The sequence below is a fragment of the Mus musculus genome, chromosome 19, assembly GCF_000001635.26.
Source record: "Mus musculus strain C57BL/6J chromosome 19, GRCm38.p6 C57BL/6J".
Taxonomy (NCBI): Eukaryota; Metazoa; Chordata; class Mammalia; order Rodentia; family Muridae; genus Mus; species Mus musculus.
Window position 1 is genome coordinate 44,596,507 of NC_000085.6, and position 72,089 is coordinate 44,668,595.

The 72,089-nt window shown below is 47.4% G+C and overlaps 1 long non-coding RNA gene across 6 annotated transcripts; it reads left to right on the forward strand.

Moving 5' to 3' along the window:
- Nucleotides 1-18,251: 18,251 nt before the first annotated feature.
- On the forward strand, nucleotides 18,252-50,310 carry Gm35460. Of its 6 annotated transcripts, XR_877875.1 has the most exons (7): nucleotides 18,252-18,384; nucleotides 23,864-23,937; nucleotides 26,532-26,719; nucleotides 40,761-41,763; nucleotides 43,018-43,153; nucleotides 49,647-49,750; nucleotides 50,092-50,310. It is a non-coding gene; the product is annotated as a predicted gene, 35460 (long non-coding RNA). The 6 variants fall into 6 exon arrangements; XR_386739.2 differs by lacking the exon at nucleotides 43,018-43,153 and having other exon boundaries at nucleotides 50,092-50,309; XR_001782728.1 differs by lacking the exon at nucleotides 43,018-43,153 and having other exon boundaries at nucleotides 23,867-23,937; nucleotides 50,092-50,309.
- Nucleotides 50,311-72,089: the final 21,779 nt, after the last annotated feature.

Consider the following 72,089-nt stretch of genomic DNA (forward strand, 5'->3'; position numbering starts at 1 on the left):
GATGGAGATTGAATCTGATCTACCTTCAATTTCTCCCTTTAGACCAGTGTAGAGCTGCTTGGTTTTGGAATGAATGGTTATAGATGGATGGAAGTAGGGGCAGAAGGAAAGGAAGGAGGGAAGACCAAACAACTGGAAGGTAGACAGACTATTGTAGCGAACAGTGGATGGATAGATACTTTGGCAAGGAAGTTGACAGGCCATCAGGGAGGGAGATTGATAGCTGAGTCATGTATGTACCGATGTGTCAATTTCAGATGGGCAGGCAAAGAGAGAAACAGGCTGATCAGTACACAGATAAATCAAGTATGGTATAGGGAGGATGAATAGAGGTGCGTAGTTCGCTAACATGCAGGCAGATGTATTATGGATGGGTGAATGGATGGCCAGCCAGATGGTTAAATAGATCCGAGAACAGGTAGGGCAATCAGGGGGCAGGTGGACAAAGGCAGGCACGTGGTCAAACTGGCCACGGTAGATATGTGGCGAGTTAGACCAATTAAAAAGCAAAAGGAAAGAAATGGGCACCTGACTACGTGGACTCACATGTGGACAGAGAGGTTAAACCAAGGAGCAGAGGGTTGGAAGGCTAGCCAGAACCCACAGATCCTGACAGCCGTGTTTATTGCCTGTTAAATATTTCTATTAACTATGCCATTTTCTTGTTTGGAAAAATATTGCTCTAGCTCCTCTGTTTACCTCTAATTCCTCTTCTGTCCCCCTCTCTCCCCTCTGGGCCTTCTCTTTCCCCTTCCTTGTCTTCATCTGTCTCTCAGTGTCCTCACAGTGATGGGTCAAACCCCAGCCTCCCACATTAGATAGCTCACTATCTGAGCGACTGCTGAGCAGGGCCTGGGTGTGGGAAGGTGAGCGTGGGCATGGGGTCTGCTGTCTACCTCTCACCCGGCTCTGGGTACTTGGTAGTCAGCCCTCTGCACCTGGGGACTCTCAGCCTGGCTTCTCCTGATTATCTCTCCTGCTTTCTTCCTGCCAAGAGTCCAAGAGTCTAAGGACCTGAGGTTATACCCCTGGAGTAAGTTGCCTTCAGATCTCCTCGGCCACAGGTCAGAGAGTGACGCAGGGCAGTGCATGCTCAGTCCCAATGTTTTTAATCACAGGGAAGTGGTTTTCTTAGTGCCTTAGTTTCCTTAGCAGGGAGGGCCCTACCACCCTCCCCACCCAAGCCAACTGCATCCACATTTGTACCTACCTCAGGTCCTGAACACTTTGTGAATGTACGCTAAGTCTCTAATGCAGTAATTCACTATTTGAGCCCCTGTGTGTACCAGAGAGCACCCCGTGCTCTGAGAACAAATGAGAAAGTCGGTTGAGCCCCACTTCTCAGTTTCCCCTTTCTCTTCTCTACATGGATCCTGCTTGGGGTGTCTCTGTGTTTCAAGGGATGTTCATGCAGAAGGGCTCTCCGGACTCTCCGTCCTCCTCAGCTCTGCCTGCTGCCTCTCCCCCACCCTCCCTCCAGCAGCTTCCTGCCCACTACAGGCACTAAGAGAGCTGGTTTTGTGAAGTAGGTGACTCTAAGGGCCATCCGGAGATGAGTCTCAGGCCCCTGAGTCTTTCCATGGGATAATGGTCTGCTAGGGACTAGTAAGTGGCAAAGGAGACTTGACAAGGATTCAGGCAGACGACATCTCCACGAGCCCCCGTGAGAGCCTCTGGCCTCATCTTTGCCCCATCCCTGCTGCTGTTTCTTTTTGTAGCATTGATCCAGAAAGGTTTCCTATCAAGATAGATCAGTGTGGCGTTTGAAGCTCTGGCCAGCATGGTTCCACCTCTGCCATTTCTATCCCCACAGTGGTTGGAGCTAGCTTCCCCAAGAGGGGAAAAGTCCCACCAACAGGTTTTGGACTTTCCAGACTCTCAGGCACAATTCGAATCTTCGCTCCACTGATTCCCAGCTGTGTGAACGCAAGTAAATTAACTTCTCTGTGGCCCGTTTCCTTATCTGCAAGATGATAGGTTATCAATAGGACAGCCTCACAGAATTGTTGAGAGGACTGAAGTAGTCTGTATAAGTAGGGTGCTAGGACAAGCTGGCATACAGTCTGTTGTGCAGAAGTCATTCCTCCATTATTCTGCTCTGTGCCTACAGGTTCTCAAGTTTGGAGCAGGTAACCATTGCAACTGAGAGGCCCCTGTATGTGAAGGATCCTACTGCGGTATCATTGAAAACAAAACCGTGGAGAGAAAGGGCTTCTGGCAGCTGAAGGGACAGGCCTCAGGCCTCAGAGCCAGCAGGTAGAAGATGCCGGGTTGACCTCCAGCCACTGTGATTCCGGACCTGGCATAGCCCTTCCGACTGCAGCCCTGGGGCCTGGTGTTGGAGACTGTAACTCAGACGTGAAGTTGCCTTGGCTAAACGCCACTTGAAAATGAGTACCTTGTTCTCAGCGTGGTCATGGCCTTTGACAGACAGGGTGCTGAAATCTCACTGCCGGGTGCCCCGCCTCCCACCTGCTGAAATCAATTCCGCTGGCCTCACAGTGTGGTTTGGGGGCTGAGGGGGGGGGGTCAGTTGAGTCCAGGAGAACAACAACAGTCACCAAATTAATGACTCACCTGGGGTCAGGAAGTCCAGGACCACCTGGAGATGAATTATCTGGTTAAGAAGCCATGACCGGGTGGATCAATGGAGACTGGCTTTGTGGTTTATTACCATGCAGTGCCCCCGGGGCTGGAGCTCCCAGGAATCCTGCCTTAGAGCCCAGGAGGACTGCTGCCTTTTTCAGGGGTACCCAGCCCTGGTTCTCTGACTATCTGGGGGATCTCAGAGCCTGTTGGGAAGACATAAGTCCTGATGGTCCCTGCCCCCCCCCCCAGGATCAGATGCTGGGATGAAGATTAATGTGAAGAGACCCCTTGGGGTGAAAAACTGTGGAAGGAAGAGGAAACAATCAGAGCTGGGCCCAGGCCCAGGGCACCCAGAGCAGCCTCTCAGTTCTTCCCAATTGGGGCTGGACAGCTCAGTGTTTGTACCCCCACACAGAAGCATCATGGGATGTGGTGGCCACAAGAAGCAGGTGTCATCTTGGGGGAGGACACTCTCTTTAGCTGAAGCTATTCTTCTATGGAAGCATTTTTGGTCAGTGCTCCCCACACCTGAGGATAAGGATCCTCATGAAAGGCACGTGGGAGAGCTCTTAGAGCACACACACACACACACACACACACACACACACACACACACACACAAAGCTTCCAGAGCTGGGGAGAGAGAGCAGGGCAGACACAGGAGATTCCCATCTGAGACATTGCCCACACTGACTTTAGAGGAAGGCGGGAGGGTTATACAGGCAAACGGGCAGGAGCAGGGCATACAGGGAACAGAACTTTCCATCAAAAGTATAGCGGGCATTAAAACCCAGCAGCTGGGGTGTCACAGAGGAGGGGGGGGTGTGGCCGCTTGCAAAGGTCTGTTGCTCTGCTCTGCTGAGGAGCTTAAGTTTTTAATTAAGGGGATTTCGAAGACGTATGGCGTTGTAATTGCAAGTTGGGCATCAGGATACTTGAGCTGTTTCCCAGATTATTCAACCATGCTCTGCCTCAATTCCCTAATCTGTAAAATAGCGATAATAGCAGTGTTTCTGCAAGACATCGTAGTAGAAGGATAAATAAACACAGTAAGCAGGAAACAAAGAGGGACAGGGTTCACCCTTCAAGGCCCAGCCCCTGCCATACCTACCCCTCCAACGTGGCCCTATCTCCTAATTTCTCCCAGCTCCCAATTATGTTATCTAAGTCCAACTCTACTGATGGAGTAGATCATAGTGCAGCCACCTCCTTAAAGTTCTACCTCTGAGTGCTGTGTTGGGGATAAAGCCTTCAACACAGGAGACTTTGGGGGTCGGGGGGGGGGGAGAGACACGTCATATAGAAACCCAACACCATTCCTGACTGGATTGATAGGAGACAGCTTGTGGTAACAGATGCTGAAGACGTGGTAAGTTGGAAGTGCCAGAAAGGGTCGGTTTAAAAACTTTTAAGGGCAGAACTCACAGTCCTTGGGGATTTCTTGGATGGAGGACACAGAGGAAAAGATGCTAGCAAACACAGTAACTCCTCCCCCTAACCCCCACGAGGGAATCCTGCTCCCTCATTCACCTCAACTGAAAGAAGGAAACAAGTGTGTTTGTATCCAGGCATCGGGCGGCCATGGGCCTCCCCGTGATCACCAGGAAATGCAGGGAAGGAAGGAATTGGGGTCAATGCCATTGTCCCATGGAGAAGGCGGGGGCTTGGGGGGAGACTGACAAACTGACACTGGAGAGAAGAGGAAACAGAGCTGCTGCTGACATAGACACCAGTGAGAGAAGGAGACTCAAAGAGGTACCAGTCGGCACCGCTTAGGTGTCAGGGGTGGCAAGGAAGATGGCAGGGGATGGTGTATAAGATATAAAATATAAAGATTCTCCTCTAATCATGAGTAAATTTGTCCTCATTTTGAAAACAGGGGATGGCGACTGTTGGAGAAACTTGCCTAAATGTAAACATGCATAAGTAGAGGCAAGGATTCCATCAACCGCCAGGCTTATCCGCAGGCTGGGTGTGCTGTCTACCAGGAATAACATGTCTACCTGGCCACCCTTCCATGGTTAGTGTACTAGTGTGTGGGAAGCAAAGAAAGGCCTGAGTGACTGTGTAAGGGAGGATAAAGTCCCGACTGAGTGCTTATTTTTGGCATGAGCACAGTTATGTCAAGAACCCCAGTGCCTTAGACCCATGGAAATGACAGAGCTTTGGCTGGCCTGCGCATGAGTATTGATGGAGTGTGCAGAAAGCATGACCTCAGCTTCCTCCAGGATGTTTCCAGCCTATGACTGCTCTCCTCCAGCGACCTCACACTGAGATGAGCTAACCCCTCTTCCTTGAGCTGTGGAATAAATGTTCCCGAGTCTCCAGGTTGCGTAGCCTGCGCCCTCCACCACAGTGAGCACAACTCACCTGATCCCAGCTTTTCTGCATGGGTGTCTCATCTTTCCCGCATCACCCCAGTGAGGTTTCCAGGACCACACTATCAGGATGTGGCACTACTGGGCATGAAAACCGGTTGAGACTGGAGAACACTTGTGTAAATAGCAGACCATTATCAATCACCTGGCGCTTGGACTCCTTCCCTTGACATCTGTTACGGTTCTTTCCGTGACATCAGGCTGCAGCCTCCGTGTGTCTGTCTTGTTCGTCCTTTTCTGAATCTCTCCACAACATCAGCATCTTACAGCCTTAACACACAGTATCCACACAAGCAACTCAACTCTGGGCCTAGTGTTACTTCAAGCATCCACTGCAGATTAAACCTAAATCCGGTTTTCTAGATCTTGCCGTGCACTAGAAACAACTGCGCATGCTCCTCACGCAGATTCCTGGGTCCCACTCCCAGAGTCTCTGACTTAGGCTTAGTCCCAAGGTGGGGGTCAAAGAGCACACTTCTGCAGCATCTTAAGGTATGACTGGTGTGCAACAAACTGCATTCAGTGGTTCGAGGTGTGAACACACCCGTGTGAACAACGCCACAGTCGAGATGATGAACATTCTCACCCCACACCGGCTCACATTACCTTCACGATTCTTTGTCCCTCAATATCCAACCCCATCCCTCGGCATCCATAAACCTGTCTCTTTTCTTTTCCAAGATTTAAACTCTTCTTTATTACATTCATTCATTCATTCATTCATTCATTCATTCATTCTGGAATCGGTATGGTGTGCCACTCACTGCGTGCCTGCGGAGGTCAGAGGATAACTTAAGGTTTTCTTTTTCCACCATGTGAACGAACCCCTGGGATGGAACTCAGGTTGTGGGGCTTGGCTCTTGGCTGCGTGTGCCTTTACTAGCTCTTTTCCCATCTCTCTGCTCAAGAGTTTTTTTTTAAAGAGTGGTGTGTGTGTGTGTGTGTGTCAGTGTGACACAATACGTATATAGAGACTAAAGAACAACTTTCAGGAGTCACGTTTTCTCCTTCCACCAGCACAGGCATGTGAGCGCAGTGCCCACAGAGGCCAACAGAGGATGTCCGTTCCCTGGAGCTGGGGCTGTGAGCCACCCAACGCTGGTGCTGCGCGCTGAGCTCTGGTCCTCGGTAAGAGCAGGCCAGAGACTTAACCTCTCCAGCGGTGAACCTGTTTCTGGCACCGTAGATTCATTTGTAGTTTTGAGAATATTATGTGACTAGAATGATATGGTATCTATTATTGACTCTTTCCTGATCATCTCACACATTCAGAGTTACACTGAAATTCTGTGGGCTGGCTCATATAAATGGCTCTCTCCCTTTTATTACTGAAGAGTGGTCCCATCATATGGGCAGACAACAAGGTGTCTCTCCATTCGTCTGTTGATTTAGGGTGTGTCCAGCCTGAGCTATTAACCAACAAAGCTGCTGAAATGTGTGTGCTTTCCTTTCTTCTGAAGGTGGAATGCTGTGGCCATACTAAGTTCACAGCACACTCAGTGGCATTTGTCAGACTGGTTTCCAGATTGGTTGTACCACGTTACACACTCAACAGCTGTATAGAAGATTCTAACTGCCCATCACTCTTGCCAACATCTGGTATGGCTGGCCTTTCAAGTCAGTCTTTGCAGTAGTACATCCTGGTGGGTTTTTAGTCCATTTCTTTGCCCCTCTTCGTTTAGTTTTAGCTGGGGTAATATCTCGGTGGGTACAGTGCTGGCCACTGACTGCAAAGCACCTAGTTTGATTCCCAGACCGGGAGCTGGTGCCCAGGCCTGCCATTCCAGGAGAGCCCAGGAGTTTAAGGTCACCCTGGCTTTAGCTAGCTCCAGGCTCACCTAGGCTACATGAAAGAAATCTGTTCTCAAACCCAACCGCACACCAGGAAAGGTAAGTCTCTCGGCAGAAGAGATGGCTTTCTGGGTAGAAATGTTGCCCACACAAACCTGGTGACCTACATTCAATTCCCAGACAGAACTGACTCCTGAAACTTGTCCTTGAAACTCCACATATGCTGTAGCATGCTTGCCTCTGCATGCACACAGACATATCATATGCACACACCAACAACAACAACAACGATAATAATAGCAAATACAATCTTTAAAATATTTAAAATCATAGTATTTAGGGTTGCATACATTGCAGGTGAGTAGGGGGTGGGTAGTAACTAGAACACTCCCTGCCTGTAACTAATTCTGTCTGTATTTTCAGGTGAATGAATATATAAATTAATGAAAAGAACCATTTTGCATCTGTTTATCAGGTGTATTTGCTATCTGTTTATCTTCTTAAAGTTACATATTCAAATCTGTGCTTTTGAACAACAGACTGGCTGGGGTGTGGCTCACTTAGTAGAGTTCTGGCCTTGGAGGCATACGGTCCTAGGTTGGATTCCCAGCACAGCATAAAGAACTGGCCTACAGCCGACAGTAAGCAGTCGGATGTCCTGAGCTGGGAGCAAACCCTTGAGACCCACACCACACCCAGCAATCTTGCTTCCCTTCATAATCTCTTCCTTGACTACACAGAAAGTTTGAGGCCAGCCTCGCATGCATGATCTCCTGCTTCAATATAATAATAGAAATGAGTCGTCTTGTGCTTTTACTATGTTCTCTTTAATGCCGGTGTGCATCTGTGTGTCTCTCTGTGTGTGACATATGTGCACACTGATGTGGGTGTGTGGGTGTGTACGTATGTTCACACAGTTGTGCACAGGAGGCCTCAGGTAACAGGGTGGGTGGGTCTTTCTAGATTGTTCTCCATCTTTTTGAGGCAGGGCTTCTCTGCAAACCAGGAGACCACTGGTTCAGCTAAGGAGATGAGGTATGTCGCTGCTTCCCCTGCCCCCAGCACTGGGCTTAGATACACTATGGTGTACACAGGTTTCTGTGTAGTTCTGGAGATCTGAACTCAGGTTCCCATGCTTGCATAACGGGGACTTTTTTGACTGAGCCATCTTCCCGGCCCCTCACGGTGTTCTTATGTTAACAAGTGGTTTGCTGGGTGTGTACTTCGCAAATAAATTTTCCCTTATGCGGTTCACACCTTCAGTGTCTATTTTGTTTGCGATAGGGTCTGACTCTACAGCACAGGCTGGTCCCCAACTCTTGAGCCTCCTGCTGCACCTCCCAAGTGCTGAGATTCTAGGTAAGTACCACAACGCCCAGCTTCTTCTTAAAAAGCAGTATCTTTTGAAGAATGAATGTTTTTAATTTGATGAAATTCAATTTATTGATTTTTTAAAAAAAGTTTATCTTTTTGGTCTTAGTGAGAAAAATCTTTACCAAACTTGAGCACCAAGGTTCTTTTCTCACCTTCTTATGGAAGGTTTCTTGTTTGTTTGTTTGTTTGTTTGTTTGTTTGTTTGTTGGATAAGGTCTCAAGTATCCCACCCAGTCTGATCCCATACTGCTGTAGGGAGGATGGCTTTGAACTTCTGACCCTCAGGATGGATTCCTCTTCCTGAGTTCTGAGGTTCTAGGCATGCGCTACCCACATGACCTGGTGTGTGCGCACCAGGGAGCAAAGCCGGAGCTCCACGAATGCTGGATAAACACTGTGCCTGCTGTCTGAGATACACCCACAGCTCACAATCCACAAGTCTTGCTTGTTGTTGCCAGTGGCCATCGATTGTCCCAGCGTCATTTGTTGAAAACATTATCCTTCTCCCATTGAATGCCCCCCCCCACTTTTATCAAGAATCAGTTGGCCATTTTTGCAGTTTCTATTTCAAGACGATTCTTCCTCCATTGAATTATTATCTTTGTCAAATTCAGACTGTGTTGCTTGAAACCAGGTAATGAAAGCCTTTCAACTTTGCTCCCTCTCCGAGTTGGTTGGTTGTCTTGCTTTCTGAGGGCTTCATCATTCCCATGTGTATCCTAGGTTCCGTGTATCAATTTCTAAAAATAAAAAGTCTGCTGAGACTTTGAGATGGAATTGGTTGCAAACATCAATTTGTAGATTACGATGACTTCAACAAGAATGGGTCTTACAGTGGGTAGACATACTATTTTTCTCAGGTTATCTGCGTCTTCTTTCAACAGTATTTTACATTATTGGAATTAATTTGTTTCTCGAGTGTGCGAGTATAGCTCTTTCACGCTTTTGATCTAATTACTCTCTCATATTTAATGTTACTACTTTTATGCTGTTGTAGGTAGCTATATTATAAGCTCTCTACGTCCTATTGTTTAAGGCTAATGCATAGACACATAACATATGTTTTCTGGGTCCCTGCCCCAGTTTTTTTCTTTTTATTCAGTACTGCCTGTGGGCCAAAGCTTTGCATTTCCCGCTATTTCCCTGGAGGCCTATTCTGTTATCTGGGGAGCTCCCTCCGTGAGCCATTGGTTCTCTGTTTTCATTCCCTGAACCTCTTGTTCCAAGTCAAGGTGCCTGGCTCCAAATGAGTCCTTCCTCTGGTCCCTCCTGACCTAGAAATAGCCCCACCGTGCAGCTCTACCATGGCTGGTCAGCTGTCAGCCACCACCCACGTGATGCAGTCCTGAAGCGTGCCTGCTCTGTGCCCTCTGCTCCTCACTTCTTCTCACGTGGCTACCTCTCTTCATAATCATCTTTTAACTGACATCTCGGGGTCTAATCTCTTCTCCCACCGTAAAGCCTGCTTCATAGTCCAAGATGCAGACTGGAGTTCCTGCATCCCAGACTTCATGGGGAGAGAGGGAACCCATCCAGTTCTCTGCGAATGGAGTCTGTCTCATGGCAAAGAATCCACCACGAGGCTCTCCCTTCCTTCTCACTCCTCATTCTGATGATGTATGAACTTTCAGCTGTCTACCCAGTAGCCGTTCGCTATTGGTTCTTTGGCAACCGAACTTATACCCACAGGATAAAATAATCCAGGATTTTAAAACTCTATTTCTCAGTATACCTTGAAGATAAACCATCATGGGATTAAATTATAAGTCAATACAAGATTCACAGCAAGGCAGAGACCTGGGTGGACTGCCTGCCTTCCCTTCGTTTTCCCCCATGTCTGATACACTGACGTCCTAAGAAGCATGTTGGACTATGAGGCGACCTTAAAGTTGCAAGCACTTGCTGAGGACATTCAGAGGCCATGCTCCTGGTGACGTACACATGCCAAAATCGCCAGGGTCTAAGATGATTTTGCTTATAGAAAGATAAGCCTTTTATGGATAAGCCACTGTAATTTGGCTGCATTTGGTCATCTTCAATCCAGGCTGGTGCATCTGGCATTTATTCTGATTTCCTCTAATACTAGCATCCTGCAAAGACATTGTGTTCTGGCCAGGCTGTGTTGCTTCTTATCTTGATTCTGTGGTTGGGGGAGAGAGTAGGGGAAGGTGTGCATGTGTGTGCACAGGGTGAACACGTGCGTGGAGGCCGGAGGACAAGCTCAGGCAGGTGCCACCACCTCGTTTTTATTTCACTTCACTTATATTGTGTGTGTGTGTGTGTGTGTGTGTGTGTGTGTGTGTGTGCGCCATAGCACATGTAAGGTCAGAGGATAGCTTTCAGGAGTTGGTTCTCTTCCACAGTGCATTCCAAGGGCCAAACTTAGGTTGTCAGGTTTATGCAGTGAGGGCTTTTTACCAGTGATCAGCCTTATGGTCCTACCTTGTTTTTCCATTCCATTCCATTCCATTCCATTCCATTCCATTCCATTCCATTCCATTATTTATTTGTTTGTTTGTTTGTCTGGTTGGTTGATTGATTTTTGTTCTTTTGTTTTTTTTTTTTTTTTGAGACAGCCTTTCTTTGTATATCCCTGGCTGTCCTGTAACTCACTCTGTAGACCAGGCTGGCCTTGAACTCAGAAATCCTCCTGCCTCTGCCTCCTGAGCACTAGGTCACCCCCCCCCCCAACTTCGTTTATTTTTATTTTATGTGTATGATTTGAGTGTTTTGTCTACATGTATGAATGTGGACCCAAGTGCATGTCTGGTCTTCCGAGGCCAGAATTGGGTGACAGATCTCCTGGAACTGAAGCGACACACTGTTGGGAACTGCCATGTGTATGCTGGGAACAAAACCTGGGTCCTCTGCAAAAGCTCTTACCTACGGATCCGAATCTGCAGCTCCAGCCATCTTGCTCCTGGGGTCTACCTGCCTCTGCCTCTCAGTACTGGGGTTATAAGCGAGTACTAGGCACCATGCCCAGCTTTTTGATATGGGTACTGGGGGTCAAATTAAGGTCTCTGTTCACAGTAACCACTGAACCAAGGGCACCATCTCCCTAACCACTTGTTTTCTGAGAGCAAGTGATGCCTTTCTATCTGTTTCTTCGCTTCCTACTGATTGAAGTCAAACTCGGATGCCCTCTCCACACTACCCCTCTGCTGACTCTGCAAACGTGATTTCTTCCTGTCGTGAACACGGGGGTGTTTCGACTGCTTCCTTAGCACTGAGACTCTGGTCCCAGAGCTCAAATATTTGTCCCCACCAGACTCAAAGTGCCAAGCACAGGATGTGCTGATGTGATGCACAGATAGATGAAGGAACGAAAACAAACAGAACCTTCTGCCACCCTTCATCCTGTGCGTTTATCTCTCTCAGCCCTTCCAAGGAGATGACAGGTTACAAAGGTTTTCATAACCAGTAATGGAGGAAAGAGGGGCATAGGCACAAAGGCAAGAGGCTGCCTCTGTCTAGAAAGGACAAGGCTAAGGGAGAATTATTACACTTGGCACAGGCTGCCTTGTACGGACAACAACAACAAATATTTACTAAGCACTTGCTACATGCTGACACCATGCAAAGTGATTTGTGCGCACAATTTCATCAAATCTTCCAGCAGACTACGAGGTTGGTAGTAATTGCCCTCCTGTTTTTAAAAATGAGATGGTTTCAGAGAGGTTAACTAACTTACCCAAGGTCACAGAACTTGGAAGAGACAGAGCTAGAATTGGGAATCCATCCTGACTGATTCCGAGTCATGTCCTTAACCATGCATTAGGTTGTATGAGACATGGCTGTCTATCCTGCAAAATGGCGTGTACCCGCTATTCAAGAGCCATGGTTGGTTTATTCCTGCTCAGCCTGCAGCTCCTACACTCTGTATCCAGTAGTCTCCACTGCGTCTGGAAGTCTCCATGTAATGTTTAGCATCAGACTGATCAACAGGACTCTTCCCCCCTGGGAAGATGGACACACTTTAGTTTCTCCACAAACTACTACTAAACTACTACTAACAACTTGCTGGTGAATTTTTCCAGTTTTCTTTTTGTCTTACAGAATCGCCCAAGCTCAAAGCTAAAGAAGCCAGCACTGTGCAGAATAAATAAATCAATAATGGCTGTCTATTCTTTTCTCTCTAGTCAAAGACTTATGAAATGAGTAACCAAATGAGACACCTTTTAGACAATAATAGCTCTGCTTCGCCAAATACCACAGGAAACATTGTAGCCTACTTCCTTCCCAAACCAACAAAGGATGGGGGCAGGAGCCTGCACTTTAATCCTGGCAAATGAGAAGATGGGGTAATCATCTCATTGGTGCTAACAAATACTCTCTAGAGGTACGTTGGGGGTGGGGGACAGCAGCAGTGAGGCACCCCTCCTTTCCTCTCTACACTGGGGAGATGTCAGAGGAGACTTGGTTGACAATCTTCCTTGCCAGGCTGATATCATTCAAGGCCTTAAATGGGCTCGGACTCCCGCTCTCACCCAGCAGTCACTGGAGGGGGCCAGATGGGAAATAGATGTCTCCCTCACTTTCCAGTTACAAGAGGATGGTCCTATCTCTTAACTGTGCAGCTGTGTTTAAAGGAAACGTTTAAATAAGATCAAGAGTCATATAATCCCCCAAATGTCTGAGTTTCAAATGAAAATCACTCTTCATACTAAGAAGCAGGAAGATATCAAACTGAATTTTAAAAGACAATCAACAGATGTCAACGGTGAAATGGGAAAAAAATGTGAAGATTATCCGACAAAGACTTTAAAGCAGCCATCAGACACGCATAAAATGTTTCAGAGATGCTGGGGATGTAACTCAGTGGCAGAGTCCTAGATGGATCTCCAGTGGTGGGGAAGGTGAAGTGCTGGGCTGTAGCTTAGTGAGGATGCCTTTGCCTAACTGGGAGAGGTTCTGGGTTCAATTATCTACATAGGAAGGGAGGGAGGAAGGAAGGAAGGAAGGAAGGAAGGAAGGAAGGAAGGAAGGAAGGAAGGAAGGAAGGAAGGGAGGGGAAGGGAAGGGAAGGAGGGAGGGAGGGAGGAAGGGAGAGAGGGAAGAAGGGTGTAATGGCTATTCCCAGTTGTCTGGAATGAACTACAATCCAGAAGTGAAGAGCACAATTGTGCTCCAGATCTTGAGACTGGAAGACACAGGCTTTCGATCTGGATCTTGACATAAGATGACTAGAGACCCTGACTCACACACATGTAGATATACACATGCACACACCACATACATTGTGGAATGGGAAGAAGAAGAAGAAGAAGAAGAAGAAGAAGAAGAAGAAGAAGAAGAAGAAGAAGAAGAAGAAGAAGAAGAAGAAGAAGAAGAAGAAGAAAGGAAGGAAGGAATAGTGGGCAGAACTGTGTATAAATACAAAAGATTTTTCTTTGCCTCTTAAACATTCCAAATTACTTTTAACTATTGAAAGTTAAACTATTATAAAAGTTATAATATTCTCTGATGTATGTAGAAGCAACACTTAAGACAATTATGATCTAATGTAGGAAAATAATGGAATTAAAGGGAAATGGTTTCTACTTTTATCTGTGCTGGTAATTTTATGATGACTGTGATTATATGGATACATATACACACATATATGATGAAATACTAAAAAGCAAACAAACAAACAGTATACAAAAATATTACGGCCAAAAACACTATAGAAAAATAAAAGCGAAACTCTAAAAAGTGCTCAAGTTACCCAGAGTAAAAGAAACACACACAAGCAAAAAGTAAACTAGGGACTGGAGAGAGACAGGGCTCAGCAAGTAAGAGTACTTGATGTGCAAGCCCGAGGACCTGAGTTCAAGTCTCCGGTACCCACAGTAAAAAGCCATGCACAGCCACACACGCCTATAACCTTACCATTGAGGGTAGGAAGGCAGGCAGATCCCAAGAGCTCACAGCCAGTTAGCTTAGCCAAAATGGCTACTTGGTTCAGTGAGAGAGCTTATCTCAAAAGAATGGGGTGGAGAGCGATGGAGGGAGACATCTGACTCTCTCCTTATATGTGCATATACCACACATGTACATAGACTCCACACACAAGCATGTACACACACGTGTGCATACACCCCACACAAGCCTGCACACACATATGTGCATGCACCCCACACAAGCCTACACACAAATGTGCATGCACCCCCCTGTATTAGTCAGGATTCTCTAGGGTCACAAAACTTATCTAATCTCTCTCTCTCTCTCTCTCTCTCTCTCTCTCTCTCTCTCTCCATATATATGGATTGGAATGACTCACAGGCTTCAGTTCACCTAATCCAACACTGGCCAGTTGTGCATGGAAAGCCAGTCCCACAAGGCTGGGCATTTCAGCTGGGTATATTGCTCTCCACCTCTTGCTTTTGAGATAAGCTCTCTCAAGGAACCAAGTTAACCATTTTGGCTGCACTAACCGGCTTTGAGCTCTTAGGATTCCGGCCTGCCTACCCTCAATGGTAGGGTTATAGGCATGTGTGACCATGCAAGGCTTTCTACCCATGAATAAGGAATAGCCCTCAGATATCAATAATTGCCTTGAATATAAATAATGTATAAGGACAGAGTTTGGCACAATTGATTAAAAATTATGATTAAAAGCAAAAGCATACACTTTTAATCCCAGCACTTGAGAGGTAGAGGCAGGCAGATCTCTATGAGTTCAAGGCCAGCTTGGTCTACCTATGAAGTTCCAGGCCAGCCAGGAGACTCTGTCTCAAAACTCATGAGTAAAACAAGTGTTTAATATGTACAAGGCTTGGATTCAAGCAGAAAAAAAGATAACGTAAAAACCCATCTATGGGCTGTGCATGAGAAACTTCAAGTTTAACTACACAACAAGGCAGGCTGTAAGCAAAAGGATGGACGAAGATACATCCTATACATACATGTTCATCAGAGGCAGGATGGCTATGTTAATACCAGGCAAAGTAGGCTTTGAGGCAAAGAAAGTTATCAGAGACAGAGAAAGTATTATGTAATGTGAATGTCGACCCACCAGGGAGACCTAGATATCCTTAGTGTGTGTGTGTGTGTGTGTGTGTGTGTGTGTGTGTGTGTGTGTGCCAAGCTGCAGAACTGTCAGATGGGAAACAAACCCTGACAGAACCGGATGAAGCAGGAAAGCACCACTGTCCTTGAAGACTCCAGCAGCCCCTCTGGGGACCACCAGAAGACCTGGACAGAAAACCAGAGCTTAGCGATGCCTTCAGCCAGCAGCACTGATCCTGCACATTCTGGAGCACTCCACGAAGCCAGAGCTGTTATCCATCTTTCCCTTTTCCTACAGGGCTGGGGGGCTGGCTTAGCAGGTGAAGGTGCTTTCTGTGCACCCGAGGAACTGAGTTCCATCCCAGAACCCACACAGGGGTGGAAGGGGAGAGCGGACTCCACAGACTTCTCTTCTGATCTCCACATGTGAGTTGTGACACACATACCTACTCACCAGAAAACCACATACAATTTTTCTTTTTCTTTTTTTCTCTAGGACTCACACCAAGTTGGACCATGTCCTGGATCAATAAGGAATTTCTCTTTTCCCAATACTGAGGATTGAACGGAGGGCCCAGGCAAGCATTCTACCCGTGAGCTGTATCCCAAACCCTTTAAATTTCTTTGAGACATCATCTCACTAAATTCTCCTTCCAAGCTGACATTGAATTTACAATTCTACTGCCTCAGCCTTTCAAATAGCTGTGAAGATGTCCACACCACAACTCCTAAACATGCTTTAAATAAATTAAAAGCCACGTGGAGTGTGTTGTTCAACTACAAATGGAATTTTTAAATATTTTCTTTTAGCCATGTATAGTACATGTCTGTAACCCAGCACACCAAAACAGAGGCAGGAGGAGTTCTATGAGTTCAAAACCAGCCTAGTCTACACAGCAAGTTCCAAGCTACTCAGGGTGACAAAGTGAGACCCTGTCTCAAAAACAAAAACAAAACAAAAGTCATTTTTAGAGATGGACGACAGAGGAAGGACCACAAGAAAAATCGTTAAACACCTGGCAACAAAGCAACACATTTGCAAATAATCCAGGGACCAAAGAGAAAGTCATGAAGGAAATTTAGAATATACCAAATTGGGGGCTGGGGAGACGGCTTAGTCAATAAGGCGCTTGCTGCACAAAGCATGAAGATCTGTTTGTTCCCCAGCACCCAGGTGAAGAGGCTGGGCTGAGTACAGAGTCTCTGACCGCAGCTCTGGAGGGCTGGAGGGAGGAGTCCAGCGGCTGGCTGGCCAGCGCACAGCTAAGGTTCAGTGAGAGCTCTTGTCTCCAAAAGAAGTGGATGGGGCTGGAGAGATGGTACCTGTTGTTCTTCAGAGGACCTGGGTCCATTTTCCAGCATCCACAGGATGGCTCACAACCATCTGTTCCAGGATCCAATGCCCTCTTCGGCATCTGGAGCACCAGACATGCATGTGGTGTGCACCACACATAAGCTTTTAAAAAATAAACAGGAAAGTGACCTAGGAAGTGAAGCGGAAACTTTAAGGGTTCTTTGGAAAGTCGGCTGGATGGTGTTTTGCTGGGGCAAAAACACAAGAAGGAACGTTTCGTTAAAGTGGACTCAGGTATGAAAGGCAAAGGCAGACTCATGAAGGAGTGTTTCGCTGAAGCAGACACAGAAGAGAGGATGTTCTGCTAAAACAAGCGCATGAAAGGACGTATGTGATGAAGGATTCTTTGCTAACGACACATGTGTGTTGGTTCGCCTTTCAAGGAAGTCACATGCCAGTCTCTAGCCCCCACATGTGTAGACACCCACACATATGTACACACATAGTTAATGGAATTAAATAAAAATGGTAATACAACGTATCAAAACTTGGGGGCCACATCCTTCAACAGTGGTGAATATATTAGGGGACAAGAAACGTTCAAATCAACAATCTAAGCTCTTACTTTAAGAATTGGGGTGGATTGGGGGCAGAATAATTCCAAAGCAAGCAGAAGAAAGGAATATAAAGACAAGAGCAGAAAAACTACTGAAATCGGGAACCATGACAGTAGAGAAAAGCTGTGAAAAAGAACAGTGTCACACAGAAGGGGAAAAATCAATAAAATTGACAATCCTCTCACAAAACTGATAAAGGAAGACACAAGCCGCCGACATGAACAGAACATCACTACGGCCTCTACACCCATCAAATGGATGAGGCAACAGTGAAAATGCTACACACAGGGCTGCAAGATGGTGGGTGCAGCGTATGATGGTGCTTGCCAACAAGCCCAACAACCCGAGTCAGATCCCCTGAGACCCACATAGCGGAAGGAAGGGCTAACTCCAGCAAACCGTCCTCTTCCCGGCACACTCACATCTTAACCAGTCCTTTGATGTGTGCAGTGTCTGTCGTGGGCACCCGTTTATGCTGGAGGAAAGTTGGAAAGGAATTGAGAACCGGAAGTGAGGGAAGGCGGAGCCTGCTCAGGCCCCTCCCCTCAGCAATCCTCTGCTCCTGCCTTCCCTGTTAACTTCCACAGTAGCCCTCAAGTTGTCTGCCTCCCTGTGTTCTTAAAGCCTGGGGTCACTTTCTAGTTTACCTTCACACTCCACTAATACTTTATTTTAACTTAAAACAAACGACTAGTTCTCACTTCAGGTTTTGGGCTAAGGCCTTTCTCTATACATGTCTATACTGAATGCACCGCACTGTCATCTTTCTACCGTGGTGTATACTCACAATGCCTTGATTAATATATTCAGATTATTAAAACAGCTCTGTATTTGTTGATCTCACATAAGAAATGTAAACATGTTATACTATCACACACACACACACACATATTTTAGTTTTAAAGACCTCTCTGCCTCCTCACCCTGCCTTTTGGCTTTGAATTCTTTACCAGAGACTGAAAACTGGACCGAGTTAAAGAGGCAAGAAGGGACAACTCCTCGGTTTTCTCCGAATCGCCTCTTATTTCCGTCTTCCCCACCGGTGATACAAATTTGATACAAACTTTAAGCAACCTACTGTTATGAAATCCTTGCAAATAGCAACGTTGGTTTTTCACGCATATTTTATCGGCTTCTGTAACATTTAGTTAAATTATCTAAGAATAATATGTGCAGCTGGCATAAACAGGCTGAGTTCAAAACAAATGACTCTTGGTGAGCTTGCCGTTCAGCCAAATGGGAGGACGCACGGTGCACCGCATCCTGGCTGTGAGCGTTTGATGAGCCATGAGTGCAGGCAGCATGTTCTACAAAAGGATGGATGGGGCCACTTAAGCCAGTGAGCCAGGTAAGTACAGGTTGTCCTGAAAGTTGTCTTGATATCAGTAATAATGACGAAATCTTACTGAAGGCTCACACTCCTCCCGGCACCATGCTCAACGCTCCTATAGGCGTCTCAGTTAATGGTTACACGGAGAACCTCATGCTGGCCCCATTTTATGGATAAGAAAAGGGAGGCTCAGTGGAGTCTTGGCCCTTTGCACATCTCAGGATTTCTATCATATTTCAAACCTGCACGTATTGCACACAGCATTGCTTATTTATAATTGTGAGCAAATGTACGCACAAGACAGGATCTGGAATCTGGGGGGGGGGGGATATTTTCCCACAGTTGGGAAAGTGTCCCTGAAAGGCCAACTGGCTGGCTGATTTTGGGTGATTTTCTGAGGTTTAAGAAGTGGGAAGTGAGGTTTAAGAAGTGGGTTTGATGTCCTTAGAGGCTGGAGAAGTCCTGTAACACACGCTGAAGGAGGCCCACGCCTGGGACTGGGACGTGTCAATCCATTTCCTATGTCATTCGAGTCTGAACTCTCAGCCAGTAGTAGTCTCCTGTAGCTCAACCTGTCTGCTTCTGTTTCAATAGAATCGGTGAAATTTCATTTTTGTTCTTTTTTTTGTTTTTGTTACATTTATTTATTTTATTGAGTGTGTGTAACCCATGCCCTGTTCACATGTGGAGGTCCGAGGATGAGTACTTGTTTTGCCTCCCCATTCACCATGTGGGTCCTTGAACTCAGGTTGCCTGGCCTGCCAGCAAGTGCCTTCACACACTGAGCCAACTTACCAGTGCTTATTAGAATTTTCTCTTATCGTAGTTATAGGATAAAGGGGAAAACAATGTTATACTTTCAATACCCACCCCCACATAGTGACAGTCCAGCCGTAGGCCAGCTAGGCAGAATGGACCAAGTATAGTAAATATAGCCTGACATCATAGCCGTACCAGGAAGCCTTCATTGTAAGCCTCCCTTTGGACTGCCCTTGCTGAGTGTCCATCCTATACACCCTGACCTCAGAGCTGCTGATGCCCTGGCCCTAGGCTCCCAGGAAGACAGCAGGATCTGGCTCATCCTTGATGTGCATTTCCTCTGTGTTCCTCACCACGCTTCAGGCACACTTGCAGCCTGGATGACGAACCCAGAAGAACCTAAGTTCTCTCGTAGACCATGGTAAGCCTTGTTACCTGAAGAACTACTAGCCATAGTCAAAGCCTGGTTTCTAGGAGAGCTGGGCTTTCTCACACAGATCCCGGCTGAGACCTGGGGTAGTTCTGTCTGCAGCGGTATTGGCTCCTGAAGCTAACTCCTGAATGTACACTGCCTGCCTCTGATCACTACTGTGAACAGACAGAGGTGAAAGCCTGTCTGTTCACTACTGTGTCCTCAGCACCTAAAGCTGTTTGCTACGCAAGCAAATGTCTATTTTCTCTATTTGGCAGGACTGTATTTGACTGGACCTCTTCTGGTTTGGAGAGTCTAAGCTATTAGCCATAACATTTATCCACTGTATATATATAGTTCTTTCTCCACATTGTGTGCAGAGCAGACTGACACTTCTCTTATGACTTCCATGCATGAACAAGCCTTGTCCCCTTGCCCCTATTTCCTTAGCTGTCCCAATGGGTGCATTCTTCATGGCTCCCAGAAATCTTCTGGCTTCTTGTTTCCATAGATTTCCCATTGTAAAAATGTTCTTTGTCAGCGATGCCCACATCAGGACAGAACTGCCTTCTAAATATTTATGCTTCTGTCCAGAGACTAGTACTGCTATCAACTTGGTCCTAGAAGCACTTTTTACAAAATGGTCAGTGGTTAATGCAGAAACGTATAACTGATCAAAGAACGGAGAATAAGTGACTGCATGCTTAGCTCTGAATGCGATTGGACATTGAATTAGGGGAGGCAGACAGAACAGCACCGTGAAATAGTGTCTTCCAGACATAGCATGGCAGGTGCACCCATGAACTCAGTAGCTGTGGTTATTTGCACAAGACCTGCACAAGATGGAGCCAATCAACCTGCAGCCTGGACGGAGGACCGAGAGGTGCCACACCTAGCTGTCCTCAGCCAGTGGTAGTTGATGAGCTGGGGGAAACAAGAGTCAATTTCCTTTGGGGGTGTGACTGCTGGTAAGATGCCCACAAGCTCTAGTGGGTGGCCCTGCCCCCATGCCTATTTAGCAACATTAATTGGATTTAATGAGTTATAAGACAAAAAGGCAAGAAGCTGAGAGGGAGTGTGTGGGAGGGGTCAGAGAGAGCCCAGGGTGGGGGGTGGGTGGGTATGATCAGGATACATTGTAATCAGGTATGAAGTTGGCAAAAAAATATAAATAAATGTGTTTTAAATTAAACGAAAAATTTAAATCCCACATGTATTCGTTCAGCCTTTTTTTAAATAAAATATTTGACCACAGAAGGCTTTTATTATGCAATACCTGTTTAGAGCCAGTCCTGGTGGGGCCACCCCTAAGCCTGTACTGTTTACAAACAAAGAGACCCTTATTGATCACATTTCTGGAAGCTACAGAGTCAGGATGCGGACAGCTTCCTTGTGTGAGGAGGGTCTGCTGCTCTCTGTGCTTCCAAAGCGAGACACAGTGGCACCTGCCTGGATCCCAGCACTCAGAAGGTGGAGTCAAGAAGATGAGGAGTTGAAGGCCAGCCAGAGCTACAGGAGACCCCACCTTGAAAAAATAATAATCATGAAAAACAACAACAAAAACAAACACGGGCCTTTAATCCCAGCACTCGGGAGGCAGAGGCAGGCGGATTTCTGAGTTCAAGGCCAGCCTGGTCTACAGAGTGAGTTCCAAGACAGCCAGGGCTGTATGGAGAAACCCTGTCTCAAAAAAAAAACCAAAAACAAACAAACAACAACAATAACAAAACAAAAAAAAAAACAAACACGGTGCCTAGTGCTGGGTCCTCACACAGCAGGAAGGCAGGTGGCAGTTTCTCCTTTCACCTGTTAGAAGGGCACTAACCAGAGTAGTGAAAGCAGATCCTCCAAGGCACAATAGTTCCCCAAGGGCCCAGCTTCTGAACATGCGCAGGAGGGATTATTTCAACACAGGAATGAAAACAAAATAATAAAGCTACAGCCAAATTAACTTTGGTTGCACATTCAACGTAAGAAATACATTGTAATGTATACAAGGAAAGAGATACATAATGTCTGTAATAGGGGTTACAATAGGAACGAAGCAGTTTCTGCTCATGTCGACTGTATTCTTAAACCGTGTTCAGCAAATACTTGGGCAGCCCTTGCTTTTACCCCCAGTTTTCTGCCAGCTGTCAGAGGCAAGGAAGACACCTCTTAAACCATAGCAGCCACTCCCGTGAAGTACAGAAAGAAACTGTGTTCTTACGTGCTGTGGAAGAGACACAGCCCGCACTACCAGAGTGTGAAAATACGGTGGAAACCCACTCCAGTGACTAACTGCTACTCACCGAATGAGCAAATTGGTCTGCCAAGTGGGGATGGAGAGTGTGGGGGTGGAGCTGTAGCTACAGATGAAAATACTCCAGGAGCAGGAAACAGCTTGGGCAGAGGCTCTGACGCAAGAACAAGGGCACCAGTGGAGTCAGAACCCAGGAGGACCTGGGAATGAACAAAAGCCATATCATGCTGGCCTCAAAGGTCAAAGGTCAAGCCAACGTGTTGACTTTTATCCTAGGGGCAGAGGGAGTTGCTAACCTACAGAGAATGGAGATGCAGTGAGCTGGTCAGCTACACAGCTGCTTACTTTAAACTGTCCATTGTGTAGCACTTTGTGTTTTTATAAAGTACCTCCCAAGTGTTACCTATGGCTCTCCTACAGCAGCCCTTTGGTGACCCAAGACCTGTATTGATGAAGATGGGTCATCTGAGGCTCAGAGAGGTAAACGGCTTGCTTAAGGATGCACAGTGAGTCAGCCAGGGGACACATCTAACATCCCAACCATCCTTCTAAGTAAGGCCAGTCATGTGGAAGAAGCACTGGCTTTTTGTGGCTTTGGGCCTGGAGTCTGGGACCTTGCTGCCCGTGAGGCCCTTTAGCAGAGGATTGTGTATAGGACACTGGTTACCTCCTCTGGCTAAATCGCAGCCTGGTAAATCCTGATCGGCCAGGGAGCTCCAACCACACTGCTTAACCTCGTTGATGCTCTCAAGCCTTAGTTTGTAAAATGAGATGATCGTAGTAACTCACAGGTTACCGTGACAGTCGGAGGGGAGAGTGGAAGAGTGTAAGAGTGGATGTTAATGTACTTGGCACTTAGTAGGTGCTCAACACATATCAGCACATTTCCATTTTTAAAGAGAGAAAATAGGCTCCCTTGTGTTTTGGCAGCGTGGGATACACTGAACGCAGGAGTTAAATGAAGCTCAAATGCCTTCATCACAGGGTTCATTGTATGTGAAATGGGTTGCATCCCCTTGCAGTTTGCAGAGGTATTGAGGAGGGTGAGGACGAGGATTCTTCTTGGTCAGGAGGCTCCTGTTCTACCTGCAGCATTTACAGCTGGCATTTCTTCCTTCGAGTCTACGTAGGGAGTTCTGCAGATAGCAATTGCCCAGGAGCTAAGTGCAAGCGTGTGACTTCAGCTATCCCCTCAACGTCCTTACGTTGTGGCTGTGAGATCAGTCTAAGAGGGCAAGAGCCCCAGGAAGCAGCATTTAAAGGTCCTCCGGAGGCCTGTTAAGCATCGATGGAACAGTCCTGCTGGGGGCCGGTAATGTGGCTTAGTCGGTAGAGAGCTTGCTGAGCGCACATGACACCCTGGGTTTGATTCTCAGTACTATAGAAACCATACAAGGTGCTCCACTCCTGGAATCCCAGCACTTGGGAGTTGGCACAGGAGGTCAGATGTGTAAGATCGTTCTCATAGAGAGTTCAAGGCCAGCTGGGATATGTAAGACTTTGGTTTTGGGGTTTTGGTTTTTGTTCTTTTTCCGTTAAATAAATATCCATCGAGGAAATTGAAGAAGGAAGAATAATGAAATTTGGGAGTCCAGAGTCAGGGAGTATGTGTGAACCGAGGGCCTGAGGATCCTGGGCCATGTGTGATCTTTCTCATCTAAGCCAGTGTGGACCTTCATGGGAGCCTTCACCCACCGCGGGGCTTGGCTTGAACACATTCTAAGAAACCAGCATAGGTTCCTGCTGACTTTGTATATGACTTTGATCTTAAAGAGATGGGTCTGCTAGAAATGGGTGATGGGTTGAACAAGGGTCTCAGAGAAAGGCAGACAATTGGATGCTCAGGAATTCCTGCCTCTACCCTGACTTATAACCTAAAATACATGTTGCTTGGTGACTGAGCAAACACACACGCACACACACACACACACACACACACACACACACACACACACACACACAGAGTTTCATTAATCGGTACCTTACTACATATATGATGCACTCTGGTATTTGATTTTTCTATTTCATTCTCTTTCATTAAATTGATTTCGTGACTGCTAACGGATTGCAACCTGTACTTTAAGAAGCGTTGGTCTAATGGATGATTTGTCCTTGAAGGTGATTGAGGAAGACGCTGTCCGTGAATAATGAAACTCGGGTGAGTAATACCAAAGGCTGAGCTGCCTGGCTGTGCACTTTAAATGCTTATAGCAGACCCACGATCAGACTTTCTGTCACTACTGAACATTAGGGTTTGAAATAATAAAAACAATAGCAATGTGAAGAACAGCAACGATATTTACTGCTGGGGCTAGGCATTTGAGTGGAATACGAGTCTGAACAGCCCCGATAGGAGTTCATAACCCAGTGGGAGAAATGGGTTGGGCTGAGGTCTGAAGGGATGTCAGGTAACTAACTCATCAGATGAAGCTGATGTTAGGTGACATCTTGCCTTTGAAATAGAAACCTCATGGAATAATAATTGAACATAGGGCAGCTTTAAATATATTCAGCATATCAACTGGGAAATATACACCACATTCTGAAGCAATACACAGAGGTCCCTGTGTGCTGGGATAAAAAGAAAACACAAATGCACAGCGCTTAAGGGGATGTTACTTAAGGGAGGTCCATGGGCTCAGGAACCAACAGCATGTCACACGAGCTAGTTTAATAGACCAAGAGACAGAGGAGAGAGCCAGGCCTCCGTGTGTAAGGAAGGTAGAGCAGAGCTCCCTTCCTGAGTTCAGGAGACACCAAGTACTACCAGCTCTGTGGAGGGCCGGAGGCTTTCCTCCCAGGTAGACAAGTAGCATGAGAAAGATTTTGTTGATGGGACCCAAAGGTGAGAAAGAATCACCTTTGAGATTCCTGAGCCTACGTCATAAACACAAGAGAGAGGCTAGGTCCTCCCTAGTCACCAGAGGTGGGAACTCAATTGTAGAGAAATAATAAACTTGCCTATAAATGAAGAACTCACAGGGTTCAGCACAATGCTTTTCCACGGCCAAGGCCATGCCACTCGCTAGAGTGCAAGACATTAACCCCTGTTAGAGATGGACTCACAATAAAAATTGCAAACTACAGGACGTGAGCCACTGTGGGAAAGAGCGGCCAAACAACTTCCATGGAGAAAATTATATGTGCTTTACTGCTATTGACATGACGAGTGTAGATATTTGTGTGATAGAATGTGGTGTGTTAATATATGTATATATTTTATAGTGATCGAATCAGGATAACTGGAACATTTATCACCTCCAACACACACACACACACACACACACACACACACACACACACACACACACACAATTATAGTTAGTCACCCTGCTGTGCAATCTAACTCCAGAATCCATTCTTCCATCTTTTTAGAAGGATACATTGATACACTGTCTATTTCCTTTGGATATATATCTGACAGAAGGATTTCCAGATCTAATTAAACATATTGAGTGGCTCCAACAGGAAAGACTAAGTCTTAAAGACAAGAATAAGATAATAAGCTAGCAGCAGGGTGGTAGTGGCACACACCTTTAACCCCAGTCCCAGGACAGTTAGAGCCTACACAAAGAAACCCTGTCTCAAAAGGAAAAAGAAAAAAAAAGACTTTAAGATAAAAAATTAGGGGGCTGGAGAGTTGGCTCAGTGGTTAAGAACACCAGTTTCTCTTCCAGAGGTCCTGAGTTCAATTCCCAGCAACCACATGGTGGCTCATAACCATCTGTAATGGGATCCGATGCCCTCTCCTGGTGTGTCTTAAGACACCCATAGTGTGCTCATATACATAAAATAAATAAATCTCTTTTAAAAAGATAAGAAATTAGAACTTCTAAAACAGAACAATGTTTAAGTAAAAAGAACCCAGTGTAAGGGTTAAACATCGAACAATATCACTGAAAAGAACGTTGGTGAACTGGAAGATTGTATTGAACACAACTCACAGAGTTAAAGTCATTTGCAACGGAGAAGCTAAAAGATGTGAGGGACAAAACAAGCCTAACAGATATCAGAGAGTCCAGAAGGGAACAGAGAGTCATGGAAACAGAGCGGAGGAGTTTTCCAGTATGGAATGCAGGGATGAAATCTTGGTTAAGAAAGAAAGAAAGGAAGAAGAAAAGAAAGGAAGGAAGGAAGGAAGGAAGGAAGGAAGGAAGGAAGGAAGGAAGGAAAGAAGGAAGAAAAAGACAATTGGATTTTTTGAGCCAAAAAAATAAAAAATAAAACCAGGCTGACACCTAGATACATTATAGTCAGACTACCGAACACAGAAGGCAGCAGACTTACAGGCTACTAGCATAGTAGCAATCAGACAGGCCCCAGGAGTCATAGACACCAGATAGTAGATGATTACAGTTTCAAACTCCTGGAGGAAAGTTACGGTCAACTTCAACTTCCAAACCCAGACAGTCATCTGCTGTTGGAATTTATGGTTCTAATAAGCCTGTATAAAAGACACACAGTCCAGATTCTTTATTTATAAGTCATATGCCGAGATTGGGCAGATCTAGGGCGATTCCAACTTATTCCCCAGCTATAAAGCCCTTTGTTACTTGCTGTTACTCCTGGCCACGTGGTTCTGGTCCATAGCACCTTCCTCCTCCTTGATCTTCCTCCTCCTCCTCCTCCTCCTCCTCCTCCTCCTCCTCCTCCTCCTCCTCTCTCTCTCTCTCTCTCTCTCTCTCTCTCTCTCTCTCTCTCTGAAATCTCCCTCCACTGCCTAATCACAGGCTTTCGTCTTGTCTTGACCAGGTAAATTGATGAGAAGGGTCACAGGGCATCACTTGAGTACTTCAGCATCTGCTTGTGAAACCACACCATGAAGAACCAGTCTTAGCATTAGAATACAAGCAGCATCTGACCAGTCCACTACAGTCATCAAACAACAGGAAGAAAAAGATGACTGCCAAGCTTGTAATTCTAGCACTCTGGAGTCCGAGGTAGGAGACTTGCAAGTTCAAAGTCAGCTTGAGCTACAATGATAGGAATCTGTCTCAAAAACAACAAACAAACAAACAAACAAACATAACAAGGGCCGGGAGCAAGGGTCAAAGTCCAATTCCAAGCTATCTTTGCTGCACACATGCACTCTACAAATGAAGAAATTAAAATAAAAACTACTTCAGTTTCTAATGAAAGAGAGATTCCTGTTCACAGATCTTTGGGCCTAACAAACACAGAAGTGGATGCTCACAGTTAGCTATTGGATGGATCACAGGGCCCCCAATGGAGGAACTAGAGAAAGTAACCAAGGAGCTAAAGGGATCTGCAACCCTATAGGTGGAACAACAATATGAACTAACCAGTACCCCCCGGAGCTCGTGTCTCTAGCTGCATATGTATCAGAAGATGGCCTAGTCGGCCATCAGTGGAAAGAGAGGCCCATTGGTTGTGCAAACTTATATGCCTCAGTACAGTGGAACGCCAGGGCCAAGAATTGGGAGTGGGTTGGTGGGGGAGTGGGTGGGGGAGCGTGTGGGGGACTTTTGGGATAGCATTGGAAATGTAAATGAAATAAATACCTAATTTTAAAAAGTGGGAAAAAAAGAAAAAAAAAAGAATTATTTAAATAAAGAAGATAAAATATTAAAAAAAAAAAAAAAGATCTAGGGCTTACAAGATGGCCCAGCAACCAGTGTTCACTGCTCAAACCTGATCAGTTGAGAACAAGCCTAGATTCCATGCAAAGAAGAGGAGAGGCTCAACCACACAGAACCATCTTCTGACCTTCATACATTCAGTTGTGCCACAGGTATGCACACACTTGTGCACACGCTTGCACACACGCGTGCACGTACACGCACACACTGTAGCACACATAGTGAATACATTCTTAAAGAAAACACAATAGAGTAATATTTAGCACATTGTGCTCCAGCAAGAAGGCTATTGAGCCCCAAAAGAAGATCTGCACCATTTGAAACAATAATACGTAAATAATGTGGTAACTATGGACATAAGCTTGGGTAATAATGATAATTCTGGGAGAGTTTGAAAATATGACAAAATTAAAATCCTAATCAATGAACACACAAAAATGGGAAGCCCTGCCTTGCCTTCCAAGTCCTCCCGCTAGAAATCAAATCGACTTTAGTTTCTGTAAAGTAAACCGCAATGTTTTTTAAAAGCTAAAGGTTAGATTGGGGAGCAGGGATCATTCAGTCATCAGAGAGCGTGCTCTCAAAGCTTGAGGGTCTGAGCCCAGTCCTGTAATCTGAGGGGAAAGAAAGCCTTGTGTGGTGGGTTCCAGAGCTAGGGAGGCAGAGGCAGCTGGACCTCTGGTGCTCTCTGACCAGCAGCCTAGACTAACAGGTGAACCCCAAGCAATGAGAGACTCAAAAACCAAAGACACACACACACACATTCAAAAAGTCAGGGTGTCTCATTTCTCTAAAAATATAACGTTTAGTTTCCAAATGAGGAGACAAGAACATTTTTTAAAAGATTATTTGTTTGTTTGTTTGTTTGTTTAATGTATATGTACACTGTAGCTGTATGGATAGTTGTGAGCCTTCATGTAGTTACTGGGAATTGAATTTAGGACCTCTGCTCATTCTGGTCAACTCTGCTCGCTCAGTCCCTGCTCTCTCTGGCCCAAAGATTTATTATTATACATAAGTACAGACACACCAGAAGAGGGCATCAGATCTCATCACAGGTGGTTGTGAGCCACCATGTGGTTGCTGGGATTTGAACTCAGGACCTTCGGAAGAGCAGTCAGTACTCTTACCTGCTGAGCCATCTTGCCAACCTGAACATTTTTCTTTAAGAGCAGGGAAAAGATTGGCACAAAAGAGGAAAGAACAAGGAAGAAAATGAAAACAAGATGGGATAAAAAAAAAAAAGAAAGAAACTGAGGAGGTGACAGTAGAAATCTGTCTAAGTGCATCAGTCACGAGAAGGGAGGCATGTAGCATGTGCCTAGGAAGGGGGCTTATCCAGGTCTACTACAGAGCATCGAGCCAAGCAAAAGCCTGCAGAGATGGGGGGGATGACCTCTGCGCCCATTTCTAACTAAGGAGCTCTTGGCAGCTGTGAGGAGGGATGTGTGACCATTAGTGGGTTTCCCATGCACCCGTGGACCATCCCACATCTGTATACATACAGACAGCACTAACTGGACTTAGTAGGATCTTTAAAAAAAAAAAAAAAAGACATGAAGTTAGGAGGAAATGGAAGCATTGGGGAGGTTACAGGGGACCTGGTGGGAGAAATAGAGAGAGAGTGTGTGTGTGTGTGTGTGTGTGATATTTCGTTGTGTACATGGATTAGCTGTAATTTTTAAAATTCAGTAATAAAATAATAATCCAGGTCTAACTCTGCTCACAAAAGTTTCATAAAACATGGAACGAGCCATAAAATAAGAGTAAAGCATTTCTTAGAGTTGAAGGGGGAAAAATAACATTAATTAACAAAAAGGGAGAAAACGAGTTGCCAAGCAAGATGTGTTATAAAGGGATAGTGGGGGATACCTTCCATTCCTGTACTCAGGAGACAGAGGCAGGGGCAGGGGAAGGGGCAAGGGCAGGGGCAGGGGCAGGGGCAGGGGCAGGGGCAGGGGCAGGGGCAGGGGCAGGGGCAGGGGCAGGGGCAGGGGCAGGGGCAGGGGCAGGGGCAGGGGCAGGGGCAGGAGAGGATGAGTTCGAGGCCAGCCTGAACTGCAAAACCAGCATTTGCCTCAGACAAGTTAAACAAACAAACAAAAAAACGGTATGTTATAAAACTATTAATCAAAGAGAGGTTGGGCTAACGATATTGATATTAAACAAGAATTTAAGAGAAAAAAACAGTAACAAGGAAAAACTAGGACATTGGTTATTCATTAAGAGAACATGTCAGTAGGACAACTTGCTAGTCAGGAGACTGGGACGCACAGCCGTGGCCACCTGAGTCTAGCCAGGTCAAGCCTCTCTGCAGTGGCCATGTGCTGAAGGATGCAGTCTGTCTTGAATGCATTTACCCTGTCTTGTCCCTGCCAGGGCAGGGGTGCCCAGGCCACCTCTGAGCACCAAGCCAGAGCCCTGTGGAAACAAACGAGCTGTTTTCCTCCGTTATTAATCACAATCATCTGGTCCAGATGTGTGTTTATTGCAAACTTCCCACATGTGGATTTTGCAGAGTCGGGAGCAATAAGAAGAAACAGTAGCCAGAGTTCCCCAGTGGTGAGCAAGGGTAACAAGGTGGGTTGGAGAAGAACCAAGCCTTTGTGGGGGCTCAAAAGCATCCAGCACTGTTGACAGGTTCCAGAAGCTCACTTCTGGGAGTGGGAGAGAGCTGGGACTCAAGACCAAGGTGGAGAGCTTGGTACGCATTCTGTAGAAGATCATGGACCACTAGTTAGGATGTCAGGGAGCTGGATGAGGCTTGCTATCCGTTTACGTCCTGTCTCTGAAGATGCTTGAATCCTGGGTTCCATCTGTCCAGATGCATGCAGATGCTCATAACTGCATTCTGGACATGTCTCCTCTTTTACATCATGTCCTAGCAAGCTTGCCGCACTGTGATTGGCCCACATGACACAGCAGTGTGGCCTGATGGGTCCCATCTTTCAACTCTGCCCAGTATACCCTGGGGCTTTGGCTCTGCCCTTGATGTTGGCCCAGTTTTCAGAGCTTTTAGCTGCCCACCTTTTGGAGAGTTCATGAGCTTGCTTCTGTCCTGCGCACTCTTGGGATATCTGGCAGGCTTTTTTGGGGGAACTTTTTTGAGTTTTCTCTCAATGGAGGTAGACTCTCTGGAACCCCATCTGGCCACAGCTGAGTGAAGCAGAGTCTCTTACCTGGAGCAAAGTGGGCCAATCAGATTTCTGCTTTAGGGAGGTGGGGATTTGGATGGATATGGCCAGACACCTGGATGCTTATGAACACTCACACTAATGTCACCAAGAAGAAAAAGGACAGAGGCGTTGGTTTCTCAAGGTGCAGGGCTGCCTTTCCCCCTCTCCCCCTCCCTCCCCCCCCCCCACAGCTGTCTTTGTAAGACAACTCATGGCTGTGTGCAATAAATATTACTTTGTGCTGAAGTTCCAGTCACTCTCTATTCTTCACAGGTCTGTTGACATCGCTTAGTTAAAGAAGGGATCCTCCACCCCATCAGTGGTGTATGGAATGAGGGCTCTTAAAGGTCCATAAGGGTACTTAACCTTGGGGTGAAGTGTCCCTGAGGAGCCACAGACATGGCTAGGGCACTAGTTGGTGGCTTCCATTGGAACGGTACCTCTAAGGTACCTAGGTCATGCCTAGGCCTTATTTTCTGCCATGAAAACACCTTTGGTAGAATCAAAGTTGAATTATACAATTCATCATATTGGGGCCCTTAGAATCCTAACAGATCATTGGTGGATGCTAAAATCACTAGGTGATGGGGTAGAGAGATGGCTCAGTGGTTGAGAGCACGGACTATCTCTCCAGAGGGCCCAGGTTCAATTCCCAATACCAGCATGACAGCTCATAACCACCCATAACTCTAGGTCCAGGGTATCCAATGCTTCCTGTGGGCACCAGGCACTTAGGTGGATGGAGCATAGACACACATGCAGGCAAAACAGCCATACAAATCAAATAACGAATTAAACAAACAAACAAGCAAAACCCACCACTGGATGAAAGGAACTAGGACATTCACGCAATCTCAACGACCTACCTATAGAAAATATGTTACATAAAGGCAGAAAAAATCCCACCACGTTAGAGGAATCTAGACGATCTAGCTGATGCAACATTACAATGGTTAGACCATTCTTGCCCAAAGCGGCAGGATTGACATGTGCTCCAACGTTCTAAGAAGCACACATCGCTGGGTAATGATAGTTCTATCCAAAATGCTTAGCTTATATTTATTTATGGGAAAGCATCAGACAGGTCCATCCTGAGGACTTTCTAAAACTGTCAAATTCATGAAAACCAGGAAGGAAGGAAGGAAGGAAGGAAGGAAGGAAGGAAGGAAGGAAGGAAGGAAGGAAGGAAGGAAGATGGAGGGAAGGAAGGAAGGAAGATGGAAGGAAGGAAGGAAGGAAGGAAGGAAGGAAGGAAGGAGTTAAGAAGCTATTTATAAATAAAGAGGCAGATGATTACCTGCAACCTGGGATCTTGGAACAGGTTAAGGTAACTTTAAAGAATGTTACTGGGACAATAAAAAAAAATGTCAGTACAAACTTTGTATTAAATAAGTGTTAATTTTCAGAAAATGAACGAAGACTGGAGAGGTGGTTCAGTGGTTAAGAACACTGGCTGTTGCTCTTCCAGAGGACCTGGGTTCAAATCCCAACACCCACATAGCAGCTCACAATGGTCTGTAATTCCAAGATCCAACCTCCTCAGACAAACATACAGGCAAAACACCAATGCACATAAAATAAAGATGAATAAATGTTTTAAAATATAAATAAATGACAAATTTCCTGAAAGTGGGCTGGCTCTCTGGGTAAAACTTGCCACCAAACATGATGACCTGAGTTCAGAGCCCATATGGTAGAAGGAGATAACTGATTCCTACAAGTTGCTCTCTGACCTCTACATATCCGTATGACACACGTACACACATGCTCACACGGTAACTAAGTGAACGTAATCTTTTAACCCTCTAAAAGTGCACTGTGCAGTGATAGTAGAATGTCCTTGTCTTACAAAATAAAGATAAATGTTGACGGTTTTAGAGGTGAACTGTTAACCCCGTGTCAGCACTGGGCACAGGAGCGTCTTGGGGAAGAGAGAAAGCAAGACAGCAAATGTGGGGGTTACAAATTTGTGAATCGGGGCCAGGGATCCCGGTGTTCATTAAATTAATGAACTGCTGTGTAGGCATTTTTTTTTAAACTTTTCAAAAGGAAAAGTTGGAGAAAATCAACAGCTTTAAAGGAAGTCCAACAACCCGTAATGAAATAACGGATCTAGTCAACGATAGTAAATAGCTAGCCGGGTGGGGTGCGGGGTGCGGGGGGTGGGGGTGGGGGTACAAAGCTGAGGGAGCTTTGTAACAGCTAGAGCCGGCTGACAGCAAGCAAGCCACTGACTAATCCTAATATTATAAAGAGAAAGACGCCAGGAATCCACACAGTCCTGATGGGAGGCCCCAGGAAGTTCACAGCACCTGTAAGATATTCTTGCCAAAAAAACCCCAAACCGGAAGCCAAACAACTCTAGAACCCACCAACTTAAAGGGACAGAGAGGTGTGTTGAATGGTACCAAAGGGATGCAACGGGTGAGTTCCAGAATGAAGGACAAGTGGTGTACAATTTCCTCAGTAAACCTTGAGAAGAAAGAAAGAAGCTAGGCGTGGTGCCATGTGCTGTCCTTCCAACTACTCACGGAGGAACGAGGGTCTCTTGAGCCCAGCAATTTAAGGCCAGTAAATATGGGAAATATAGTGAGACCCTGTCTTCAAGGCAGAAGAGGAGGAAGAGAGGGAAGGGGAAGTAATCTCTTAAAAAAGGAAATATATCGGCTATGTGAGTCACAAACAATGGTTGCACCTTGGTTAAAGTCAAATAGAGAAAGGCTGGCGCAGTGACTCCACAGTTGAGGACCGTGGTTGCTCCTCTACAGGTTTGATCCCTAACACCCACAGGGCCGGATCGCAACCATTAGTAACTCAAGTCTTAGGGCTCTGACGCCCTCTAGCGGCCTCCAGTGGTACTGCATGCTTGTGGTGCACAGACATGCATGCAGGCAAAACACCAGCACACACAAAACAAGAAAAAAATTAAAAAAAAAAAAATTAAAACCCCCAACAGGGAAACTTGAACACTGAGCTGTAATTGGACAAGATTAAGAAATTACAGTTGGTTTCCATAGGGTGAAATGATAGCATGTTGTGCTTAGGTTATAAGTCTTCATTTTTAGGAATATCTGAAATATTCATGGGTGGGCTGATTTAATCTCTATGGTTTGCTTCCAAATGATTCTGGGAAAGGGGACTTGGGAGTAGAAGAAATAATATTGGTCATATGTTAATAATTGTTGAATCTAGATAATAAGTCTATAGCAAATATATAGATACATCCATATATTGTGTGATATATATATATATATATATATATTGAAATTATCCAGAATAAGTTTGTTTAATTTAATTTAATTTAATTTTATATGTTCTTAACTACTGAGCCATCTCTCCAGCTCCAAGTTATTTTTCTTTTTTAAATAAATAAATAAATTCAAGTCATCTCAGTATTTTCCCCAACTCTTTTCCCCAAGTAGACTCTTGATTGTTGTAAAGAATAGATGTTCTCCCAACCCTAAACAGGACACACATGCAGTCATGGAGGACCCCAAAGGGCAGGCTAAAACACAGGTTACCACGAAGGTTCAACCTCCCCTGGGAGGACTTGATCTGAGATTCTATAAACCGAGAAAGCTATGTCTTGTCTGGGTAGTCTTTGCCCCAACTAAGGCTACTGTGTTGGAGCTGAGACCGAAGGAGGCAAGCAGCTAAGATGTCTTCCTTGGGAGACTTTGCCCAAGGTGAGGTCAGGGTCCAAGATGAAAGGATGGGTTCACCACTGACTGAGATGGATGTTCTCAAAAGAGAGTTAAGGGGCTTCGGGGGCTGACTCCCATCTAGTGCCTTCTTCCTGGTGACCCAGTGGCTCTCACCATGGGAATAGCACCTGATCCATCTTCCCCTCTCGAATCTTCACACAACACACACACCCATCTTCCTCCCGGCCATTCCCCTTCCCTTTCTCTTTGCCCCAATCTTATATCTTTTCTCCTCAAGCTCCTTTGGTCTTCACCCTCTATTCTTTGTCCTCCAGGCCACCAGCCACCAGTTCAGGGTCCAAGAGAAGGACAGCTTTTATGTGGCTTGTAAAATTCTATTATATCTGTGTTCAAAAGCTAGCAGCTGAGAGACACTGGTAATAAGTGTGTTATTAAGCGTGTAAATACACTTCCACCCCAGGGCTTCCGAGAGGGTGGGGGCCAGGTCCACAGCTAGGGTGTCTCCTTTGCACACAAGTCCCTTTCCAACGTGTCCTCCACCAGGGCTGGAACTCAGTGCCCAGGCCCTGTCTCCTCCAGGCTCCGGCTACCTTCGTCCTGCAGAGCCTAGAGTCTTGGAGAAAGGGGGCGGGGGAGAGGGCCGAAGAAAAAAAACATTAGGAAAAAATACTCCCACCCAGAGAGCCTTCTTTCTGCAGCACTCAGGAAAAAGGATGTCTCACAGGGGACGGGAAGGCGAAATTTTTTCACATCCAAATGGATTGCAATTTCCCTCCATTTAGCACCTGAAGGTAATTAGCTCGAAGAGACTGCCGAGTGCGAAACACGTTCACGGAACATTAACTCTCACACATTCTCCAGTTGCAGGGAATTAATAGGAAAGATTAAAGTTTAAAGAGAGCAAAATGCCATTACCTCGCCAGCCACCTCTCTCCGCGGCAGTATCCAGCCCCCGAAAACCTCCGGCCACCGCCTAGGCCAGGGACTCAGGTCTTAGCCTCCAGCCTGGCTGGCCCAGACATCTAGGTGTGTCCATCGGTCATGTCAGCATGTGCTCATGAGCATGCGTGTCAAACAGGGCCATCCTGACCCCTCACCAGGCCAGTAGGGCTGGCCCCCTCCCAACCCCTGACATTGGAGGGAACAGGAACAGGTGTATTCGCCTACAGGCCAACACCTCGCACAGAGGCGTGGCCTGGGAGAAGAGCTGTGTTGGGAGGGAACCACTAACCCACCAACCAGCAAGGGTTAGTTAGTTCTGAGACTTGAGAGTAGAGAATGTCACTTGCCAGCTTGGCCAGCGATGGGACAGAGGACGTCACTCCCACCGCAGTGCAGGGGAGGAAGAGCGGACCCCCCCCCCTGGGCCCCACTTTCTCTACACACATGTGCACACACTCCTGCTACCTCTCTCACACATGGCTTTTGCACTTCGTGCCTTTCTTTTCTTTTCTTTTCTTTTCTTTTCTTTTCTTTTCTTTTCTTTTCTTTTCTTTTCTTTTCTTTTCTTTTCTTTTCCCTCCAAACTTTATGAAGGCTTCAGATTCTAAAGGTTTCCATGTTGCTCGAGGATTCTAGGAAAAGATGTTGCTCACAGAGAGGGAGATAGAGAGTAGGAGAGAGAGAGAGAGTGTGTGAGTGTGTGTGTATGTGTGTGTGTGTGTGTGAGGGAGAGAGAGAGGGAGAGAGAGAGAGAGGGGCAGAGGCAGGCAGGAGAGAGAGCGCGAGATGAAATTGAGACATGGAAGAATTTATTGCCCAGAAAATTCCATTCTGCTATCTGATTCAAAAAGTCCAGTCCCCCCAGCTTCGGAAAATCTATTTTCCACATTTTAATACCCTGCAGAACAGTCCTCATAACTCATCCGAGTGTGTTAAGCACAGTTTTATTAGATCTGAAACAAATTTTGGTGGGGAGATACTATAGGTCATTAACCATGGAGTAATTTTATCCTTGTTTCCCTAATGATGCCATAATGGCGAGCGAATTTCTTAACTAAAGACCAAAGAACATTTTGAAGGTCAGTTTCATCTGTGAGCTCCTTCAAGCGCTTCTCAGAGAAGATTGGAAAACTCGCCGATTTTTTGAAGAGTCATTAATAATGTGAAAGCTGAAAGCACCCTCCATTTGCGTTCCTGCTTTTTACCTTTTAATTTTATATCGTCCCCGCTCAGAGCCCTGCTCCCACTCCTTCGCCCTCCTCTGGACCTCCCGCCCGCCTGCCCACCCCACACAGGGAGCAAGGATGCTGGGTACCAGGTACCAGACTGCCTGTTGTGGGGAAGGTAGGGGCAGCAGCCAGGAGGGCAAAAAGCTTGCAGAGCCAGAGGCACCCCTCTCTGACTTGGATGCCCCTGGCCCTGAGATGGTGAGGGACATCGTTACATTTCCAGAGTGTGGGTTTTGTGTGAGGGTATTGTTATAGGCCTGGTGTGTGGGGATGCGCCCGCATGCAAATGTGTGTTGTGGGATACTGAGGTCTCTGTGGCGCACACACACACACACACACACACACACACACACACACACATGTTTAAACCAATAGTAACTCAGCCATCTGTAGAGCTAGGTAACCCCCTGCAAGTAGGCAAGAGAAGGCAATTGGAAGCTACCTGGGCAGGGGGTCGTATGGGGAACTTTTGATCTGTTGACAGGACGGGAGGGGGGTCTTCCAACAAGTATGGATGCCATGTGATATGTTATAGAATGCACAGCTGTGAGGTATGTGTGTGTGTGTGTACATGTGTACAAGCCTTGAGGAATGAAGCTCAAGGTAAGAGCTCCAAGTTTTCTACTTGCTAGTAAATATCTAAACACAAAGCAGTGACCATTCCCCCCCAAAACCTCACTTTAGGTCTGCTCACTCCTCTTGTTCCTTAGGCCTAGAGCATCTCACCTCCCTGATATGTCACTTCTTTCAGGTTCTTCAACACCTAGCAACTTAGGTACCCTCCTTCCATCCCAAGCCTGACTCCTGCGCCCCCTTCCTCCTCTCTCATCAGAAGGCTGCCGTTGCAGGGTGCCCAGCTCAGAGCCCGGATGGGCCAGCGCTTCAGTGTGTGTGGGTTTGGGGAGGAGGGGGCGGTGTGGTGACACTCTGTGCTCCCAGATGTGGTGGCAGCGATAATTCCAATTTTATGCCTTTGTTATGGCTTTAATCACTTTCTTTATGCGTTTTGTTCCAGCGATCAGGGAGAGACACCTGATAGGCAAAGAGGATACCAGGGGAACCATTTTTATTTGGAATGTGGTGAGAAGTCTAATTAGAATCTGAATTCTGCTGAGCCTTGAAATGGCCAGCACTTTATCCTGATCGCCTTAGATATTGTTTCGAGTCAATCATCTGTCATGGTGCGCCGGCGAGCCTCTGTTCACGCCACACTCCCTCCTGCCGCAGGCCTGGCCAGGGCACTCGGGGGAGGGGAGAGAGGCCACCCTCCTCACAGGAGGCCCATCTCTTCATCTTCCCAGGGCCCCCTTTTTTTATGGCTCCCCCCACAAGGCCTAGCGTACTAGAATTGCCAAGTCTGAGTTCATGGTAATGGGACCTACAGAGAGGATGCGAGGGGCTTGTGCTGGACCAAGGCGGGATTGGGGTGGGGCCAGCTCCTTTGAGGGACCTTCTCCGTGCTCCTGGCCGACTGACCACGTAACCACCTCTTCGTCCATGTCCTCTCTTGTCTCCTTACTGTACCCCAAGCAGACCTTATCTCTTCCACCTGCTCACCGCCAGGTCCTACCTAGACCAGGCCCGGCCACAGGTTCAGCTCCGTTGTATACTCTAGTCCTGCTTCTGGGATGCTGAGCCTGTGTAGGATTTCTGCTGTCCCTCAAAGGCCCTGACTGGTTTCTCTTCCTCCAGAAAGCCTTTCCTGACTATCTAAACCCACAGCATTCGAGCTTTCTGAGAGAAAGCCCAGCCATCTCGCTGGCCTCGGCTGCCCTGGCTATACAACCTGTATGCATGATCTTGTGCTGTACCGCCAACCAGATGCCCATCTTTAAGTACTTTCCAAATGCCCTCTTTTGTTTGTGTTGATGTTTAAATCTCTTTGATATCTGTGTATGTTTTCTGTAAATTACATCCCTTCAAATATGGCAAAACGATATTAGAAATAAAAGTTAAAAATAAACGTTACAAGCTGGGCGAGGTGGTTCATGCTTGTAATTCTAGCACTATAGAGGCACAGACAGGTGGATCTATGAGAGTTAAGGCCAGCTTGGCCTCTATAGCAAGTTCTAGGCCAGCCAGAGATACTTAGTTGAGACTGCCTCAAACACACCTACAAGACACATGCACACACAATAAACGAGCAAATAAGTAGATAAATAAATAAGTAACTGTTGTCCCTAATGATAGTTTCATCTCCCTAGCTATACCATGTGCCCTTGAGAGACGTGCTATCCTTCTCCGTCTCCTGCTTCTTAATACACACAGAGAACCAGCCACACAGTGGGAATGGAATCACCACCTAACAACATCAACAACCACAAAAATGAAACCAAGCAAAGATTCTTGGGGCCTCCGGCTTCCCCTCCCTATCCCTCTCACCACACACACTTAGCATGTGGCACTGCCAATGATCCAACGAACAATGTCACTGTGAGGGGTGGTCTGGATGGTGGCTCCTTGGAGAACCAAAAGAAAATAGTCCCAATATGGTCTGTTAGTATTGGTCGAGGTACTTGATGTCCAGCTGGTGAGTGTGCCCCATGTAGCAAGGTCCTACTCATGGCCAGTGTCACTGTGAGCCTTATGGATGGCCAATGTCCTCCACAGACTGTTGAAGTGGCTGTCATGACAGCAGGAGGTATAGCCAAACCTTCCTATGGAGAGGCACACAGACTTGAAGAGCCCCACAGAAAACCAATCTTAAAAGAATATATGTTTAACCGTGTGTGTGCATGCGTGCGTGTGTACATGTGTGTGCGTACATGTGTGTGTGCGATATGCGTGTATATGCAAGACAGAATTGTTTTCAAGAAGTCACTTCTTTCTTTGCAACGGGCGGGGTCTAGGTCCTTAGGCAAGTGCTCCTTGGCCATAGAAGATCTGTCTCCATCTCCCTATGTGGTCTTTGCATCAAACGCATTCCTGATTTATTCATTTCTGGGCACTCTCTCTCCCTGTCTACTCCTTAGCACTCCCTGGGCCTGATCTTAGGGTGGCCAGAGGAGGTAGTTCTAGGCACAGTCTAGCACGTTGTTGGACTAGAGGCCAGGGCTATAGAGTACCTTATCAGGACTCCTATCTTATGCCCTCCTGCAGCCCTTATCCAGGATAACCCATATGGGTAGGATAGGGAAGACAAGAGGATCCAGACTAGGGTCTTTATTGACGGAGGGAAACAGCACCATGATAGAAGGCCTAAAGGGCAAGTTTTCGAGTGGGAAATTGCAATCATCCTCCAATACCTAGGCAAAAATTAATCTATTAGGTGGTGATGGTGATGGTGATGGTGATGATGATGATGGTGTGTGTGTGTGTGTGTGTATGTATAATGGGGGGTCAGTAGATAAGGGGCCTGGGTCCCTGTAGGAAGAGACAGGGGCCCTGGTACCCATGGCCTGCTCTTGTAGCAGTGCTGGCTGCAGGTGTGTGGGCACAGGTGGAGGGCACACTCTACTTGGTATCGCTCCATCTCCGTGAACAAGGAGAAGCAAGCTCAAACCCAGTGATGGCATGTGCCAGGCACCGATCTCCCGAGTGGGAAACCAGAGATGCCAGTGCTGTTGAGGGACCTAGCCTCTCCCCATCTCAGACACCCTCGAGGCTCCGTCCTCTCTGTATACCGAGCTTGTCTGCTATGGGGGTGGATGAAAAGGAGAAACTGTTGGATAAAAAGAAATTTGAAAAAAAAAAAAGTAAGTGAAATATTCAAACTGGAAAGTGATATTATAGAAACTGCAGCCCACGGCTCAGTGCATTCAAATTTATTCAAACTCGGTGTCTGACAGTGATGGATGCAGCAGCTTTTCCCACAATATGGAGAAGGCGCGGGGGCATTTAGGACTGTGGGTCCCCTCCGGGAGGGTGGGGGCCCACACCACCTCCTGTGCCTTGCCCCTCCTAAGTGGGAAGCAAGGTTCTGAGACCCAACTCCTCTGCTCTCTGACTCCCCAGCCACTTCCTGTATCCTGGAATTCTGCAGGCCCTGGGGAACCTGGGCATCACCAGCTCCAGAACTTGTGGTTGTAACTGAGGACAGGGTGGAAGGTGAGAAGGAACCCCAGTGCCAGGGGTAGGGGTTGGGGAAGGGGGTCATGCTTGCCCAGGAGAAAGCTGGATACGGGTTTGCCTGCATCCAAGAGCCGAGCATGGAGCACGGTTTGCGGCCAGATAAAGAACATGAGCCACCAGGCATGGTGGCACACACCTATGATGTCAGCATGCACACAATAGAGCAAAGAGGATCATGAGTTCAAGGCCAGCCTAACCTACCATAGTAAGACCCTGTCTTTGAGACCTGAAGGTCTTGGGGACTCTCAAGTTAAGAATCAGTCTCTCTCATCGATTCTAATTTTCATCCTTGTTCTAGGTTCACAGCCACTAGGAGAGGGGACTAAAGAAACAGCCAGTCTAGGCCTTGGTTGGGGCAGTGAGCAGCTGATGGAAACTCTGCATCTACAGATGAGTATCCCTTGTGTGCCGGGACTTTCCCTCACCAGCTAGTTCCCCTCCACCAGCATGGCTCTTCCTCAGGATACCACGCTTTGTGTCCAGCCTCCAGCCCTGCTGAGCACATCCCACACAGAGTCCTTGTGAGAACTCAGTCCTAAAGGCTTTTCAACCTCTGCACCCTCGAGCCCATCCATCACTACTAGCATCCCTGTCTTGTACCCAGCTTCCCATGTGCTCTCCCACGGGAAGGGACAGTAAAAGCTTCATTTGCAACTCTTGGCTTCCTGACCTTCAGTCCTCGGCTCTAGCGGGCCACGGGACCTCTGACCCCTAGCCAAGCTTCCCTGATCCATGATGCATGGCCAGCGTCTTCAGAGACGACTAGGAGTCTCTCCTATGACCAGCCACAGCTTGTGACTCCCCTATTTGGCATGTAATCTCTTACAGAAATCTGGAGACTCTACTCATTCTCTCTTAACTCCCACCTTTAACCTCTGAACCATTTCGGAGACACTTCCTGGTATCTGCTCTGGTTTTGTTTGTTTGTTTGTTTGTTTGTTTGTTTGTTTGATTTTGTTTTGTTGAGATAGACTCTCCTGTAGACTAGGCTAGCCTCAAGCTTAGTATTTAGCCAAGGATATCTCTGGATTTCTGGTCTTCCTGATTCTACTTCTTGAGTGCTAGATCATAGGCCCAGACCACCACACCCAGCTTATGTGATGTTCAGGACCGATCCCAGGGCTCCGTGAGTGCTAGATCCTCAACAGTTCCAGATCCTCAGCCCTCCCTGACATCTCTAGCATCCACCTCTGCTTCGCCATCACCAGTGTCCGAGTGGAAGCCCTTACTGCAGCTCTCCCCGGCCACTTCAAAATAGCCAACCAGCATACTGAGAGTGCCTTCCACACACCAATCACCAGGTGAGGCGTCTTTCTTTACCTCCAACTTGCACTTTCTCCAGCTGGCTTACATTTGGCTGCCAGATCAATTTTCCTAAAGCACAGCTCTGGTCATCTCAGTTCCCTGATCAAAAGCCTGCCATGGCTCCCCATTGCCTACTCGATAAAGCACAAACTCCTTACTCCGATGTTCACGGCCCTTTGTGATCTGGCCCCTGCTTGGTCCCTCTCTCCAGGACTTCTTGTCATTCTCCTTCATGTTCTTACCAACCAGTTAAATGGGTTCCTCTCAGCACTTCCCACTCTCTGTGCTCACTCAAGTTCTTCCTCTGCCTGCATCACCTTCCTTCTGGAGCAGCACTCCCTTCCCCCTCCTTCCAACAAACTGGCTTGCAAGAACTGAGATAGGCAAAGCCATCTTGCAGAATATCTTGGATATGGCTGGGTTCCCAGGGGATGGGGCCTGCCACGATGGCTATATGTACAAGTCCTTTCTCTGTTCCCTAAGGACCGTACTGTCTTGTATGGACCTCCTTGGTTCTGAGCTTAGTTTTTGTAGTATAATCATTGCTTTTATGGCTCCTTTACAGTTGTCCTGACTAGAAACTTCTTCAGAGCCCAGGCTGAGTAATGCCCCACTTGTGCTTCCTATTCCAGACACTGGTCATACATTTATTCAATAAGTGAATGAATGAATGAATGAATGAATGAATGAGCTAACGTAGCAGAACTTGCTAGGATCTGGCTATGTGGCAGGGACTTGCCTCTTTTGTTCTGGACAGTGACCACTGAAGAGTTTGCTGTCATTACTCCCAGCCCTCCTGACATGTGTCCAGGTGAGCTGGGACATGCGTGTGCAGGCTGTATGACAGGTGTGTCATCCCTCCAGAGCGAGAGGGAATCGTGGCAGAGTTCAGCCTTCGCAGCTCATCCATCAGAGGGCACTTACTGACAGCTCCTGAGAGCCAGCTTGGACTCTGCGGCTGGGGGGGCGGGGGTGGTGGTGGCGGCACAGAGTGGAGGAAGGCCAGAGTTACTCTCTTGGGGTTCACAGTCTAGCTACTCCTGGCTCCTTGCTCCCCACAGGGACTCCAGGAACTTCAGTAGTGGCTGATAGGCAGACTGGAGGCAGAGGGTTGGCAAGTGTGTTTTTGGGGGCGGGGGGCTTTCCTCCCAGCACCTCAAAATAAAGCCTGATGCAGGAGTGGCTTTCATCCTTTTGGGTTAGCCTTTACTGCCCTGTCCAGACCTGAGTTCCTCCCCTGCCTTGGGCAGGCTCCTTATTTTAGAGTCCAGAACTGCACGGCTTAAACCTGGTGAATGGGTGAGAAGACAGATCACAAACAGTTAACTGGATAAATGAGTCAATGAGCAACCTACTAAACACAGAAATAAGCAAGTGGCCGAGCAGGTTGGTACTAATACCGCTGTCCCGCGTTTACTGAGCACTTACTGTGTGCCAGACACTGTGTTAAATCTCTTACCTACCTCAGCTCGATTTCTTCTTTCTTTCCACCCTGTGAGTACACCTTGTTCCCGGGTCCCATGGAGGAAAGAGAAGCTAAGGTTCGGGAAGATAAAGAGACTGCTTTGGCGGCACCCAGGGGACCAGATGCAGTACCTTAGTTCTTACAGCAACGCTGCAGCCACCCCCTAAATTCTGCACCTTCCAGCAAGGTCCCCTGGGTGGTCTTCCCACATCGCCTGCCTCTTGGAGATAGGGAAACACATGAAATAGACTCCTGGCGAGGAGAGCCACAGATAGGTTGGGAGTCCTGTAAAGTTCCAATCCTTGCACTCACACACTGATGGGGAACATGGGCTATTTGGGGGTGTGGGGCCCAACTGAGAAGCCTTTGTTCTCCGAGACGGGTCTTCGTTGCCCCTCTTGGCCCCTGTCCCTTTGAGAAGGGAGTGACTCTAGTTTGGCGACAGTCTGTGCGGGAGAGTTGGGGCGCTAGGGCGCCCCCTCCCGCCGCGGCCTCCCCTCCCGGCCACGTACAAACAAGCGCGCTAAACTCCGGGAGATTTACAGCGGGCGGCTGGGCGGCGCGGGCCCCCGGCCGCCGGTGAGATATCTCCAAACAGCGCACTAACCACTTTCCATTTTATACCTCACCAGCTTTATAGCATCTTAAGGATTTCTGTGCACGGCTGGCTTCCCGCCCAGGGAAAAAACCCAGCCTTGTAAATAAATACTAAATATATATGAACAGAGACGACAGCGAGCGAGGCGGAGGAGGGGGGTGGGGGTGGGAGCACAGGGATGGGGGTGGGGGGTGGGACCCAGGGTCCTGTGACCGCCAGGAATGAGGAGGAGGCAGGAGTCCGTTGGGGTGTCCCCAGACAAAGGCTGCAAGGGAAAAGCATCTGACAGGCAGAGCAAGGGAAACTGAGATTGTGAGGAAGGGGCTGGAGATGGAGGCTATGAGGAAGAACCACAGGAAGAGGGAAAGGGGAGAAAAAGGAAGGCAGGTTGCTAAAAGCTTGAGGAGAGGGAGAAGTCTCTCAGTCCACTACACCAGGGGCCTGGGACACAGCCATGGGCTACCCTCCACTGTGTGGGTATTTGTGACTATGTGTGTACAGGGTGTGTGACCAGATAATGTCATTAGTGTCATGATGTGCCTTAAAGAATCTCTCTCTCTCTCTCTCTCTCTCTCTCTCTCTCTCTCTCTCTCTCTGCTTTGTCCAGAGCAGGACTGTGTCAGAGGGAGGTTGGGTGTTGGCATATGGCAGACAGGTTGTCTATGGTGTGTGGTAGTCTTCTGGGTTGGGATAAATGAAGGACAGCTGGGGGTTGAGCTCTGTGGCCTCTGGAGTTGAGCTGATGGCAGGGAGGGGGACTTGGCCATGTGATCAGATTCCTCAAGCACACTGAGAGCAAGGGCTTAGCAGAGAATGTGGCTGGGTAGTGAGCCACCTAAGCCAGGTAGGCCCCCCCAAGCAGTTTGTGCTGGATCTGAAAGCAAGTGTCCATTTTGGATTGGGGGCTGCCAGGTAGTCACTCCACCTGCTCCCTGCTCCCTTCCTTGAGTTTTCCCAGAGGGGAATCTTCTTTCCAGAAGGTTCTGGAACCTTCTCAGCAATGTCCACTGGGGAGAGGGTTCTAGGACTAACTGAACCCCCTGTACTCTGACCCATCACTGAGGTCTGTGGACAGTCAAACCAGGGCAAGAGGGACAACCCATTCCTTTCTCAGGGGACCCAGCCATCCCTTTTCCTTCCCCCTTGTCTTCGATATTAAGTATTCAAACCTCATTTACATCCTTATTTTTCAATTTGCTGCCACAGTAGTTTAATTTATTCGATATAATTTCTTTTTCTGAGGGGACATTAATCATTGCCCCGTGCTTTTGGGCGCCTGTGGGATCTCTGCGTGTATATGTGTGTGTGCGCGTGCCTGTATGCATCTGTGTGTGCATGTGCATGCAGTGGGGTGAGCGGGGGGGGGGGGGGGAGGGGGGGAGTGGCTGAGCTGTGTATATCTGTGCATGCATCCGCATTCATATTTACCCATATGTGTGTGTATGTGTGTTTGTATGTATGTGTGTTTATGTGTGTATGTAGTATGCAAGCTTGTTATTCTGATGGGTGTTGTGGTAAAGTGTGGGGCTGTGAGACAGGGTGTGTGTGTATGGGAGGGGGTGACACATGAGAGGTGACACAAGTAATTTCCATTGGTCAAGTCCTCTTTGGAGCCTTACTGGCCCTTCCCGGATGGCAACGGGAAGGGGACAGGGGGCAGGAAAATTGGGAGAGATAACAGATGCATCTCATACCAGTTCTGGAGTTCACTGGACAGAATCTCAAGAACCTACCTACGTCAAGGGTGGGTTCTTTCTGTGTCTCCTGCTTCAGCCTGTCTTTTCTCCTCAGACCCTGAGCCTTGACAGCTACAGCTAGAAATCCATACTAGAATCCATGATCATTCAAGTAATGAGAAAGATAGGGAGAGCTAGCAGGGACAGGGGGCTACAGGAAAAGAGAAGAGCCAGGAAGACCTCAAACTACCGTGGAAGAAAGAAAAAACAGGGAGAGAGCATCAAGAAAGATGTAAAGAGGAGAGAGAGAGAGAGAGAGAGAGAGAGAGAGAGAGAGAGATGAGAGAGAGAGAGAGAGAGATGAGAGAGAGAGAGAGAGAGAGAGAGAGAGAGAGAGCGAGAGAGAGATGAGAGAGCCAGCAGTGTCTCAGACCATAAAGTCCCTGGAATGGGAGGAAGGGGGTGAGGGAGAGTCTTGCCTCAGCCCAGTCATGGCTCAGTGCCTGGGGCTGAGGGGTGGGTAAGAGCCCGAGAGGGCTTATCTTCCAGAAGCTGACAGAAGTGAAATGACTTGGGGGAGGCTTGTTTGGACCGAAGAGGCAAGAGGAAGGGGTAAAGAGGGGGAGAGAACCATTCCCCCCGACCCCCCAGATATAATTCAGGAGATTATGGGAAGGAAATTTTCTGGAGGTGTTCAAGGGCAGAGGAAGGAGTTCTTCAAGCCAACCTCTCCTTGAAGTTCTTCCCAACCCTCTGTGTAGCAAGGCGGGTCCTCAGCCTCCTCTTGGATTCCAGACCAAACCCCCTCAATTTCTTTGTCTGTCAAACTTTGGAGTCTTTCACTCCCTGGGGGTTTGGAGACAATGGGGCAAGACTGTCATCTTCCAGGAGACATGGTGCTAGGACTACCCAGAGCTTGCATGCAGAATATTCATTACAATAGCTCTTGCAGGTATGTGTGGCTTGCCTCTTCAGTGAGGAGGAACTGAGTCGGGCTTGCCCCACTCAGGATTGCAGTCAGATCTGTCTAAAGCCATTGATGCTCTGGCTCCACCATCTCTGCTGCCACCTCAGAGGTCATGGCCACTCCACACCTCCTATGAAGGCCCCTGTGCAGACACATAGACATTCACATAAAGCAGGACCCTGAAACCTAACGTCAAAAGGAGAAAGCTGGGGCTGGAGAGATGGCTCAGCGGTTAAGAGCACTGACTGCTCTTCCAAAGGTCCCGAGTTTAAATCCCAGCAACCACATGGTGGCTCACAACCATCCATAATGAGATATGATGTCCTCTTCTGGTGTGTCTGAAGACAGCTTCAGTGTACTTACATATAATAAATAAATAAATCTTTTAAAAAAAAAAAAAGGAGAAGGCTGATAGCTCAGCTTCAATGAGATAAACCTCCTGGCCAGGAACCTCTGTCAAGGCTTGGAGCATGGGGGAACATCTTCCTCTTGATTTAAAATTCTGAAAAAAAGGACATAACCATTCTGGGCCCTAAACCCCAAAACATTAGGCTCTTTTCTGTTCCACAGATTTATACACTCTAAAGCCAAATACTCATGAATCTGAATGTCCAAACTTCTAAATACCCAAGGCTTCCAACACTTTCAACATTATTTGAGTGTACAGATCACAGAGCACTTAGGGGTGATTTCAAGCTGAGGAGAGGAGAGGGAAGGGCAAGGCGTCAGCACCCGCCAGCTCCAGTGAGGTTCTCTGAAGTGTTCCTCTGTCTTCCTGGGTACCTCCTGATTTCCTTCAGTTCTCCTGATCCTCCAACTTCCACTCTGCCTCCCTTACCACCCATCCACCAGGGCTTGGTTTAGTCATCATGCCCAGGCCCAAAGCAAAGACGCGTCACAAGGAAACTGTCACCCACTCGGGTCAATGATAACTGGGTGATCGTGACAGGGGGTCTCTGGGCATTTAGGGGAGGGGGCAAGGGGACAGGCCTGGGGCTGGGAAGAAGGTAGTGCGTTCATTTGAATAATGGGCAAAATCAAATTAATTCTACATTAAATAGTTGCGAATAAAGGGTTGAAGTCAGCAGTTTCAAACTTGTTTTCCTTAATTACTTTCCGTGTTTAATGTCATTAAGAAGATTAAAAATTCATTAACAAGAGTACTAAAGTGGCAAATCAGGAAAGCGATCACTCCAGGTTAAAAACTCGGCTGAGGCCGCACAGTGAGTCCTTCTGCAGGGGGGCAAGGGTGGGGGTGGGCCCCGGGGGAGCTGGGGACAGGCGCACATTCTCACACTTGCATGGGAGTCTCAATAGCAGTAGCAACACACACTCTGAATAACTAGGCATGCACACGTGCACACATGCAAACATGCACACGTGTGTTCTTTTCACCCACACCCAGGACTTCTAAGAAGAGAGTGTTGCAAACCATTGCTGGTGAGAACACCAGCTTCAGAAGGCCCTTTCCTACAGAGATGCAGGTCACACTTTTGTGATGAACAGTCTCTGACCACAGGGATCTCAGAGCTTGCCTTCTCTGCTTTTCTGGTCACCTGGCCTCTTGGGCTGTGCTTGCCTCCCCTCCCACACAGAGGGCCCTGCCAGGGCAGACCTGATCAGTTTCCTGGGAGGAGCCGCTGTCTTTGAAGCTTAATTAGTCCAGAAAAAGATCTCTTTTGTCTCCAGAGGTTTTTTTTTTCTTTTTCTTTTTTTTGTCAGGTAGGGGCAAAGGGTAGGAGGGGGTCACATTTCCTTGGTGGGGGAAGCGAGGGGACAAAGGCCACCCGGCTGATGGGAAAGGTAGGAATGGCATAGATGGGGAAGTGGGACCCCAGTGTCTTGGTACTCAGACTCTACTTGACCCAAGCACAGAACCCCCACCTACCGAGCCCACCCCAATTCGTTTTGCCCTGCCTCTTCTCTCTACCTAGCCTGACTCTCAGATGCCCCCCAACTCTAAGCTTCATCCCTCTCGATACCATGACAGGTCTCCCCTCCCAAATCAGGATGCTCTTACCTCCAGCTGCCACACTTCCTCTGACAGCAGTTCCATCTTTTTCTCTAGTCCCTGTCCTCAAGGTCTCTCTGTGGGTGGCTAGATCACCTTGGGCACATCTGTTTGTGCTTTGGAGATTATGTTTTGAGCCCAGGTGGCTGCCTGTGATAACTACTTAGTGTTTGACTGTGCAGTATGACACGCCTCTCTCTCTCTCTCTCTCTCTCTCTCTCTCGTGTGTGTGTGTGTGTGTGTGTGTGTGTGTGTGACTGTGCAGTATGACACGCCTCTCTCTCTCTCTCTCTCTCTCTCTTGTGTGTGTGTGTGTGTGTGTGTGTGAATACACCTGAGTACACGCAAGGATCTGAGTTTCTACGTATGTCTGGCTATGTGAAGAATGCAAAAACTCTTATGGCAAATACCATGTTCATCACAGACAAACCGTGTGGACATCCTCTGAGCTGCCGCTGGAATAGGCCTTTCTTATTATAGAATAGACAGAAAAGCCAAACTTTGAAGTTCTAGTCTTAGGAATAAACTCCAGAGAAATGAAGAAGTTTCACACAAAAGTGTTCATTTGAGTCCTACATCTTATAACTAAAATATAGGAACCAGGCTGGTGTGTGGTTCAGTTGTAACATATCTTATACAGGAAACCAAGGTTCCATCCCTAGTGCTTTTCTCCATACAATGGAATTCTATCCATCTATTCAAAGGAGTGAATAACTTATTCGTGCTAAAGCATAAGATTGAAGCATAAGGTCAAAGCTGAGACTTAGCTCAGTGGTAGAGAGCACTTGCTTAGCATACACAAAGTCCTGGGTTTGATCCCAGCACTGCAAGGGGGTGAGGGGAGGGAAAGAAAGAAAACTGTTACATTAAGTGAGGGAAAACAAAACCAAACACACACACACACACACACACACTGATTTCTTGTATATATAATGATCTTAACAAGCCAACACATAGAGACAGGAAATAGGTTAGTGATTTCTTAGGGCTGAGGAGTGTGTACTGGAGTTAAAAAGAGGTGACTGCTGTCATAGGAATGGTTGCATAATCCTGTAAATATGCTAAAAGGCCATTGTCTTGTTTGTTTTAAATAGGTAAATTGTGTGGAACATGAACCCTAATAATGCTGTAAATTTGTTTGTTTTGCTTTGTTTGGAGACAGGGTTGGTGTCATGCCCCACGCTGGTTTAGAGCTCAACACGTTGTCCTGGCTGGCCTTGAATTTTCAATCTTCCTGTCTCTGCTTCCTGAGTACTGGGCTTGCAAGTGAGTACCACCATCCCAGGTCTTTTATGCTGGACCAAATGCTCTTTGACAATGAGCTATATCCTCCGCTCTTATAAGATTATCTGTCTATCTATCTATCTACCTATCTATCTATCCATCCATGTGTCTAGATGTTTGTCTTTGTAGGTGTCTCTGGGCATGTCCATGTCTCTGAAGGTCAGTCCTTACGTCTGTGACGTCATGATAGTGTGTTCTTGTGTGTCAGTACTTCTATCTGTAGCACATGTCTCAGTGGGTGGCCATGGGCTACTTTACGAAGCAGCCTGTGAGTTTGGATTCATGGACCCTGTATGACCATGTTTCCTGGCTTTTCTACCCAGGGCCATCAATGTTAGTCCCTCCCCGAAGGCCTGCATCTATGGAGTGGCGCTCACGAGTGTCTCCATCTAAGTCTGTGTTTCTAAGTCCTTCTTCCAAGAACCAGCCCCAGAAGGTGTCTGCCTCCCCACCCCCACCTCTGACAACCATCGAAAGCTTCACAGTAAATTCATGGCTGCCTGGCTGGGAAACAGGCGGCGGCAATGGAAAGGAAGCGTGGATTTGCATATTGAATTAAAATTAAGAGCTAATTATGCAAATAAATTATGACATTTGGCAGGAGAATTTGCTTCAAGATCATTTATTACGTTCTTTTTATAACAGTGTGAGCATTTAACGGTCAAAGACAATATTTTAAGGGAAAATTAACGCAAGATTATTAACCTAAAAACAATTCCACATTAATGAGATGGTGAACTGGTTCCCTACACGCACCTGGGCAGGTCTATGCCTAAGCTGGGAAGGCCTTTTTCTCCTCCCTCCCTTCCTTCCTCCAATCTGTAGAGAAAGGATGCTGGGAGGGGGGTTAGGAAGGCAGGAGAGCCTTTTGGGTTGACTTCTTCCTAGATGGGGAGGGGGGTGATGCTTGGGCTGAACACCCCTCCACCAACACACACACACACACACACTCACTCACCTAGGAGAAAGCCCTGGGCCCCTCAGATGATGAACTAAAGCTCCCCTCAGCTGCTGGTAACAAGTGTGAAAGAGTATGGACCCAGCCCTGTCCTTGAAAGGACTCTTAGGTCGGAGATGGGCTGATGGAAGCTAAGAAGTAGGACTTAAACATACTTACGCTCCACCCTGATGCTTCCAATTCCCCCTTCTCCCATAGTGCGGAACCCCAAACTCCCTGATGTCCCTCCAGCTATGGGTGCTCCAGAGCTCTGAGCTTCCACCTTTCTGGATCCAGTTTGCTCTTAGTTTTCTCTAATTACCTTAAGGTAACCATTTATCTTCGTTTTGGAAGGGAAAGGCAAGGAACAGGAAGCCTTAATTTAGGTTTTCTTAAACCATCAAGCCATAGGAAATGGTGGTCGGCGTCTTTCCAGACCTCACTCTTCTCCCTCTGATATAGCATGAGTGTTGGTGCTCCTCACCGCCAGCTCATGCCAAGTTCTAATACTTAATGACATCATAGCGGCAGGTAGGGTCATTTGGTAAGGCTTAGTGACCTTGTTAAACAAGGAGAGAACAAGAAAACATGCTCTCAAAGAGCAATCAAAGGTCAAGGCCATCCTAGAAACTGACCTACTGGAACTCTGAAGTCCCCAGCCTCCAGACCAAAATGGGCAACAAGCTTCTAGTGACTATCACAGCATCCCACGTGGACTGAGACAACCTTCCCGTGCTGTGAGTGAGCATCTTTGTGTGTTAAGCTGTCTCTTCTACCTGATTCTCGAACTAGCTCAATACCCTGCAGAGCCTTAGGGCATGACATTCCAGAGTTAAAGCCTCCATTTCTGGAATATTTTGGCTATGATACAGGCATTCTTATGGAAGGCAAGATGTTGTCACCTGTCCTTGCAGAGTACCAGCATTTTTTTTCCCTCATATCAAGATTCAGCTACAGGCTCAGTCTTAGCTTAAGCTTAAGCGGCCAGGTCTCACCAGGGCAGAACAGAGTCCTGGGACATGTGCTTTCTCTGTCGTTCGCTGGCAGGTCACATCCTCCCAAGGGAGCCAGTGCCTGCCTATGCAGGTCCCTTCCCATCCTTACGTCTTCCTGGGCCCTGCAGGACTAGCCACATGGTCTCATCAGCTAGCATCTTTGAGACAGACCGAAGCGGGACACTAGTAAAATGAAATAGAAGTTCCTTGGGTCCAACTCCTCCAGGTGGCTGCAGATGGACAGAGACAGCTGTCCACACCTCTCCATATTGTTACTCTGGATCCTATTTTCTTTATCACTTTTGGATCTGGCTCCCTCCATCTCTGCTTTCTATTGTTTCCTGCTCCAGGGTACCACACATTCATTTTTGCTTCTTTTGCTCCTTGCCCATTCCCTGGACACACCTGCTTCTGCACCCTCCACAGATGACCCACTGGCAAACCCGTGAGTTTCCTGCAGAAGTTCTGGGGTATGACTCGCCATCCACACATGAAACAGGAATAATATATGCACTGCCAAGGTAGTAGCGCGCACCTAGCAAGACAACACAGGTTAGGGTGCTTTGTAATTTATTTCCTTGTAATGGGCTTGACCCCAGGACCTTGGGAATGCTAGGCCAAAGCTCTGCCGACGAGCCATGCCCCTTGCCTGCCTTGTGATCACAAGTTCAGATGCTGTGTCCAGGTTGAGATCAGAGCAGGGGGCTGGGCAGACAAAACTGCATCTGCTAAGAGGATTCTAGAGTTAGGGAAACATTTTTCCTTTTGGTGTGGAGTGGGAAGGGGTCTTTTTACTTTAAAAAAATTTTTAATTTTGTTTTAAGGTTATTATTATTATTATTATTATTATTATTATTATTATTATTTTAGACAGGGTTTCTCTGTGTAGCCCTGGCTGTCCTGGAACTCACTCTGTAGACCAATCTGGCCTTGAACTCAGAAATCTGCCTTCCTCTGCCTCCTGAGTGCTAGAATTAAAGGCATGTGCCACCATGGCCCGATTTGTTTTAAATTTTTTATTGCATGTATGTATATATGTGTGTATTATGTACATATATGTATGTGGCATGCCACAGGACTGTTGGACAGGTCAAGGGGACAACTTTCAGTTTTTTTTTTCCTGCCATGATGTGGGTGCTCGAGGTTGAACTATGTCAGGCTTGGCAGCCAGTGTCTTTGCCCTCTCGGCCATTTCTCTCTCTGGCCTCTTTGGACCCTTCAGCTCATTCATTGACAGCATGCAAAGGTTGAACTCCTCAGTCAAGGACAGCTGTAGAAAATAATTATACTGTCTTCATTTGCGGCGGAGAGAAGAGAAGGCTAACGACTTATCCAAGGTCATTTCATAGGTGCCCAGCCACATGCCCGAGTCAAAACGGGGCACCTGGAGGGAGCCTTGTGATTGGACACTATAGTCCTGGTGGTGCAGACAGACCTGGTGGCCTGTGCCAGGGTGCGGGTGCTCCCCTAACAGTGCTCTGCCACCCAGGCAAGGGTGGACTATCCCCCCTGAGAGGGAGGGTGGGCTTATTAATAACATCACTAATAAGAGAGAGAGAAAACAAAGCCGGCGGGGCCTGAGCATTTTTTAAATAAAGAAATCTCCCTCATCTCGTGGTTAATTTAAAAGGTTTATTTCTTGAAATGAATCCTCTTCATCAAACCCCCGATCCTTGAAGATCGGAGGCGACCGGGAGTGCCGGTAATGAATTGATTTGTAACATGAGCGACACGCGCCCTCCCGCCCGTGCCCACTGCGGGCCTTTAATCTGTGGCGTTTAAGGGGAAGTGAGCAGCTTCAGTTCTCTCTCCCCGCACCAAGCAGAGCAGCCTTGGGGCAAAGCTGCGGCCCAGGCCCATTGACACCCATCCCGGAAGCCAGCCTTGCGGCCTCCAGCACCTCTATCTGTGCTAACCTGAGTTGTCCGAAGCCCCACCCCCGCACCCCCACACACATGCACAGCCACCCTGCATAATCCAACAGAATATATACTCATCCACACTTCCCAACGTCCCGTAAGTCTCCCTCTGCGGGGGAGCTTGGAAACTGAGTCCCACGCAATTAACAGAGGGGCTCCAGGGACTGATAGGCACTCAGGGTTGGGGGTTTATTAGGCCCACAGTACTTTTAGGTAGAACTTAACCAAGGGCATATATTATGTTATGCCTGTTTGAACCACAGTTGGCTTTAAAGCCTAGTTCCAATTTCCTCCCCCTTTAGATAGGAGTCATTTGAAGACTAACAGGAAAGGGGGAGAAGGGAAGGGGAGAAGGAGAGGAGGAGGGGGAGGGGGAGGGAGAGGAGAGGGGGGAGGACGGGAGAGGGAGAGAGGGAGGTGGCCGAAGAGGCCAGAAGAGGGTATCAGCTCCCCATGGTTGTGAGCCCCTTGCTGGGGGACTTGGTTCCCAAGCTCCATCCAGTCCCATGCATGAGCATCAAGTGTTCCTCAGCACCGGGTCACCTCTCAGTCCTCACAAAGCTCCCCTGAAACTGCAAGCTTCGCAGGGACAAAGATGGCCACGAGTGAGCTTCCCATACTGAGTGTTTAATTACTCTGGCCTGGAGTAAGCAAGCGCTTCGGACACGTTAGGTGGTTAGGTGACGTCGCGATTGTCAGCCTGTCCTGTGTCCTCAGATCTACTTGCTATGCATTTTTAAAATAAATGTATGCTTAGTTCTCCCTAGCATGTAGTCGGTGCTGATGCACTGGGAATGATGGGAAGGGGAAGAGGACAAATGGCCATCAGGTGTGGGACTGCAGAGTGCTGAGCACGGTGGTAAACAGACACAGTGGCATTTCTTTAAATCTTGCCAACAGCACTGGAGATTGGCCTAATGTGTATTGATTTGAAAGTGAAACAGAAGCACAAAGAGGTCAAGAGGTTTGTCTAAAGCCACAAGGCTAGGAAGTGAAAGGGAAGGGATTTGGACCCAAGTAGTCTGTCTCCAATCCTGCTTAGGGGGGACATACTGGAAAATGGACACACAACCACACAGTTACACACACATACATACACACACACACACACACACACACACACACACAGAGGGAGGTAGAGAGAGAGAGAGGGAGAGGGAGAGGGAGAGGGAGAGGGAGCGGGGGGGGGGGGAGAGAGAGAGAGAGAGAGAGAGAGAGAGAGAGAGAGAGAGAGAGAGAACGGGGCATGCATGCACGCACCCATATACATACATGAATAGCCTTGCCCTGAGCCCATGGGGTGGATTCATTACACCTTGAGAGGCTACTTCCTAGGAGATGTTCCTAATCCTCGCACAGTCGTCGTAAGTCAGTTTGGAGACACCTCTGATGACAGGTCAGTGCCAGCTCTGTCCTCTCGGGCCTGTCACCTACACCAGTGTGAGCAGAGCCTGCAAGCCCAGCTGAGAAAAATCCTGTCTCTCAGGGTCATCACCTCGTCAGCCTCTGACTGACCTTTCACAGGGATCTGGGCTTTGCCAGACTAAAATCCCCTCAAAGCAGGTGAGCCCCACCCCAAGCTGCCTCTCAGCGTGTGTCCAGCGGTAAAAAAGCCGGGTCTGGTGCCTTTCAGCTTCTCTCTCTGGTCACTGTCATTTTGTGTGCCACCACTTGAGGGCCCAGAGGGCCACAGAGCTGTTTCTTGTCCTCAGAGTAGTGGGTCAGCCAAGAGAGTGGCTTGGTTACAAGCTGGACCCAGGACAGGGGAGCCACATTCAGGCTGGGAACCTCCATATGGTCTCAAGGCTAATACTTGTCTGATTCCAGCTCTCCTGGATCCTTGATGGCTTTATCTTCTGGTATTCATGCCAGTGACCCCCACCCCCACCCCATTTCCAGAGATATCCCTCTTTCCCAGGTATCCCTCTTTAGTCTTGCCAAATAGTTCCTAAAAGCACACACCCCCATGCCCTACCAGAGAGGGTCAGCCTGTCCCTACAGGCATTTTTCAACTCCCCATGCTGGTCAACATCTGTGTCTTTCCTATAAGCTGAGATGCGGTGCCCGGTGGGCCCAGGGCAGGGGCAAGGGCACACACTCCCCTCCTGCAACTTCCTAGAATAAAATCATTTTTTATAACTGTTGGGATCCTGATTGAGCTGTCAAAAGTACATGAAAACAGCTATATAAACGGTAAACTACCCATCAGTCACAGGCCTATTTGTTCTGAGACAGTATCAACATCACACATTTTTCTTCAAGATAGAAAGTAATACTTACCCCAGCAGATCCAGGTAATTCTGCCCCCATTCCTAAAAGAAACTTATTAGTCACACCATTCCGTTCTTTTTTATTCCTTGGCCCACTAGTCTTGGCTTCGTTGAAGCATCAACAGACACCTTTGACTTTCTCTCCTGTCTACATCTAGATTGAGTGTGCCCGTGCACACACACACACACACACACACACACACACACACACACACACAAACACACTCCACAGACGAAAGTAAGAGCAGAGGAGATACACAAAGGGATCACCTTTGATGATATAAACTAACCTGGATTCCAACATAGATTCTGACCCACTATGTGAGGGCCGAAAGTCAGAGGGGAGCAGATGCTAAGTTGTCTTCTGAGAATATGACCATCAGAGCCTGACGAGGTAAGAATGAAGAAGGGGAAGCTTCTTCTCTTTGGGGTGGGACCTCCCCTCCCTGCCTACCTGGATGGACTGATCTTTACAGTCACTCGGATCAAGGGAACCCATTCCAGGAACTTGGGGTTGAGAGCCCATGGATGGATGGATGGATGGATGGATGGACGGATGGATGGATGGATGGATGGATGGAGAGATGAATGGGCAGAGACAGGCAGATAGATAAATACATGAAAAAGTCTTCTATCCCCACACTGAACATACACATCCATTCAGTGAGGCTTGGGGGTTTTGAGTGGTTCTGTGTTTGCTGAAACCAACCTACTCTAGGTATGACTCCAGAAGCCTGTGCTAACTTTGCTCAGCATTGCCAACAGGAAAACAAGAATAGCATGGTGTTCTGGTTGGGTTTGTTTGTTTGTTTGTGTCAACTTAAACTAGAGGCATCTAGGAGAGGACCCTCATTTGAGAAAATGCCTCTATAAGATTGGCCTATACAGGTTGAACATGTGGCGTATGCCTTTAACCCCAGCACTCTGGAGGCAGAGGCAGAGGCAGAGAGGCAGAGAGGCAGAGAGGCAGAGGCAGAGAGGCAGAGAGGCAGAGAGGCAGAGAGGCAGAGAGGCAGAGAGGCAGAGAGAGGCAGAGGCAGAGGCAGAGGCAGGCAAATTTCTGTGAGTTGGAGGCCAGGCTGGTCTACAGTGTGAGTTTCAGGATAGCCAGGGCTGTTATACAAAGAAGCAATGTCTTAAAAAACAAAACAAAACAAAACAAAACAAAACAAAACAAAACAAAACAAAACAAAACAAAACAAAACAAAAGATTGGGCCATAGGAAAGTCTGTTGGCATTTTCTTGATAAATGATTAATGTGGATGGACCCAGTCCACTGTGGACTTGTTCAGGCCACCCTGAACAAGTGGGTCTGAATTGAATAAGAGATCTGGGGAGAGGCATGGGAGCAAGGCAGCAAGCAACACTCCTTTCTGACTTCTGCTTCTGTTCCTGCCTCTCAGTTCCTGCCTGAGTTTGATCCTGCCATGACTTCTGCCATGACTTCCCTTGGTGATGGAGTGCAACCCAGAGTTGTAAGATGAAACAAACCATTGCTTTTTGGTCATGGTATTTTATCACTGCCGTGAAAACCTTAACTAAGACACACGGGGTGTGAACTGTGGGCCTGTGGCAAGCAGATGGTCTTGGTTAAGCCTGCTTGGCCTGCAGTAAGTACACAATGCCTGATTGCTGTTATTGCTTTATGCACACCTTGTCAGTGCCAGGATAGAACCCAGGGTCTCAGGCATGTTAAGCAATGTTCTCCCATGAGCTACACCCCCACTTCCCGCTATTCCTGCTATGTGATTTTGAGCCGGTTATTTAACCTCAGTTTTCCTATATATTAAATGGGAACAATAATGATAATAATAATAGTAATAATAATAATACTTTCTCCCTCATAGGATTCTTATGAAGAGTAAATTAGTTGAATATGTATAAGTTGCTGAAAACATGGTGAGACCCCACAGCAAACACAAGGAGCCTGAGAGACAAACCACCCAGTCTGATTTATTTTTAATTTTTGTTTATATATACCTTTATTCACTGGGGCGTTTTGCCTGCATGTACAATATGTGTGCCTGAGGAGGTCAGAAGATGAAGTCAAATCTCTTTTTGTTTGTTTGTTGTTGTTGCTGCTGCTGCTGTTGCTGCTGCTGCTGCTGCTGCTGCTGCTATTGTTTTAAGACAGGGTCTAATAATATAGCTCCAGCTGGCTTGGAGCAGACAGATCTACCTTCCTCATGAGTGCTGTGATTAAAGGCATGCCCCCACTACGCTTAGAGAAGTCAAATCTTGAGGAACTGGAATTATAGGCATTGTGAGGCACCACATGGGTGCCACCGAGTCCCGGGTCCTCTGCAAGAACACCTGTTCTTAACTGCGAAGCCATCTCTCCAGACCCTTTATTTCCCCTTTTATTATGTGTATATGTGTGTCTGTGTATATGCGTATATGTGTATATGTGTGTCTGTGTATATGCATGTTTATGGCACATGTGTGCAGGCTCACCATGCCTCCTGCACACCAAGGCTGGCCCTTTAAGAATCCTGAGCCCTAGGGAATGTTCTAAGCAGGTGCCCCTCACACCTCTGAGCAGCAGTAGCAGCTTCACCTAGGAGCTTGTTTGAAGGGCACGTGTTCAGATCCCAGCCCAACCACAGAATCAGAAATGGAGATGGGGTCAGCCAGGAGCCCTGGAAAGACTCCGGGAACAGCAGGGACTGAGGGAAGCCTCTGCACGAGAGGAGTGTTGGCCCAGGCCTTAAATGTTGGGTGGAGGAGGAATCTCTAGAGAAAGGGAAACCAGATATGGCGAGTGGGGCATGTCTGTGGTCTTGGCGGGTAAGGAAGGAGAATCACTCTGATTATGAGGCTAAAGGGAGCCCAGAGCCAGCCTAGAACACACAGCAAATGCAAAACCAGACGGGTGGGGGATGGAAGTAAGAAAAGAATAGTAGCCAATGCCCTTTGACTTGACAAGGTAAAGAGTCCAGCTGATGCAGTGAGGCTTCAAGCTGGGGATGTGGCAAAAACTAAGCCAGGCTGCTGGGTTGGTGTCCCTGGATGCAGTGCCTTATTAATTGATTCTCCTCTGAATATCTCAGGGGGCTTTGTAGAATTATCTTTAAAGGCAAACTCTTGGGATCTCCCTAAAAAGAGAATGTCCTGTGCTAGGAGTGGCCTTTCATGCCTAGGCTTCCCACTAAGTGGCAGCCGCCAGTCCTGAAGGACTCTGCGGAGCCCCAGCCTCCCGTCCCATCAAGCTTAGAGACAGAAAATGTGAGGCTTTCACAAAAGGTGTGAGGGGTCTGAACCAGGTCCAGCAGAGACATCAGAGTACCCGGAGGCCTTCCTGGCACGGCGTCCCGTGAACACACACACACACACACACACACACACACACACACACACACACACAGAGTGTGCCAATGGTGAGACCCTGGACTGAGAAGAGCCCAGGGTGAGCTGGCTATGGGGCTTCAGGTCTGGAGAAACGCTAACAGACTCCCGTGTCCTGCCTGGGGCTACCACTAGGAGGCTAATGAAAAGGGAAGAAGCAGGCTGGGGCTTGGACCAGCAGGAGACAGCAAAGGGACAATGTGAAGCAGGAGGGAGGTGGCCCCTCAGGCAGGGACAGACAATGTCCCCATATGGGAAGCAGACGGAGCCACCCCGCCCTCTTAGTCCTGGGGCTCTGTGCAGCAGGCAGCACTCTCTCGCTTGATCTCTGAGCCTGGGTAGCTGTACCCCGGAAGCTGAGCACACTGAGCTTCTGAACAAGTTGCAGAATAAGGGCTCAGCTCACCAAAATTCCCATAATGGCATGAGGACACAGAGCCAGGCAGAGGCAACCATATGCATCCTCCCTAGTATGCACCCAGTTAGGTGACAGTCTACTTTCTCTAGATAGTCTTCAAACAGGCTCAAAGATCCCCTAGAGCCGGCCAGCCTACCAATTTTGTTGTTTTCTATAGACAATTATTTCTAATACTTTAGCAGAAAGACCACTACCATGCTGCGTCCACCATGAATTTTCCAACAGATGTGTGGGGCTTGGTTGCCAGTCCGCACCAGCAATGCTTGGAGCACAACTTAGAGGGGTAGCTGGGGTGACAGAGACTTCTGCACGACCCCCAACATCTGCTACCCACCAGGGAAAGATCTGCCAAGTAATCCCAAGTTTTGGATCATTTGTAACGAGCCCCTACCCAAGTTTATTATATACAAGACATTTTTAAGACCTACCATCTCCATGTGTCCCTAGTAAGCCATTGTCTCGGTTTCCTAAGACCCTCCCTGTCTCTAGGTTTTAGCTCAGCCTCATTTTTGCTCGTACACTATTTTTTTTTGCGGGGGGGGAGGGAGTATGAAGTATGAATAAGAATTTTACAATTTCACAGTGGAGTCAAGGGCAAGAGATTGGAGCGCAAGGCCCAGCCAGGTCATCCCTTATCTTCCCTAAGGAAAATACAGCCAGGCTTCTGTTCCTCTCTGCGACAGGCCCAAAGAGAACCTCTGTAGGATAAGAGATCACTCAAGATTCTTCAATATTTAAGAGGTATCTTGGCCCTACTCTGTGTTAGACCCTTTGCTTGGGGCATCAGTCAGTTCTCAATTGGCTATGAGCAATGGGAAAACACTTTGAATTAGTTTAAACACAGAATGGAATCTACCGAAAGGGGAGGAGAATCTGCAGGTGATCAGAACTAGGTTCAAATAGTCCAAGAAAGCAAGAGCAGACTTCCTGAGCCTCGGGGATATACAGAGCAGGCTCCTAACCAATGAATGCCACGTCTCTGAGATTCACCAGCTGTCACTGGGGAAAGCTCAACACTCAGTTCCTTCTTGAAGAAGCCCAGAGATGGCCCTAGATTGGTCCCCAATAGGTCAGTTGGTATATCAGAACCAGGAGAGCCTGCCAGGGTCGGGTAGGATTAGAAGACTCTCTTTGAGACCATGTTTTTATTTCCAAAAGATGAGCCCCTATTCCAGGGGCCTCTGCCAGCAAAGTGCCAGAAAATCCTCACAAGTGTATGTAGTGAGAATTGTTAGCTTTAGGGCCAGAGATATGGCTCAGCAGTTAAGAGCACTGACTACTCTTCCAGAGGACATGGGTTTGATTCTCAACACCTACGTGACAGCCCACAACCACCTATAACTGCAGTACCAGGGGGGTGCTATACCCACTCCTGGTCTCTGAGAGCACCGGGCATACAAATGTTACACAGGCATACATGTGGAAAAAACATTCATGCACATAAAATAAATCAATTAATTAATTTTAAAGAGTTCTTAACACACACACACACACACACACCTTTTACAAATGTATTAACTGAGATTTGGTTCTCAGCCCAGTTAGCCCAAGAGCCTGGATCCTCAAAGCCTGTATGTTTGATAAAGGTGATGCTGACTTCCTGGGAGGATCATCCAGTCAGTGTATCAAATAGACCAGGTATATGCCACACACTGCAAGCTGTGTGGGACTGTCAGAGATCGGTCACCGCAGGGTTATATGTGGCAAGAAGGGAATTACGGGGCGGGGGGTCGGTCCTCTTCTCATCCTGTGATCAGTTACTGAGGTGGCACTTGACCTGATCCTTAGAAAAACAGCAAACAGATCAAAGAGTTTGGCCAAAGCTGAGAGCACAAGCAGGAAATGGGTTGGAAGTAGAGACAAAAGAAGAAATTGTGACCAGTTTGGACTGGAGATGAAATTGCCAGAGATTGAAAGTACAGGCTTGGGATCTCAGCCCAAGGGCTGTGGTCCAAAGGACTTATTTAGACTGTATCTCAGTTTCCTGGTTAGTAAAACAGGACGAGATTGAAATAGCTACTTAAGACTGTGCTGAAATTTGAATGAAATAACATAGGAAAATAATGCTTTGAAGCAATAGCTATTATCATAAGTGATTTAGAGTAATTCACGTTGGGAACCACTGAGTATTTCAAAGTTGGACTGTAATAAAGTACCACAAACTGTGTGGCTTGAAACAACAGAATTTATCCTCTCATTTAGAGAATTTATTCTAGAGGCTTCGAGTTCAAAGGCTTGTAGTGCAGCTCAGCTGAAGAGGGCTTACCTAACCTGGTTGACATCCTGACTTCAGTCCTTAGTACTAGGTGGGAATGGAGATGAATGTATCTGTAGAATCATATTCCCTTGAAGCCCATAGTGGGAATCCTTCCCTGTATCTTCTAGCTTTTGGAAGGGCAGGGCATCTTCAGCTTGTGGCAGCATCTCTCCCATCTCAGACCCTTCTTCCCAAGGCTATCTTTCCTCTGGATCTGTGTTTTCACCAGACTCTTGCTTCATTCTGCGATGACCTCTATTGGACTAAAGGCCATTCCACACAGTAAGACTCAACTTGAACTTATGCTGTAGTTACATCTGCAAAACACTCTCAAAGTGCCAAGAGTTAGGACTTCAACAAATTGGGCTAAGGCGGGGAGGGTGGTGTGTGTGGGGTATACTTCAATTTATGACAGAAGCTGTATGTTGAATAGACTGATTAGTAGGGGTGAGTGGGACCAACTACAGCCGAGGGAAATAGATGTTGCAGAGACCACTCAAGAGTCAAGAAGTGAGAGGCCATGATTAGAGCCAGAGTTTCTGGGACAATGGTGATTTTATTGGAGCTGATAAATGATAGGGTGGGAAGGCAGCGGGAAAGGGGTGTCTGGATGATCCCAGGGCTGTGTGGACAGATGGACAGATTAGAAAGCAGGGCAGGGGTGAGAGGAAACCTGAGGGTGAGGAGGAAAGTCTACTGGACTCTAAGTTGTCTAAGGGCACAGCTGGGTGCTTCTCTAAGTATAAGCTCCTGGCATATAGTCAGGTCAGACGGTCTCAAGTAAGGCTGGCCAAAGAAACTAGCACGTTCAGTTTTCCAAAGAGGTGAGTTTGCTGTGCCAATCAGAAGAGGCAGGTGGAAATCCAACCCTGTCACCTAGAAGATAGAGTGTGAGTTAGAAGTCTCCGCTGGGTGTTTAGTTCCACGGAGATTACAGGTCGCATGTGATTGATAGTTGGTGAGAAGGAAGCAGGGAGGGTGGGAAGGGCTTGAGGATCCGGGTGGGAGGCGCAGCTCTGTTTAGAGGTGGGGGAAAGCAGAGGGAAGCAGTAAGAGGCTGGAAAGGCAGGCGCCTGAGAGTTGGGAGGTTGGGGGATGAATGGGAAGGCGCAATGTCATGGAAACTGAGAAAGGAGACTGCCTCAAGGAGGAGGGGTGGGGCCCGCTGCCAAACAGCAGAGGTCACAGAGGTCGCAGAGAAGAAATATTGAGGGGAGCCTGTGGATTTGCTAACTAGGAGGCTACTTCCAAGCAGTACCCCCACCTGGATAGGGCAAGATGATGTGAGGTGAGTCCGCTAGGGCAAAGAACAAAGAAGGGAGAGCCTGTGCACCTACTGTGTGCATGCACCCCTGCATTCTTCACCCTGGATGGACCTGGCTGGTCTATGAAACATAGGAAAAGCCAAAAACAGAATACACAATGGCAGAGGGTGGGGCTTGTGTGTGCACATGAGTAGGGATTTGGGTTTTGCCCAAAAAAGGGGGAGAAATTCTTACAGCACCCAGTAGGGATAGATGAGACCTGTGGCTGACACCTCTGCCTTGAAGTCCTCATGAACTTCTTACCATATCTGCCTTGTTTATCTCTGTATTGCACTCATCCCACCCCTCCCCCAACCTGGGCCAGCCTAGCACATGTATGGTATTTGGGAAATACTTATAACAGGAAATAATGACACCCAATATAAGCCAGGCACCCCTTATTTATCACCCCTTATTCATCAACAGCTCCATGGATAGGTGCTGTTTTTATCTCTGCATAAAGAAAATAGTTCTGAATGGTTCACTAAGGTAATGCATTAAGAAATGGCTGGCTGAAGCAAGATTCGAACCCAAAGCTAGGCATGGCGGCACACTCCTGTGATCTCATCATTCAGGAGGCTGAGGCAGGATGATTGTAAGGTATACAATAAGTCTTTAGCTCAATAAGTAAATTAATTAGATAGATAGATAGATAGATAGATAGATAGATAGATAGATAGATAGACAGACAGACAGACACAGAGATTAGATAGATAGATAGATAGATAGATAGATAGATAGATAGATAGATAGATAGATAGATAGATAGATAGACAGACAGACAGACACAGAGATTAGATAGATAGATAGATAGATAGATAGATAGATAGATAGATAGATAGATAGATAGATAGATTAGATAGATTAGATAGATACATAGATAGATACATAGATACATAGATAGACAGACAGACAGACAGACAGACAGACAGATAGATAGATAGATAGATAGATAGATAGATGGGAAGAGGGGGAACAGAGAGGGAGAAGAGAGAGGAGAGAGAGACAGAGAGACAGACAGAGAGAGAGAGAGAGAGAGAGAGAGAGAGAGAGAGAGAGAGAGAGAGAGAGAGAGAGAGATCCAATTTCTTATGATCCTTGAACATAGCATTTAGGCCCTTAGTATTGAAGATGGGTGAGTCTGGGCAGTGGAAATAAATGCAGGTATGACCTATGTCTTTCCTGCAGTCTTAGCCATTTATCTGTAGTGTCTACAAGGTATTTGCACTTGTGTCTATGGTCCTTGTGTGTATGGTCTCATGTAAACGCTGTGCCTGCATTCACATACCTGTCCCTGTGGATGTGTGAGTCCCCCCAGTCTGAGTGCTCATGCTGTGTCCACTTGAGACAATGATGGTTGAGCTTGGCTCTCAGGTATGCTTAGAGGTCAGCCCTTAGTCTACCTCAAAGGACCCTTGCCAGGGTCCCTGGCCCACAACAGTTCTGACCATAATTCTACTCCCTTGTTTAAAAGGGCCAGTGGGTTTAATGATTAGTTACCGCCTTGTCGATATCCTCACCCAGAGAGAGGATGGATGGTGAGCCCTGCCCCCGCCCCTGCACACACACATACACTGCAGCAGATTGCAGATGAGGGAGGGGCTCTGTCACCAAGAGGACTGGGATGAGGGATGCTCCAGGGGAGACTCTTCAGGGACGTTACAGGGGCCCCTTCTTGGGAGCCTTCGGTTGCTTTCACAAAGGTGATGGCTGTGGGTAGAATTATCTCCCTTCAGCCACTCCTCACCAAGTCCCCCAGGCTCTGGGAGTCTATGAATCTTGGGGTTCATGAGGGAAGACCCCTCTTGAGGTAGAGCATGCCTGTATGTCTTGTCACTGTCAAATATTTAGAAGTGTGTAAATGTCTCTCTGTGTATGTGTATGTCTGTGTATGTCTCTCTCTCTCTCTCTCTCTCTCTCTCTCTCTCTCTCTCTCTCTCTCTCTCTGTGTGTGTGTGTGTGTGTGTGTGTGTGTGTGTGTGTGTGTGTGTCTCATTTCCACCTCTGTGCTTTGATGATGACCAGGAAGCTACATTTTGAACCACATTGATAATTTGGGTATCCAAGTCGATGCGGCCCTTTAAGTGCCTCCAGGTTCAGATGTGGCTATACATGTCCACACCCACATGCACATCCTCACATATGTCAGGCTGGGGCATATGCAAGTATGCATCTGTAGATGTGTGAATGCATATGGTGGGGGTGGTAATATGACCTGTGTCTGTCCTGCAGTCTTAGGTATTTATTTGTGGTGTCTACCAGGTTCATGCACATTTAGGTCCTTGTATGTGTGTCCTCATGTGGGCACTGTGACTGAATTTAAACACCTGTCCCTGTGGACTTTTGAGTCCCCCAGTCCTGAGCACCCCACACTGTCTCCATTCAAGACAATGGCGGTTGAATTTGGCTCTCAGATATGTTTAGAGGTCAGTCTTTAGCTTACCTCAAAGGACCCTTGCCAGGGTCCCTGTTTTGTGTGTGTGTGCATGTGTTGTTGTTGTTGCCCCTGTCCCTTAGAGTGTCCCTTAGAGTCCCCAGGTGTCTGTGTCCTCATCCTTCTCTGGGTACTGAGGTTTGGCCATGCACCTTCCTGAAGGGCTGCTGAAGGAAGAAACTCCCATGCTCCTCTTCTATATACTCAAGGTAGACTCTGGTGCCACAGATGCCAGGGTATAGAACTCTGAACCCATCTCCAGTGTTCCACTGGCATTCCTGCTGTGCTCCTGAGTCCTCACAGCCTTGAACTTGGGTGTCCTCATCCACACTACCCTCAGATGTCCCCACTGTCCGTCCCCTGAAGCTTCAGATTCACACTGCCACCCAACCTTTGCTCTATGTCCTGAGTCCTCTGGGAGCTGAGTGACTGTCTTCATCTCATGACTGTCCCTGTGGCATTAATATCTTTTGGGACAATTCCAAAATAGTCCCATGCTTCATAGCTTCTGATCCCCAACCACCTCACCAGTAACCCTACAGCTCAGAGACTCTCTTCAGTCACATCTACTAACAGTCTAGCTCTACAGGACCCAACACTGAAGGAGATGGAGAGAAACAGTGAGCTGTAAAATGAACTGATGTTCTAAGTCAGGACTCAGAGCCTGGGGAGGAAAAGCTAGGGCCTGCGGCAGCTCAGAGGATGGGCAGACAGGAGAGGAACTGAGCCTGGCAGAAATGAAATGCTAAGAGTTCCGTCCATCCTTCAGCAATCCTTTGCCCCTGCCACACATAATGCGCTCTCTCTCTCTCTCTCTCTCTCTCTCTCTCTCTCTCTCTCTCTCTCTCTCTCACACACACACACACACACTCACCCTGTTGGAAGGTGACATTTGCTATTAACCTTATATTGGGCCATTTTGTAAATCAATGTCACTTACATTTAATAACAAGTGTAATCAAAGGAATTATGCAAATTTAATTTGATGCTTCTTGAATTATGCAAATCCGCGGTGCACATAATGTTCTCTGACATGTGCCCGTTGGAGAGAGGGAGAGCAAGGGAGAAAGTAGGGAGGGGACAGAGAAGGGAGGCTAAACCTACGAGAACAGGATAACTGGGACTTGGCACTGGGGGAGAAGCAGCAGACCAGCTGTGGCCCAGGGGCTCTCCACCACCGTGAACAGGGGATGGGTGAAACTTGGTACCTCTACCTTCTCTGGCTTCCCCCTTTTAGGTTTTCACCCTTCCCATCTCCAGATCAAGAACGATCTTGCTAGTTGCCTGTATTCAATGTCTCCTGGGAAATGGGAATAGCCTCCATACTAACTAGTATGGTAGTGAGAATAGCTAACTACTCATGAGAGCAAGACTCAGGATTGAGTATGGTTCTCAGAGGTCGGTCTCCTGGTCCTCAGCCTTATAACAGGTGACCTTCCATAGCTCTAGAGAGTATGGTGGTCTTTTCTTGCTTCCAATGGCCTTAAGGTCTTAGCAGGAGAATCGTGCCATGTCATGAAAGAATCCTACCCACTTACCTCCAGGCACAGGATGCCAAGCCTGACAGGAAGGTGATTCGCACGCTGAGTCACACGTTGTCATAATGATGACAAGCCACAGAAATGGTGGCCTTAGTCTGGTCCTCTCTTTCCTGGAAAGGGCTTTGCCAGTCAATTGTGAGCCCTTGCAGAAGACACACATAAATCTAGTGTATAGATAGCCATGGCAGAATTACCGGTGTGAAGCTTGTAAGCACTCTGGTACAAGTTGGAACACATGAACACTCAAAATGTCACTTATTTACCTAGCAAGGCCCTCGCTTTGATACCTAGTAGGGGGCAAGTGTGACATCTGGATACATCTGAATCTGTGGGACTGAGACAATGAGGCAGATCAATCCCAACACAGGCTGATACCCGCAACTCAACTCTTGCTAAGCCCGTGTCTTAGTTAGAGTTTCAATCGCTGCAACGAAACACCATGACCAAGAGCAAGTTGGTGAGGATAGGGTTTATTTAGTTTATGTTTCCAATTGCAGCCCATCACTGAAGGAACCCAGGATGGGAACACAAACAAGGCCTGAACCTGGAGGCAGGAGATGGTACGGAGGCCATGGAGGGACGCTGCTTACTGCTTACAGTTCTTGGCTTGCTCAGGCTGCTGTCTTACAGAACCCAGGACCACCAGCCCAGGGATAGCACCACCCACAATGGGAGGGGCCCTGAAATATTAATCACTAATGAAGGAAATGCTCCACAGGCTTACCTATGACCCAAATTTATTGAGACATTTTCTCAATTAAGGCTCTCTTCTTTCCAGTGACCCCAGTTTGTGTCAAGATGATATAAAACTAGCCAGCACACCCTGATATGTGAGGTTAGAAGGTTCAGTCCTGATACGGATATACCCTCTCAGTTCCCAAAGCCCACTCAGTAGTTTGGGTGGTTCCTTGGCTGGGACATGTGTCCTCTCTTTCCTGGAAAGGGTTTTGCTTGGCCTCTATTGGCTTCTACTTCCAATGAAGCCTGCAGTGGGGCAAAGATCATGATGCAATGATCTGAAGAAACGTCTACCCTGTGCAGAGATGGGGCAGGGGATAGCTGCGAAACTGTTCTTAAGCCCTGGATGCTTCTTAGACTGAGGGACGTCGCAGAAAGGTTCCTCAAGGCTCCAGATGTTGAGCAGCTCTTCAGATAATCTCACTTCCTCCCTGATCCCTATCTACCACTACCACCGTCACAGAATGGCCTATGGCATCACCATGAGCCATTCCCTAAGCATCACCCATCAACATCATGGCTTCCTTTCCTGAGAACATTCTGTCTTATATTTATAAGCCATGTGTTCCTTCTCTCTATGCCTTTCTCTGCCCTCCCTCATTCTTGGGGGGTGAGGTGACTGATTCTACTAGTCTCCATCCTGTCACAGTGTGGATACAGTGATCAGGTTAGTAGGTAGGTGGAGGATTGGAGTCCGGGCATAGCTGCTGGTAAAGACATGGCAATGGATCTGCATTGGTGTGTAGATCTTATGCAGTATCCATTATAAGTGGCAATATGTCTCAGAGTTTATCCTTGTCACTGAGGTGCCCTTTATATGTCCACGTTTAGAGTATTTTGCGTTTGCTGGTTCAATTTATAATTTCTGTTTCGATACAGAGTATTTTGCATTTGAAAATAGGTGTCCTATTCCGTCTAGTGTCTCAACTTCTCTTGTGTATCAGCATGTCCACGTTGTCGCAGAACATGCCCCTCTATTTTACTTCATATACAGCCAACTCCGTGAGTACTTGGTATGTTACAGTGTGTGCATGATCACCTTGGAAGCTTGGCAACATGCTCTCTGTGTGTTGCTATAGTTGAATCATCAAGAAGTGTGAATTAGCCGGGCATGGTGGTGCATGCCTTTAATCCCAGCACTCGGGAGGCAGGGGCAGGCAAATCTCTGAGTTCAAGGCCAGCCTGGTCTACAGAGTGAATTCCAGGACAGCCAGAGCTATACAGAGAAACCCTGTCTCAAAAAAAAAAGTATGAATTAGAACACTAGAATTAGCATGACATCTCAATTGACATCATCTGTGCTTAAATCCATGCCACCATGTTGGAATGACCCAACCATGTGTTCTTGTAAACCACGTGTTTCAGCGGACAGGATGTGAATTGTCGTTCTGCTTGAACTGTCACTCTGCCTACACCCTGCATTGTGCTTTGTTTCTGCAACATAAGGCTGTGTACATCACCAGGGTTGGGGTCTCGAAGCTATCAGGTATGGAATCAACTTTGACACAATTACATGCAATGCATGACCTTTTTGAATTGTCCCCAAAATATGATGGTATTATTCAGTTTGAACGATCACCATGTGTTTCTGTGTGTGACTCTAATTTTGAATTGTTATAGATTATTGTTGTGTGACAATATATTTGCATCTTAACAACATGGCGTGTCTGAGTTGGCACAGCATATACCCCATCGCGTTTGAGTTATCAGACGTTTATGCTGATACAAATGTGTGACTGTGTGAGTCGTGTTTCAATTGTCACACTGCATGACTGTCTATTATCACATGAGTTATCTGTCTGCACTAGCTCTTCGGGATTATAATGTGTGTCTGTGAGTATCATGTTTAAGTTGTCATAGTATGTATCGCCATGTTGGGAGCATCACAAACTCTTCCCGGCAATTGTTGAATGTTCCTAATGTGTAATAGCATGTTTGGATTGTCAAAACGTACGTGTGTGTGTGTGTGTGTGTGTGTGTGTGTGTGTTGTCAGGTAGAAGCATCCATGTTTCACTCTGTGAGCCTGCATCTGCGTTTCATCCTGTGTCTATGCGGATGGGAAGAGGTTTGAGGAGTCATTGTGCTTGAGGCATCTCTGAGAGTCAAAGTGATAACCTATTTCTCAGCATGGTTTCCAAAACAACAGGCAAAAAGTAAGGGGAGATGGGAAAAGCTGGAGGGGGAGGAGCCTGAGCCATAATCGAGACAAGTAGAATGGGGTCTGCTGGGGGTTAGGGACAGAGTGAGATCTAATTGGCCCGTGGTGAATTATTCACATGTATAATCCTCACAGAATTTCAGCTCGGGCAGTGCCAGTAAATGCTGTGCATGTTTAAAAGTCATTTCCATAAGTAAGTGCAATTTCTCTACTGTTTGCCCCTGTTTAATGAAGTGAAATCTTGTTTGCATTCCTCCCAATTTCCCAACGAAAGGCGCCCAACCGTTCGCACCAAAATTACACCGCCCAAATTAAAACTAGGGCTCCAAGGGAGGTGAGGGGACGGAGGCACTGGGCCCTTCTGGGAGGGTCTATAAAGGGGTGGGGGTGGGAAGGAACCAGGCATGAGTTTTTAGCTCATTACTTCCCTAAAGCTCTTGCCATTTTAAGGGCTCTCCACCATGTCCCCCACCCCCACCTGCCCCTGTCACATCTTTGCCCACCTTTCCTGCTCTCTCCTTTATTAGAACTTCTTGGGGGCACAAGAGCAGAATATGATATATGTGTGTGTGACTGCACTTCTATGTGTATTGATGTATACGTACATGTGTGTTCCTGTGAAACTGACTATCGTACACTATTACAACCGGAGCAATGACTCCCATCGACACGCATTGCAATAGTAGACACAAATAGCTGCATGTGTGCACTTATGGGAGAACCCCTGCCTACATAAGCCTGTGGATTTATGCGTAAGCCTAGCGTTACGTATTTCAGTTGCCCAGCACTCGACCGCTGTGACCTCCTCATTCTTGCTGAGGAGTGTTTGGTACCATCTCTTGCCTCCTACAGCGAGGATGCACGAGAACTAAAGGGGTACCCACTGATGATACTCCATCCTCAATAGCAGGATAACTGACTTGCTCCTTAAATACAGCTTGAACAAATTTGGCCTTGAGTAGGTGATAGGTGAAGGCTCAAGGCTCAAGGCTCTGCCTCCTCAATGCCCCATCCCCTCCTAGGCAAAGTGGCCACTATTTGCTTTAGCACGGAACCCCAGTCATCACTGAAGAAACCCAACCATCCTCGAAGGTTACTCTCATTTGCATGCATCAGAGTGATGGCAACAGGTGAGGTGGAGTTGGGTAGAAGCCAGAGGAAACAATAGGCCCACCCATCAAGGACTGGAGTCCCCAGGGAGAACTCTTTAGCTTTGGAATTCTGAAGGCTAGAGCTCCCGTGGCAGTGGTGCTGTGGGTGGAAGGGGCTCCCTGAGCGTGGTTGTGCAGCCCCAGACTTTAGAGAGATGGTCACTTTCACCGTTCTGTTTGCCAGCCAGCTACCGTAGCCTGGATAACACCAAGCAAGTAAGTCACACAGCTACACTGAGACCACCACCCACACATCCTTCTAGCAGATAAGCTCTCATTCCTCCATTTGTAAGATGCTGTCGAGACAGCTGGCAGAGGTTCCTGGTCTAAGAGGTCCTGAGAAGAAGGTGTTTAGGGTGAATGCTCAAGAGAAAGGAACTCAATGGATAGACACACAGGGATCTCTCCCTGGACAGCGCTACTCCAGCACTCACATTATGGGGTAGGATGCTCAACAAGAAGGCATCACCTGCCCGGGACCCTCCTACCTTATCATTTCCCACCTGTATTCTACTATCAGTATCATCAGCTCAAGCCACAAGTCCAATTTCTGCTTCCACAACTCAGAACTATTCATAGCTCTCCACTGCCAAGATGTCCACGTTCCTGCTGCTGAGCGAAGCCAGCTCTTCACTGGAGGTCCCTCAACCTACTCAGCTCCTGGTGCTTATCACACTGCCCTCCGCCCCCCCCCCCAGGCATGTAAGCAAATAGGGAAACATTTCTCCATCACCCCCCATGATGGTACAATATGCTCTCTTCTGCCTAAGAGACTAACACTAGCCTCACCCCATCTCTGCATGTTCGGGCTCTAAGATTCACCAAGACCAGATAGGATGCTGCTTCCCAGAGG